Here is a 72,089-nt window from a genome sequence, read left to right as displayed (position 1 = left end):
AACTTCCGCGAACTGTGGAACGGACCGCGGGCGCGAGAGACGCGAAACACCACTATCCGGGAATAAACTGACCGCCGCCGCCGACTGCGACGTGCACCGCGAGCTGCCGTGCGCCAAGGGCCGAGCGAGTCTTCGGCGGGCGGCGACGACGGCCGTGTACCTTCATTGGTAGGTAAGTCGAGGCGTCTCGGACGGTTTTGTTGTATTTCGAAGAACTGAAAGTAGGTCAGCGACAATAAGACGATAATTTGTTTAATTACAGGTTTTTGATTTCGTTACAAACTGTATCTGCATTTTTTTTTGTTATTGTGATAATATACAGGGTGTTTCTTGAAGTGGGGGGCAGTTTTTTAGGGGCAATAGTACGTGCTACCCTGAATACGAATTTGAAAATAATTACTTTTTTAATCAAATGAATATTCGAGTTACAATTAATTTTTCTAAGGAGTATCAGGTGGACGCGGAGGCCTTATACAGGGACACCGGGCATGCCCTTCTCAACTAAAATAGTAGAAGTCGCCATCAACTTGCTTATTTTAAATGGAACACCCTATATATTATTGCAATTTTGGATTCTACGTGTTATTTTAGGTGGAGATATTTATTTTTTTTTAAATGGAGAGAAACAGTGACTAGCTTCAAACCATGTGTATTTTGTAGTAAGAAAGATAAATCAACAATATTTATAGGGGGGACAGCTAAACCCCTAAGCTTCCCGTCCATACTTTCAAAGTGGCTTAATTGCATACAGGGTGCTAGAAATTCAATGCCGAGTTTAGTTAACTTCAAACATTCATAAGTCCATATTCTGATACACAATTTTATTCTCTTTCGAACGGTATCAGGTTTCCCTATACCTACCTCTTCTAGTTTTTAAGTTATCTACTAATCACCTAACCCGTGCAATTTCTTGCGAGGATACTGTGGAATTTTTAGCAAAATTTCAAAACAAACAAATAAACTGTCACCAGTTATTTATTATTAGTTATTCACAGACGTTGCAATGGGATTCTAAGCAGAACATTTACAGTTTTTAATGAGACATATCCCAATTTTCCACCAAAGACCAGAATAAAGTTAAGAAGATTTCTAAAAAATCAACTTCATACATAGTATGATAAATGATTTAAAAAAGTCATAAGTGTTCAATATGACCCCCATTAACAGCTAAGAACTTGTGGATTCTAGACAGTGGCGGCGCGTGAACATTGACTGAACGTGTTCTGCATAGGGTTGTTACATTTGTTGAATTGAATTCCGGGATATTAAGTGCATGGAGTCTCTAAATGGCGCCGCAGGCGAAAAATTTTAAAATTTTCAAGGTCACGCGCTTTCCTTTCTCCACTTCTGAATTTCAAGGAACAATGCATTTATAAAAAAACACAGATTTTCACAAGAATGATTTTTGAAAGTTATACCTTTTTGAAATCTCTATTCACGAATTACCTACTGACGGTATAAATAAATTGGAATAAACTAAATATATTTTATTAAATTATTGAATATTGTTCATAAACAAAAAAATCATTTGTGAAATTTACCAACGATTCAACGAATTTTAATTTTCCTCGCCGTGTTATGATTTTTTCTTTATCTTATTTTATATATTTGTATGTACATTATATTATATTCCGGGAGTTATACGTGCAAATCCGAAATCCGGGACCATACAGCTAATTCCCGGTACAATCACAGAAAATCCCGGTCATACCCATGTGGCTAGATGTTCTTTTAATATGTCGTCAAGATCTGCACTAAAATTTATGAGTCCACGAAACACATCAGGGTTGCCCGAATTTTCTGTCTCGTCGTGTCCCCGAAGTGCTAATTCGAAAGCTCCGCAAAATTTTATGCAATCTATGATTTTAGATAATACATAACGATTTTTCGTTACCTGTTCATTGTGTTTCCGTATATTATCCCAATATGCAGAGTCTAACTGACTTCTTGTGTTTATTTTACCTAAAGACTTAATGACTTAAATCTTTCACACTGTATATTGTCCATGCTTTATCCCCACCGAAAAGTAAGCACGGAAAACAAAACAGTGTATTTTTTAAATCACACCCGCACACCCACTCTGCTTTTGTGTATATATTATTGTTAAATTGTCCTTTATAACTTTTACTTCGGCTTGTTCCTCTAACTTCAAAATTTAATTGTGGTGTTGGCCCACCTAATTCTTTTATTTTTAGTTTATCCTCATAAGGCAGAGAACCAAATAAAGTTTTTTTGAACGAAACGCTATTCATTTTAATAACTATAATATCCGTAGACGCCTAAACGAAAATATTCACACTAGGGTTTCTGATTTCTCGGCCTATTTTTTTTCTCGGGTCTCGAGAATTCTCGACTAGGAATTTCCGGGAATTCTCGAATTCTCGAGAAATTTCTAAAGCTTTAAAATGTCATAATTTTGGTATTTATTCAGTATTTTTATTAATTACTTATGTTTCTACTTCTACTAACAAAACTAAATTAAACTTTGAGTTTCTTCTTAAAAACCTTTAACTTGTTTTTTTATTAAACACTTTCAATATACCTACTTATGTTTATTTCAATGTTTTTGAATCGTAGTTTTCTTCCAATAATAATTATAAATAATCATTAATCATGCAGTCTTTTAATTAGATAAATAGTAAATACGGAATTTAACCGAAGAAATCTTAAAAAAACAAGCTTTAATTTAAAGATACAGAAGCGTTCTTCCTATTAATTTATCACTTCAACATTAGGTATCTGCTTATAATAAAATTTCTACACAGACTTATAACTAGGTACAGGGTGATTCACTATATTTTGACCCCCCTTTAACTTTTTTGTTTTGAGAGTTATAAATAAATGTGAAATACAAAAGTTGCACGATTTTTTATGAAACTTTCGAATATGAAGTTCAAACAAAATGGCCGCGGATGTTAACTTTGTTAATTTAAATGGAACACCCTGTATATTTTTACACATTTGGATAGAAAGTTCCCTTTCGAGCACAGTCATATATGGTTTGTTGGGTCCATCTCTAACAATAAGCGAGATAATATTGAAAAACGAAAAGAACTTTTTTTATTAATAAAATAAAATATTTTGTAATTGTTGGACGTTTTTCGGGCATTTCTACCTTTTTTCCAATTATGTAAGGATTTAGATTTATTTGCAATATATTTTGACATATCGAACATTGATATAGTTCAAAATGGGTATAAGTATTTTAACTAAATCGCACTAATTAGTCCGTGAGAGGCTTATTTACTCATGTACAATGTTATATGGTAAGCCGTGACAGTGACAGGTAATATTATGACAACGTTGTTATTGTTTGACTGTTTGTATTATTATTTATTTAAAATGGGTTACACAGAAGTAGAAAAATTAAATATTATAGGAATTAAGATAGAGTAGTTAAGATATTCTTCATAGTTTATTTTAATTCCTAATAATATTTCAATTTTCTACTTCTGTGTAACCCATTTTAATTAAATACTAATACAAACTGTCAAACAATAACAATGTTATCATGACATTACTACCTGTCACTGTCACGACCTACCATATATAAGATTGTCCATGAGTAATTGGCCTCACACGGTCTAATTAGTGAGATTTACTTAAAATACCTATACGCATTTTGGACTATATCAATGTCCGATATGTCAAAATATATTACAACTAAATCTAAATCCTTACGTAATTGGAAAAAAGGCAGAAATGCCTGAAAGAGGTCTAACAATTACAAGATGTCTTATTTTCTTAATAAAAAAACATCATTTCGTTTTTTAATATTATCTCGCCTATTATTAGAGATGGACCCAACAAACCCTATATGACTATGCTCGACAAGGAACGTTCTATCCAAATATGTAAAAATATACAGGGTGTTCCATTTAAATTAACAAAGTTAACATCCGCGGCCATTTTGTTTGAACTTCATTTGTTTTTCTACTATCATTTTCGAAAACTTCATAAAAAATCGTGCAACTTTTGTATTTCACATTTTTTTATAACTCTTAAAACAAAAAAGTTAAAGGGGGGGTCAAAATATAGTGAATCACCCTGTACATTAAAAAAAAAGAATCATCAAAGTAAACTAAAGCCTTAAAAACTTAAAATAAATAAATCATGAGCTGGTAGAGAAACCACTTTAACCGCTCAGTTATTTGTCGAGAAACGAATTGAACGCATGAACGAAACGAACTCCAGTCAAGAACTTAAGACGCGCGTGATTTTTAAATTTCTCGATTTCTCGATTTCTCGACACTTTTTTCTTGTCTCGAGTAAGGCCAGATTTCCCGGGAATTCTCGCTTCGAGAAGTCTCGACCAGAAGCCCTAATTCACACGTGCCGCTCGCAGAAATAAACCAACACATACCAAGGACGAAATATTACTACATTTACTGCAGCCAGTGGCTGGCGCTGTTGCAGCCTCAAAAGCCCCTATCTTCGTGTACTGGGTCACGTGCCTGATTAGCCAATAAAAACAAAGGACGCATCTAATTGTTCGCTGTGCACACAATTTGTATATGAGGTTGCATATATTGAGGAGCGTAGCTCGCGTCACAATTTATTTTAGCGCGAGTACATTTGGATTCTTTAAATATTTTGTTGATATTTAATATGATTAAATACATAAAATTTTATGTGTTCTGCAGCTCCGTAGCTCTTATGGTAAAACCGCCACTGATTCTAGAGATAACACCATCAGTCACTGCTTTTGCTATTTCAGCTGCAGGCAATTTATGAAACGCTCTTTGTATTAGAGCAATCAAATCCTATTTTGAAGCAACGGATGTAGAATAAACTTTTTGCTTTATTACTCCCCAAACATAAAAATCTAATGGAGTGAGGTCGGGAGACCTCACTGGCCAATTCCACGGTCCTAGACGTCTCATCCATCTATCTTCAAACATTGCAGTCAGCTGTTTATCGATTTGATTGTGACAGTGAGGTTGGAGCCCCGTCTAATTGGTACCAACACTTCCTTAGTTGGTCTAAAGGTATATCGTCTAGAAAATCTGCCACAACCGTTTTCAAAATATTGAGATATCTGTCGGCATTTAAATTTTCTTCGTAGATATGATAAGAAATTTGGTTATCTTTAATTAGACAAAAACATTAACGCTAAATTAATTTTGAAAGTTTTTTCCCAGATATCATGAGGATTTTCAGATGCCCATAAATGAGTATTATTTATATCTATTAAAAATACCTTGTCTCGTAAATTTTGACTCGTCTGTCCATATAATATGTTGCAAAAATTGTGGATCTTCTTGGTATCGCACTAACATCGTTTCACAAAATTGTACACGTTGCACGACGTCACCCGGATGAAGAGCAGAAAGTGGCTTAAATTTGTATGGATGCATATCATTAGTTCTTAGAATCCTGTGAATAGACGCTCGTGAAATGCCTAAATCATACTCTGCGGCACGAGTTGAGGATTCTGGACGAACATTAAAATCGACTAGCAAATTTATTACATTATCTTTATTTGAAGTTATGGTTTTGGTAAAATGCACAAATACGACCATAGTACATTTGCTAAAATTCTTCTTAACTTTGTTCTGCTCTTTGGTGGCAAATTTGGTTATGTCTCATTAAAAACTGTACATGTTCTGTTTATAATCTCATTGCAATGTCCGTGAATGAATAATAAATTTAAAATATTAGCATTTGAATATGTATTGTTTTCCATTTCTTATAAACACTAAATTAAACTGTCACTGCAAGAGACCAACAACAAATTAACAGTTTAGTTGTTTGTTTTGAAGTTTTGCTAAAAATTCCACAGCTATCCTCGCAAGAATTATATGATAAAATACACATGGTTTGAAGCTAGTCACTGTTTCTTTCAATGTTTTTGAAAAAAATTAAATATCTCGAAAACGGATAATTTTAGGAATAGGGAATCTTCATAAAAGTTCACCTAAAAATTGACGTAGAATGCAAAATTGCAATAATATATAGGGTGTTCCCTTTAAAATAAGCAAGTTGATGTCGACTTCCGGTATAACCGGAAGTGGTACGTGGACGCCTTTATTTTAGTTGAGAAGGGCATGCCCGAAAACCCAGTATCTCTGAAATAATTCTAATGGGCCGTCACCGTGAGACACCCTGTACTTACCGTGTTCAATCATTGCTGTCAATGCAAAAAAAAATCCTTATGACTAGAAAGTAAGTAAGATTGAAATACTTGCTTGTAGATATTGAATAAAATCGAGTCTAGAATATTTAAAATTATATATTTCCAATTGTCAATATTATTATTTTTTTACCCAATATGCATAAGTAAATGTTGCAACAAAAATTTGGCAACAGCGCACGAGTATGCTCAAATGTAAAAATCTAGTGGTGACCGACATGGAGATCTTGGTGGACAATCCCAGGGTCCTAGACGTCTAATCCACCTGTCTTCAAACATTTCATTTAATTTGCGAGATACTTCGTATCCACAATGAGCATCGTCTAGCTGATACCAGCAGCTTCTTAGTTGATCTAGGGGTAGATCCTAGAAGAAATCTGTTACAACGGTTATCAAATTATGGAGGTATCTTTGTGTATTTAAATTGTACTCTTAAATAAAGTACGTCACCTGATTTTCTTTAACTAAACAAAATACGTTGACACTAAACTTGTGTTGAAAATTTCTTTCGTGTCGATTGTGTCTATTAAAAATACCTTCGTTACTAAATTTTGACCCATCTGTCCAAACGATTTTGCGTAAAAACTCTGGATCTTCTTGTGTTCGCGTTAAAATCATTTCACAGAATTGAGTTCGTCTTTGAGCATCCCCAGGATCAAGTGCAATTACAAAATTGAATTTAAATGGATGCTGATCATTAATTTTCAATCTTTTGGATGGAGGTTTTTGAAATGCCTAAATCCTGTTCAGTAGCACGAACTGATTGATTCAAGGTAAGCATGAAAATGTGCCAAAACATTGACGATATTACCTTACCTTCATCTAAAGTTAACGGCTTTGGCAAAATTCTATGTGCAGAAATTCGACCATGTTCTAATTGATTTCTCAAAATTCTTCGCAAAATGTGTCTACTCGTTGGTGGTAAAAGAGGTTATCTCTCATTAAATACCCTGCAAGTGCTATCTATTGCCTTGTGACACTCTCCATGAATAAATAATAAATTTAGAATGTCGGCATTTGAATAAAAGGTAACGTTTTCTATTATTTAACAATAAATAATACTCAAATAAACATTCATTGTATGTGTTAAATTGACAACAATAAACTGGTTACAGATGTACCTATCTGTAACCAGTTTATTGTTGTTTTGAAATTCCACTAAATATTTCACAGCCTTCCTGTCAAGAAAAAAAGCGATATCCGTTGACTGTACAAAAAACAGTAAATACCTTAAAAACCAGAAGAGATAGGTAGGGGGAACTATTATACCATTCGAAAGGGAACTAAATTGTTCATCAAGTTGCGCAAAAATATACATGGTGTTCCATTTAAAAAAAGTTAAGATGGTTTAAAGTTGACTACATTCGGCATTAAATTTCTACCACCCTGTATGAGATTAAGTCATTTTGAAATTATGGCAGGGAAGCTTAGAGTTTTAGTTATCTACAGGGTGTTCCAGATAGACCTTCAATTAGACGTTTCTGGAAAACTACGCGTACTGGAATTCTGAAAATTTATGTACGGGGGTTTATCCTAATGTTCTATCGATTGAAAATATTGGCGTCGTCGTGGAACTTCCGGTTCTACCGGAAGTAGTCGTCAATTCGCTTATTTCAAATGGAATGTACTATTTTTTATTTAATTTTTGGATTCTACATCGAATTTTAAGGTAAGTTTCATAACCTTACTTTATCCTTAAACTCAATCGTTTTTGAAGTATTTTGACTTTTTCAAAATTTTTGAAAAAAACATACCTACACTTAATCGGTTCTATCTCCTCCAATTTTTAAGATAGGAAGCTGAAATTTTAGATGGTCAATACCAAAACGTGTCCAAATATCTGGAATATTCGAAAGTTGGTGCATGTTACACAGGGCGTCTAAAAAACTCGGACCAATTGTGTCAAATTGAAAGTTTAATAACTCGCTTATTTTAAATGGAACACCCTGTGTTTTATAATGCCAGTAGATGCACCTGTTAATTCTCTTTCCATTGGTATAAGCATTCCTTATACCTAAATCCCACCGATTTTGAGATATTTGAACATAAGTACAGAGACGAATATAATCCGACAGTTAGCTGTAGGTTGGCTGTGGAAAAACATTTAAATGTTACTAAGTGTCATTACTTATTTAGCAGATTTGCTGTCATTGCTGTAAAGCGAGTTTGTCGATTTTCCAAGTGTTTTCAATAACAATGGCACATCCAAAAATTAAATAAAAAATAGTACATTCCATTTGAAATAAGCGAGTTGACGTCTACTTCCGGTAGAACAGGAAGTTCCACGACGACGACAATATTTTCAATCGATAAAACATTAGGAGAAACCCCCCTACATAAATGTTCAGAATTGCAGTACGCGTAGTTTTCCAGAAACGTCTAATTGAAAGTCTATCTGGAACACCCTGTATATGCCCTATAAATTTTATCGCTCTAACTTTGTTATTGTAAAATACACATCTTTTTGAATTAGGTAGTAATTTTTAAATTTTTTTATGAAAAGCCATCTAAAAATTGACGTAGAATCCAAAATTGCAATAATATACAGGATGTTCCATTTAAAATAACCGGAACCGTTAGGTGGACGCCATTATTTTAGTAGAGAAGGACATGCCCGAAAACACTGTTGCCCAAATTTTCAAAATTAAAATCGAAGTAGTCTCTGAACATGTCTAATGTCTCGTCACCGTGGGGCGCCATGCATTCTGTATGTTAACATGAAAGCAAAAATAAACCTAAAATTTATGCTAGTATTTTTTAAATAAATTCAAAAAGTGGGAGTTAAATTTAACTAACAAGGAGAAGGTAAGAATGTCGGATTTTTGTAATTTTTGATATTTATGGTACGTGTAGTGTGGACCTTGAATAAGAATTTTTCGAAGTAGTTCGACGCAACGTTCATAAATTACCGAGATAATCGATTTTGAAGTTTTACCCTATTCTTATTCAAGGTCCAAACTACACGTACCATAAATATCAAAAATTACAAAAATCCAACTACCTTACCTTCTCCTTGTAAGCCTATAACTTGTTTAAGGAGGTATATCGGGTTTACTCAAATGCACAGAAGTAGGGGACACCGGGGCTACTTGTCGCAGATTTGGTATTAATTAATTTTATAAGTTGTTTTTGGAACTTTTTACAAATGAATATGGTCATAAGATGTTTGTATGATTTATGAAAAATATCTAAGGAGAATAAATTGGAAAATGCAAATATAATTAAATTTATGACATATATTATTTTTATAGACAAATGCGACAACGTACCCCATGGCGGGGCATGTTGTCGTTTTATATGGGGTAAGTTGTCGTTAACAAAATTAATGAGAGAAAACTGTTTATTAAGTATTATAAGTGTTTAATAACATTAAAAAAATATAAATAACTAACAATATTATATCTATATGAAATGCAAGGTTACAAGTGATGACTTCCGATGATGATCGGAATCGCAATGTAAACATATGTAATAGGGATTGCCGCCTGTGCAACTTTCATGGGCCCAAAATTTACATTTCGTGCATTGCAACCAATCTATTGTGGATAAACTGTAACGACCTTGGCATACGAGGCAAAACGTTTCTTCTTCTTCCTCTTCATCAGAGGAGGTTACTTCTTCCTTAACTTTCCTTTTTGCTTAGCAATGCTTTTGCTCTTTAATGAGTGATTTTCCTCATCAAGAAAAACTTTTCTTCTAACTTGTAATTGATGGATCTCTCAGCTTAACTGCTCTTGCTGCTGTCATCATAACATCTGAACTAACGGGGGTGCTCGTTCAGTTTTCCTTTTATATGTTCTCACCATCTGCAATGCATATAAAATAACGTGTTCCTATTACATTTCATTAGACCTATTTTAAGATAAATTAAAATATTTTAGAAATACCCTTTGTATAATGTATCTCTATGTATTTAAAATCTTCCAATATGAACGTTTTACCAACCACGTAGTTGTTTATGGGACAAGTTGTCGCACGACAACTTGCCCCATAAACAATGCGACAAATTACCCCACTTGACAAAATATTGGTAATATCTAATTAATTTTGTATGTGATTAATAAACATATTTAAAAATATCACATCATATTACGTACATCCTAAGTTATAATTATATATAAAATTTGCTTACCTTAAAGTTCAATAACGGGTTTAACACTTAAATTATTCTTAACATGAAAATTTACGACGTGCGCACTAGTTCTTATATCGTACCCTACGGTGCTGCCATCTTAGCGGAAACTTGCCAACTTTGTAATAATAATACTCATTTTCTCACATAATTTAATTTGTCCCATTTTCTCCAGTGGCGTTACAAGAAGATACCAGCTTGATAAAAATAAGAAAAAAATATGGTACGCCACTGCTTTTTGGTAAGTTTGAAATTTTTCTCAGATTTAGCTATCTTAAATACAACTTTTTTGTTTTTTACTTTTTTTCCTATCTCGCTTTGTTTAGACAGAAATAAAACTTTTTGTTTCACATAGTTTATTGTAAGATAATACAAAAATAAACAACACGGTATGGAAAAACAACTTACTGTATAAACAGACCTCAAAGAAGCTGTTCGAAATGCCCGCCATTTCGTTCTACACACAAATTACAGCGACATATCAAAGACCGCCTAACGTCTCTCAAATGATGTGGAGTTATTCTGAGAGCAGCGTTCCGGATTCGTCGTACAAACTCTTGCGAGTTAAAAGGCATAGAGTAAACTGCATCCTTAATAAATCCCCAAACAAAAAAATCCAAAGGTGTTAGATCAGGCGATCGCGGAGGCCACCCAACTGGACCTCCACGATCCACCCATCTCTGTGGATACTCTGTATTCAGCAAGTTTCGTACCACCAAAGAGTACTGGGAAGGGCATCCATCTAATTGAAAAAGTCTATTCTTTGTTGAAAATGAACATCGTCTAGCATGATATCATGCTGGGTAGTTAAAAATTCCAAAAATAATTGACCGCTTAATCTATTGGACAGGATGTAAGGTCCCAACAAAAAATCCTTGGCAACTCAAAAAAAGACATATTCACGGCACACTTTGTAACAATAGTCCAGGCGGTATCTGTTTCGGGTTGGGTAAAACGCATATGATCGGAGATTTTTGCTTCAACGGCTTCTAAACAACATCAGAAATCATAATATTTCTATGCAAATAAAAAAAAACGTGGGCTTAATTGTTATTGCAAAAAAGTATAAAATAATAGCAAAAAAATTCATTTTTTTCTTGGATTTCTCGTCGACAAATTAGCATCTATTCATTTTAGACAAAAATGAAAGGGGGAAAAAAGTTTTGTAATTAAATTTTGTTCAAGATAGAGTTAGTTGCAATTCGAAAAAATAATTATTGTTATTGCAAAAATCGGAAAAATCATTTAAAAAATTGCAAAAAATGGTAGTTTATTTGTCAATTTTTTTCAGACACTTGAATAATACCTAGGATCTTCATACTTTCCCCAATTAAAATTCTTAGTGCATAGAATCATCACACCTTTCATCCAATTCGGTTAGATAATTTTTACATAATAATTGTTTAAATTTTGTATTTTTTTTAAATTAAAAAATTTTCAAATTCAAATTTCTAAAAATCTAAAGCCTTTGAATACTTGAAAATTTAACCACAAACAGAAGAGCTCTCACGCTTTAAAATGGTTTTTGAAAAATTCAAATCGGACGCTTAGGTGAGCCGTGGTGATTGTTTAAACATTTTCGCAATTGCAAGTCCAATAATTAATAATAAAAGGTAGTTGAACATATGATAATTGAATTTTTTAAGTTGCGAGACAGCGATTTAAAAAAAGAATCATCGAAATTGGTCCATTAGAAGCTGAAATAATTGAAATTTTTCCGAACGTCGCAGTTTTGAACTCGAGAATTCAGATCGGAGTAGCTATGTGTTTGCTCCCCCCACCACTGATACCTCATGGATTTCACGCGGTCTTGAATATCTTTGAGTGACATTTTAAATGGGACGCCCGTGATTGCAAATTTTGAAAATTTATATCTGGAAAGTACTCGGAATGACACACCTATTAGTTCAAAAAACAGCCCTTATACCCTTATAGTTTTGCTGTAAATAAGGGTTAACTTTAACGGGCTATAACTCCGAAAATAATGGGCGGATCATCAGGTTTTTTTTTAAATACTCGCCTTTCCGAGTACTTTCAAACCATATTTTAAAATAAAAAAAAATTTGAAAAAACATTAAATTATTGCAATTGTTTATAAGCGTGAAAATTGCGAAAATGTTTAAACAATCACCACGGCTCACCTAATCGTCCGATTTGAATTTTTCAAAAAGCATTTTAAAGCTTGAGAGCTCTTCTTTTTGTGGTGAAATTTTCAAGTATTCAAAGGCTTTAGATTTTTAGAAATTTGATTTTGAAAATTTTTTAATTTAAAAAAAATAAAAAAAATTAAACAATTATTATGTAAAAACTATCGAACCGAATTGGATGAAATTTGGTGTGATGATTCTATGCACTAAGAAGTTTAATTGGGAAAAGTATGAAGATCCTAGGTATTATTCAAGTGTCTGAAAAAAATTGACAAATAAACTAGCATTTTTTGCAATTTTTTAAATGATTTTTCCGATTTTTGCAATAACAATAATTATTTTTTCGAATTGCAACTCTATCTTGTTCAAAATTTAATTACAAAACTTTTTTCCTCTTCCATTTTTGTCTAAAATGAATAGTTGCTAAGTTGTCGACGAGAAATCCAAGAAAAAAATGAATTTTTTTGCTATTTTTCTATACTTTTTTGCAATAACAATTAAGCCCACGTTTTTTTTATTTGCATAGAAAATTTATCATTTCTTATGTTGTTTAGAAGCCGTTAAAGCAAAAATCTCCGATCATATGCGTTTTACCCAAGTCTACCCTTTTTAAAACAGATACCGCCTGGACTACAAGTAAATAAATAAATTAAGCAAATCTCGAACCTATTCATGAAAATGTTTTATTTCTGAGTAAACAAAGCGAGATAGGAAAAAATTAAATAACAAAAAAAGTTTTATATTTGATAGCTAAATCTGAGAAAAATTTCAAACTTACCAAAAAGCAGTGGTGTACCATATTTTTTTCTATTTTTATCAAGCTGGTATCTTGTTGTGACGCCACTGGAGAAAATAGGACAAATTAAATTATGTGAGAAAATGAGTATTATTATTACAAGCAAAGTTGCCAAGTTTCAACAAAGTCTAAAAAGGGGTTTTCGTTTTACGAATAAAAAATCAATTCTCATTTTAAACTTGAACACTGCAAATCGAAAACGACGCATCTATACATTATATGTTTACATGAACTTTTTTTTTAAAGGACTTTTAGTACAAGTTGTGAAAGTCCTGCTACAAAAAACGTGGACACCCTGTATAATAATTATATTATACATAGTTTACACAGTACACACAATACATTTTTGAGCGCGTACGCATCTTTACCCGAATTTGACGCGCAATATCTCCGATGTCCGAGGTCTGTAGGTTCGCAGTGTGTACAACTGCTAGTCAATTATTAGCGCTGTTGCCACATCTACATAGTCTTTATGCGTTCATTAAATATAATTTTAAACTACTTAAATATAATATTTTTATGTTGTTAATCAATATGTATGCTATGTGCATATGAGTAGATTTCTTTGCTATATAGATAATGTTCATCGCAAATAATTTCAATAGAATTAAATTTTTTCAAATTGGCAGCGGGCTTTAGTCCCATAAGAAAAGCATAGGACCCCCCCTACGCTCCTCACTTCCCTCGGACCCCGATATACCTCCTTAAGAGAATTAGCTTCTGAAAAAGAGTATGTGAGTGAAAAAAGTACCTAACATAATTTTCTTTATTAACATTAAATTTTTTTATAAATGACATCCTGTATTTTCGTAAGTAGTATATTTGGACATTTTTTTAAATTATGATGGTATTATTAATTTTACCTCACTTGAATCATTTTGTAGAAGGGTTTCATTGTGAAGAGTCAAAGTTTCTACAAACATTACTTGCTTTCTATCAATTATTGAAATAAACAAACTGAATGTTTGCGTAAACAACAATAATTGAAAAATCTGTATGAATTTATAGGGTTAAACTAATTCTAGTTACTCAGCATTGAATGAAAACCATACCAACACGCAAATAAATTTAGTAATTTGCTTTTCTATTGTAAATAACATTATTTGGATAACGTATTACAAAATTTGTGTTTAGTTTACAAATTTAAAACGGCAGCATTTAGGGGATTACCTCGAAACAAATTATGTAGTTGTTTCAGGGAAGTGGAAGTTTCAGCGTTTCATAGCAGTTCGGAATATACTGAAAGTTTGCAGACAATACAGAATATGCTGCTAATGGCACTAGCTCTTGCATTAATCAATATCTATGAGCAGAAAATCTTAGGCGTAGGTCCATAGTTTCCTAAAAGGCACTAGGATATAACGTTTTATGTCATACTAACGACCCTTGACAATGATAAAAAAACATAAACTTAGTTGTTTGCTTTAAATGTTAATCTCAAAAATATACTTACAGGATGTCCCACTTAATATCCCCTTTCGTTTCTGTCGAATCTTAAACACGTACTTTAAACCGGTTTTAGCCATAGGCGCAGAACATTAAGGTAATATCCTTTTTCCACTACTAGCCTATAAGCCCACCATTATCGACCTATCTTTGACGCGTGAAATTCTATCTTTTCGACCTGGGTGAATAATGATGACCTTGATTAACCAAGTAGACAAGGCGAAATCGGCGGCTTCGTATGAAAAAATTAGTGGATTCGATTTTTTTGCATAATCACCTCCGTGAGATGTCCCTGAATGAGGATCAAAATGTTACCGGCGGGTAACCTGGTCACAATTTTTTTAAACTAATTTCTTTTAAACAAATTGCAAAAATAACTTGTTTTGCTCCGTTTTTTTAGGTATTTTGGGGTATTTTAAACAAAATAGTTCCTATGTACTATGCTCCTAAAATCAACGGTTTCCGAGTTAGAAAGAATTTAAAATACGAAAAAATGCAAAAACGGTCATTTTCAAGACTCAAAAACAATAACAGAAAATCAGATTTTTGATGTTACTAAAATTTAAAAGTAATCTTTAAACATACCTTGACAAAATACTGAGAAGTTATTTGGTGTAATTACATTGCAATGCATATTATTTTACCTATTAACAATACAAGGTCGGAAAGTCCCCATGGTTCATCGACCGTTACGTGAAAGCGATAAAGAAAGTCCTAGAAATCCTTAAATAAGATCCACTTCTTATTTGTGGAAGGGCGAAATGGGCGGTGACTATTAGACGCCTTCATTGTAGCCATCTTTCTCTATCGCACGGATTTCCATGACTTTCTTTATCGCTCGCACGTAACAGCCGATGAACCATAGGGACTTTCCGACCCTGTATATATTTTGACTTGCGCGCCGCGCCGCTCGGGCACTCCACTGTGCGCCGACCCCGTGTAAATAATCATCACCTCACTTTTTGATATATGTATTTTAGCAATGCTGCATTTCAGAAAGCTTCTTTAAGAGCTCAAAGGTATTAATGCCCCAGATATGCTTATTCAAAGTCGCGATACAAAAATTACAAATAATATTAATACTTTGATGACAAACACTAAAAATAAGTTCGAATTAGTTAAATTTTTATGCTCAAATGTACTGAATTATGTTTCGTTAAGTAACGATGAACAGATGATTATATCTGGTGGTTTCGATGATACTGAGAAATGTTTTAAAATCCAAGACAATATTATGTATGAAATTGTTGAACTGCAAAATAATCATTTAGAAGCAGATTCTAGAATTTTTTGTCTAGCTCAATATATGCTTCCGTCAAACTCAGAAATTATAATACATTCAGTTGATACCGATATTTTCATTTTAGGTATTTATTTTTGGCCTTACTTTAAATCTTTACAATGTCAAGGAATATTTTTTAAAATAAATGGTCAAAAATCAAAGCTATTAGCTTGTCATGTAGCTGCTGAAACTTTAAATTACCGCGTGAGTCAATCATTACCAGCCCTGCATGCTTTCACTAGTTGTGATACTACCAGTAAAATCGGTACAAAACATAGGGCTTTAAATTTATTTCAAAATGAAACCAATCAAAATGCTCTTATTCCTTTAAAAAATGGATTAGAGCTTACTACAGAGCAATTGTATGAATTAGAAAAAGTTTATTTAAAATTAATGAATAAAAAAGGTGAAACGTTACACGAAGCTAGGTTAAATATTTTTTCTCGGACGTGTGGAATGGGTATAAATTTAGGAAATATTCCATGTACTTCTGATGCCTTTCAACTACACGTATTAAGAGCATCATTGCAGACGTATATTTGGAAAAATTCAATATTCTCTAAATACCAGACGTTGAATATCGAAAATTTCGGTTACAAACTAGATGAAAATGGTGCAGTATTACCCATATTTATGTTAAATAATACCTGATCGATTGATGTAAATGTTTGAAAACATGTAAAAACTAAAGCATGTAATTGTAGAAAAAATAATGTTACTTTATGTGGTTGTATTGCAGATGAATGTGGAAATTTTATGCTTAAATAAATATATTTATAATTTTAAGACATTTTACTATTTATTTTTTATTTACTTTAAAATATATGTCGAGATATATGAAAAAGTGAGGCGCTGACAGGGTCGGCGCACAGTGAAGTGCCCGAGCGGCGCGGCGCGCAAGTCAAAATGTATACAGGGTGTTTCATAATATATGCGCAGGACTTCAGGATGTGATAGCTCGTCCAAAAATTTGAAAAAAAGTTTGTATTAACTTACCCTCTAAAATGCACAATTTTCGAGATACAGGGTGTTGAAATTGTAAAAAAAAATTCGTTTTTTGCGAATATCTCCGGAACCGTTTATCGTACAGAAAACAGCTTTTGTAAGCATTTACTACTCATAATAAGCTATGTTCTGTGCGAGAAAAAATTTTTTTCAAAGTCATAATTGGTGAAGATTTTGAAGGGGAAGTGGGTGTTTTTCTCCCCAACTTCTACGCCACTGGAAAAAGTACGGTTTTGTAACGCCCATTTGAACCGCCAATGTTTTCTACACAAAAAAAGTACTCTTGGTCATAAGCTCTAAAGTTGACCGTTTTCGAGAAAAATCTACTTTTATGTTGAAAAACATGGTCAATTTTTTGAAATAAAATTTTTTTACTAATTAAACAAAATTTATTTAATCGTTAGAACAAGTAACAAAACCAAACGTTAACTTCATAGTTGCAAAATTTAAAAAAAAACAAATCGTACACAGTTAAATTAAATGTTGGAAATGTCCTCCGTTAGCTTCAATGCACGCAGCAATTCTTCGACGCATTGACTGTCTAACACGCAAGAAAATTTCCGGAGTGTTCCGAATTATGTCGCAAGATGCAACAATGCGTTCTCTTAATTGATCAACATTTTCAACTGGAGTAGCGTAGACTAGGGTTTTGAGATGGCCCCAAAAGAAAAAATCTAAACAATTAAGTTCGGGAGATCGCGGGGGCCAAGGATGGGGACCTCCTCGACCGATCCAACGGTCTTGATATTCGTCGTCCAAGTATTGGCGAGCAACCAAACTAAAGTGGGCCGGAGCTCCATCATGCATAAAGTACATGTTTTCTCTTACTTGAAGCGGTACATCTTCCAGCAGTTCCGGCAGTACTTCTTCTAGAAATTGTCGATAATCTGCACCGTTTAATCTGTTCGGTAAAAAATGTGGGCCTATCAAATGATCACCGACGATGCCAGCCCAAACATTCACGGAAAATTGTTGCTGATGATTGCCTTCTGCAATTTCATGTGGATTTTCTTCAGCCCATATGTGGTTATTGTGAAAATTGAAAATACCATCTCTCGAGAAAGATGCTTCATCGGTAAACATAACTTCGGCTCCAAACTGAGGATTTTGAGCTATTTTGTCTTGCATCCATCTACAAAAAGCCAATCTTGGCGGAAAATCTCTTGGCAATAAGGCTTGTACTCTTTGGATATGGTAGGGATACAAAAGTTGTCTTTTCAAAATTCTCCAAACCGTCGAGTGAGGTATGTTTAAGTTGTGAGCAATTTTTCTGGTACTTGTGATCGGATTTTCTTCAATTTCGTTGAGGACAGCCTCTTCTACTTGGGCATTTGCAGCTTCCATAGGCCGCCCATTATCAGCAGTATTCTTTTTAAAACTTCCATTTTCCCATAGTCGTTGGTGAATGCGTTGAAACAAGTTATGATGTGGTACTTGGCGATCACGATGTCTTTCTTGATACAACCGCCTTGCTTCTGCCGAATTACCGCTCGCCATTCCGTAAAGGTAATGCATTTCGCACATTTCAGCGTTTGTGTAATTCATTTTTACTTTTGTAATACAAATTGACTTTTCGCAGGTACAAACTAATTGTTATTTTGACAGGAGGTAGCTTTTGTTTTAAAATTTAAAGCCTACTTGATAAAAAAAATTATAATACATTTAGTAAAATAAAAATTTTATTTCAAAAAATTGACCATGTTTTTCAACATAAAAGTAGATTTTTCTCGAAAACGGTCAACTTTAGAGCTTATGACCAAGAGTACTTTTTTTGTGTAGAAAACATTGGCGGTTCAAATGGGCGTCTCAAAACCGTACTTTTTCCAGTGGCGTAGAAGTTGGGGAGAAAAACACCCACTTCCCCTTCAAAATCTTCACCAATTATGACTTTGAAAAAAATTTTTTCTCGCACAGAACATAGCTTATTATGAGTAGTAAATGCTTACAAAAGCTGTTTTCTGTACGATAAACGGTTCCGGAGATATTCGCAAAAAACGAATTTTTTTTTACAATTTCAACACCCTGTATCTCGAAAATTGTGCATTTTAGAGGGTAAGTTAATACAAACTTTTTTTCAAATTTTTGGACGAGCTATCACATCCTGAAGTCCTGCGCATATATTATGAAACACCCTGTATTGCTAATAGGTGATGTAATGATGTAATTACACCAAATAACTCCTTAGTATTTTGTGTTTAAAGATTACTTTTAAATTTTAGTAACATCAAAAATTTGATTTTTTGTTATTGTTTTTGAATCTTATCGTTCTTGCGTTTTTTTGTACCTTAAATTGTTTATAACTCGGAAACCGTTGATTATAGGAGCATAGTGCATAGGAACTATTTTGTTTAGAATACCCCAAAATACCTAAACAAACTTTTTCCGGAGCAAAACAAATTATTTTTGCAATTTGTTTAAAAAAAATTAGTTTAAAAAAATTGTGACCAGGTTACCGGCCGGTTCACATTTTGATCCTCATTCAGGGACATCTCACGGAGGTGATTATGCAAAAAAGTCGAATCCACTAATTTTTTCATATGAAGCCGCCGATTTCGCCTTGTCTAAAGGTAAATCCTAGATTAGAGAAGTATACCTTGATTTATTAACCAAGGTAAGTAATGAAAATGACACTTAACAGTTATAGAAGTACAGAACCACAGCACGCAGAACGTGGAGGTTATGAAACACGTTTTTAATAGACAGAAGTCAACAGATAATTATCAGTACCACGAACTTATCGGAAATACTTAATAGTTAACTGTGCAATTGTGGCATGTCATATTGATGCCTGCTTTTCCAATGTTGAGCGACGTAGTAGTGGCACCAGCAGCATTATCAGCTTGATTTCCGGGCACGGAGTGTCTTGGAGAAAACGAAGTGCTTGGAATTGTAGTCGGAGTGGGCGGATTGGGTGAAACATCACACTCAACAGTGGCACTAGTAATAGTTGTAGAGGCAGAAGGAGCGACAAGAAATGACGACGACGTTTGAACACCTTACACCATTCCGGCAATGCGTCTCTTATCGGCTATTGATTCTTCAATGTATCCTTTTGTTACCTCTGAAGATCGTCACTCACCGTGACGCTTTAAGGACAATATATCGCCCTCATTTTCAGTCAATATGCTAGCTGAAGTTCTGCAAAGGGCATGACCGGTGTAATTCTCATAGTATTGGAGCTTCAAGAACTTTGCGATCACTTTGGACATAATGCTAATTGTGTTGTGCCCCATATTTTGCTTTGTTGGCACCCCATTTCGGAAGCCAATAAATAATCTACGTAAATCTGGTGTATGCCTTTTCCCCAAGTACTTTTTTACCACCTAAATCCACAGGGGTTTCATAACGACACATTTTCTGAACCATTCTTGCTGGTAGGTATTTTTATTATTATTATATCGCTTCGAACATCCACATCACTCGTCAATATTTTGCAGAGTTCATCAGTTCTACAGGCGCCTGCAATCCCAATAACAATCTAGTAATATCCCCTTCTGAAAACACAGACTTCTTGGGTCTGTAAGAGGTGTTCTTTCGCTTTAGGTATGCAATTAATTTATAGTATCTTCCAACGCCAATATTTTCTTTTAATTTTAGGGTTACCTTTAACATCGAAAAAGTACAGCATGGACTTGGATGCCTTTTTATTATCCTCGTGCTCTTTAAAGTATGCTAGTAGGACATTTTCTGAGGTATTGACGACGTTTTTTGTAAGACACCAATCTTTAAAAACTGTGTATGCTTTTACGTAAAGATGTTTGGACTTTTTTGGCAGGAGTTGGTTATCAACATTCTCTGCAATTTTCCTCGCTTCAGGAGGTGTGCAGCCCATTTCACTTTCACTTTCATTTTTCATGATTTATAACTTTAAATTAAATTAATTGCAAATTTCTTTGTGCGAAATGTGTATGCCCTTATAATGGCATACTTCTCTACCTTGGAGTATACTATTACCTGCATTCTTAGTGCAAAAATTTATATGAAAGAAGACTTGTCGGAAAACAATAAATAAAATTGTAAATATACAGGGTGTTATTTAAGAGAGTGATTCTAAGACGAAAAGTTTATATAAACATAGGTCCAGTAATGCTTTGTTTTTAAGATACAGGGTGTCAAACTTTAAAAAAAAATCGTTTTTTCGTAAAAATGTTAATAATATTTTAGCCGATTTTGTTGAAATTTGGTAGTGTTATTTATGGTAGAAAGGGGTTAATTTATCCCTAACTAGATTAAAAATTATTAAGCCCAGCGGCGTCCCGGCGGGCACCTTAACTAGTATTTTTGACAAAAAAATGCGCTACTGACTTTTTAAAACTTTTATAATTTTTTTTCGCATTAAGCAAAAATACAACTTTTTATCTCTTGATTTTTTTTCGTATCTTGCTTCCTTTTTGGAGAAAAAAAAATTAAAATCGCTTTATTGCATATCCCTGGGACAACATAATAAAAAATTAAAACTGTCAAAAACTGGGGTGTACATGCTATTTTTTTGCAAATCAATAGTCTATTCTAGCCTTAGAAATTGTTATAAAAAATAATGCTAGCTAAAAAAAATTTTTGTTTTATTAATAAAAAAAAAGTTATCCATGGACATGCATGAAGTGATTTTTATTTTTTTTTTCTCCAAAAAGGAAGCAAGATACGAAAAAATCAAGACACAGAAAGTTGTATTTTTGCTTAAAGCGAAAAAATTATAAAAGATTTAAAAAGTCAGTAGCTCACATTTTTACGAAAAAAAAATCAAAAGACAAAGATATTGAATTTTTACTTGCTTAATGTGAAGAAAATTATAAAAGTTTTAAAAAATGTCAGTGGCGCACATTTTCGTTGTCACAAATATTGGTTAAGGTGCCCCCCGGGACACCACTGGACTTATTAATTTTAATCTAGTTAGGTCTAAATTAACCCCTTTCTACCATAAATAACACTGCCAAATTTTCTACCAGAAATAGCACAGTCAAATATCAACAAAATCGGCTAAAGAATTATTAAGATTTTTACAAAAAGCGATTATTTAAAAACAGTTTGACACCCTGCGTCTTCAAAACGAAGCATCGCCGTACCTATGTTTATATAAACTTTTAGAATCACTCAAAGAATCACCCCTTGAAGTTTGGCAACGTATTTAAATAACACCCTGTACAATAAATTTTAATAAATTATCCATTATAAATAAATGGATAGGAAAAACATCAAATTATTTTATATTCTAAATACCAATAGATTTAAAAAAAGAGCAAAAAGCATGCGAGATAATAAAATGTACGTATTTTTGAAAGAAACTTAATAAAAAGGCCAAATAAATCGAAAAACATTATAATTCATACATAGAGTCACGTAAATAAACTAACGGCTTTTAAAAATGTCGTCCCCTTCTTTAATTTTAATTTATATATAATTTTTTCCGTTAAGGGGGCGATTTAGTATGTATATTTTTACCGTGTAACAGAGCTTCAGATGAGGACACAAATCATCGAAGAAACTAACATAATTGAATATTATTATATATCAATGTATTCGCAATGGTTCCCGCTAGTGAGTGAGATAAATTTGCTCATGAGAACAGAAGAATAATTTAAATAAATGCCAAAGTACCTCAATTTTAACCATACTGTTAGTCTGTCAATATATTGCATTTATAACGGAACTAGGTCAGGCACAATAACCAAACTACTTCACTCACTAGAACGGACACCTAGGATCATTTGTATTTAATTTTCAGATTAATATTTATTAATAATTCAATAATTTGTGTCCTCAAGTGAAATGACAACATTTTACACACGACTCCATTTTTAGTATGTATCTAAACCAGAATTGTCGAGTTTTCTACCTATACACAAGATATTTCTAACAATTCTCGATATAATTAGTTTGTACACTCTCTCACAGGTGTCGCTACCCTTGAAAATGAAAGTGAAAACATAGAGTTGGTTTATTATAAATGCGTTCTAAAATAAAGCATAATAAGTCTAATATTATCTTTGATATACCTAGTAGTACCTAAGTGATGATTTTGTAAAGCTTAGATAGTACGAAAATATAACGCATAAAAAAACAATAACATGTACTAATTTTTCTTTATTAAGAATAAAGGTTAAATTTTATGTACAGGGTGTCCCACATAAAATCGTTATTTATGTTTAAATAAATTTACAGCTTAAAAATTAGCCTGGCTCAGATAGATTTCTTGTTCAATCTACAAATCTACAAATCTTCAAGCTACTTACCGGTAAGAAGGAAACCACCGGATATTTAATGAAAAAAGTTACGACCAAAAAAATTATACATTCTTGAATGTAAATATAACTAACACGATTTTAATTTCATATTGTCTTGACAATCAACTTTTGCTTATTTTTAGTCACTTACTATCGAAATAAATGAAATAGGCCTCTGAGTTTGGAAACCGATATTAAGAAAACGTAGGGGCAAAAAATTTGAAATTTGGACCATATCTATATAGCCTCACTATTATTCTATTGTGTGCTAAAATTTCAGTTGGTTTCGTTATCCCATTTGTTAGTTATTAATGAAAATGTTGAAAAAATCACGGTTTTCTGCATATAAAATTATTGGTACCTCTCACTTTAACTCGTCGTAATTTTTTTTGTTAACTGATAAAAAAAATCCAATTTTTACTAACGATAAGTGGAACTATTGTCTTTAATACTGTAAAGGTCATTTGTCTCAAAAGGTCTTCTTTTTTTATTTTTTAAGTGAAACATAAGGGAGTGCTATCTCCGTAAATATGGCATTCTTTAAAAAAAGAAAAAACTGACATAGGTAGTAAATAACTGTAAATAACAATTTGAAAAATTATGTTAAAATAATACAGTTATAAATATGATATTCTTAAAAACAGTATCGGAATAGTCAATTGCGTTCACGGTCCGATGCAGAGTATACAGTATAGCCTTTATAACTGTATTATTTTAACAAACTTTTTCAGATTGTTGTTTACGGAGATAGCATCCCCTTCTTTTTTGCTTAAAAATAAAAAAAGAGCTTTCGAGACAAATAACCTTCACAGTACTAAAGACGATAGTGCGACTTATAGTCAGTAAAATTAGAATTATTTTTGTCTAATTTTTTTCCCGTTATTTTATCATCTAGGTGGAAAAAAAATCTCGATTCTGAAAATTTCAAATCTATATTTTAATTCCTAAAGGTCACTCATAATAGGTACCTACCTACGTTTTCAAGAGACCTCTAAAAAATAAATATCAACGAAGTAACAATTTTTTTTCATTGAATTTGATCAACAAAATAATATAAATTAATTACGAGACACTTAATAAATGTCTCGAGGCAAAATTTACTACCGCACTGTGAGTATCAAATATTTATAATTTTTTAATTTTTTAATTTTTTTAAAATTTTTTATTTTTTAGAGGTCGCTCAACTCTGAAAATTAAAATAATTATGAGTGACCTTTAGAAATTAAAATATCGATTTGAAATTTCAGAATCGAGATTTTTTTCAACCTAGAAAATGATAAAATAACGGCTAAAAATTAAACAAAAAAAAAATCAATTTTTGACGATTTTGGAAATTTTTAAAAATCTTGAGCGACCTTTAAAAAATTGTTTGAGCTGATTTTTTGAGGGGGCTCTTAAAATATAATAAACTAACATATTTTCACAAGAGACACAAAAATCGTTTTTTTTTTTGGACCACCCATTTTAGTAATTAGGCAGTGTTTTTTAAATTAATACGACTCACCAAAGTAAAAAAATAATTCAAGTTAATCATTTTTACTGAAAATTGCAGGTAATTTACGTATCGGATTGTTAACGTGAAAATATAAACATTAGACTACTGTTGACTATTCCTGTTATCCTGTTAAACTGTTAAACGTTTTTTAAGCTTTTGAAGAAGAAACTACATGGAATTTTAAAAATTATGTCTGCTTTTATAATAAAGGAATGGTAATTCTAAGATTGTTTAAGCTTATTAACTAAAAATTATTGCTTACTTAATAAAAAAATTATTATTGTCCTCGATAATCTATTAATGATTAATAAAATCTTTACTCTCTTTCCTTATAAGACTGTATGTACACAAATTGGAGGCGTTCCTGAACAATCGGGCGCGAGACCTGTTAAAATATCGCCCAGCGTAAATTATTAAACAACACACCTTGAAGCATTGGCCGCTAGAGCTAGAGCAGCACTTGCCGGGGTACCGTTTCGTGACTCACGCTGGACGATATTTTTTGTACAAAATCCCGTCCTTAATGTTTGTAACGAGAAAGGAAGCTGCTTGATGAAACAATCCCAGATAAACTTGATATCGACGTCGTAGAACATTCTTTGACTTCATTTAATAAAATTTTTGAAGAGAGTAAAAGACAAAAATGCAATTAACTTATGTTTATAGAAATGGAAAAGTATGTTTTTTATTTAATTTTATTGATTTATTCCATAGCGTAATAAAATTATAAACATTTATGAATTTCTATTGAAGAAAATTTCCCGGCACTATTGCCACCAAACTTCGAAGATGGGTTTACTATCCTTCCCTTACATATGAATTTGCGTAGGCTTATTTCTCTCTTACTTATTTGCTGCTTGAGGTGGGGCACATTTGACATATTAATGACTATATTAGCATCGTTGTACATTATTCACGCATGCTATTTCTTATGGTAGATATTCGGTTGTTTTGAGAGTTTTATATGCAGTGTATTAGTTCATATCTCTGTGTTTGTTAAACTTCAATCAGAGCAACTTTGGAAATTTGGAAAATATTCCCAGATCCTCTTGCATAAATGCTAAAAAGTGGTCTACATCAGTTGTGTAAGTGCCCTGCATTCATAGGCCAGGAAATATAGAGTTGGACGCGACTTTTTGTTTTGGCAAGCTGAATTTATCACTATAGATGCTAAATATTATGTACAATAACATATTAGTTTCCACAGTCATAAAAATGAGGGGAAGATTGTTTACAGGGTGGTTAATTGTATAATCTTTAAGTAAATTCACGTTCTTCGCTTATAACGTTTTTTCGTTCATTTCCACGAGAAAACAGTAAGGTACTTTTTTTCGTTTTCAAAAGACCTACAAAACTAGCCCTCGAGCATAAAAAAAATTTGATTAGATCAAAAGTTATAAACATAAGAAGTTTATTTATGACTTTTGAATAAAACATTTATAAACTGCGTTATTATTACCAGAACGTTTTGGCATCGCATCCTCTCATTCCTTGTCACTGTTTAATAACTCACACGAAATCTGGAATCGGTAAGTTAAACAGTTTATAAATTATGGCCTTATAAACAAATGAACTAATTATTAGTCTGGACAATCCCGAGCATCTTCCTCAATCGTACTGATTTTTTTCATGGTAGACTTCATAATAATACATTGAAATCAATCATTTCTTTTTTAAATTTCAAATTTGCAACCTGGAAATTTTTTATATTTCTTAGCCTTAGTTGCAAAATGAATTATACGACGCACGCGCATGATATAGTTATATATTATTACATATTCGGAAAGCTCATGAAGAAAGCTTTAAGTCAAAAAAAAGTGTCAAGATTCGTTGAAAAACAATGGAGTTACAGACTGTCAAAGTTGATGGCTTATTGTTAAACAAATTAGGTTGGTAGCGGCAAAAAAAATACTGTCATAACCGGCAACCCGAGTACTTTCCCAAATAAAAATATTTTATTTGTGGAAGTATGTTAAGTGCATAAGAAATATTGTTAGAAGTCAGTGGGCCGCTTGATTTTTCGGCGAACCGTGGCACGGCAGAAGGGTGGGGGAAGCGAACGACAGCGAGTCCGAAGAAAATGACAATAATATTCACAGTCCTGCCATTAAAAAAGCGAAATTCGCTTGAAAATAATATGTTTGACAGTCTGTAACTCCGTTGTTTTTCAACGAATCTTGACGATATTTTTTTTAACTTAAAGCTCTTTTCATAAGCTTTCCAACATGTAATAATATATAAATATATCACGCACGTGCGTCGTATATTTCATTTTGCAACGAAGTCTAAGAAATAAAAAAATATTCCAGGTTGCAAATTTAAAATTAAAAAAATATATAGTTTTCAATTTATTATTATGAAATCTGCCATGAAAAAAATCACTGCGATTGTGGAAAATGGTCGAGATCGTCCAGACTAATAATTAGTTAATTTGTTTATAAGGCTATGACTTGTAAACTATTCAACTTACCGATTCCAGATTTCGTGTGAGTTACTAGACAGTGATATAATAACGCAGGTTCTAAATGTTTAATTCAAAAGTCATAAATAAACTTTTTCTGTTTATAACTTTAGATCAAATCAATATTTTTTGACGCTCGAAGGCTAATTTTGTAGGTCTTTTGAAGACGAAAAAAAAGTACTTTATTGTTCTCGTGGAAATGAACGGAAAAGTTATAAGCGAAAAACGTGAATTTACGTAAAAATGATACAATTAACCACCCTGTAAATAATCTTCCTCCCATTTTTATGTCTGTGGAAACTAATATGTTATTAGACATAATATTTAGCATCTATAATGATAAATTCAGCTTTCCGATACAAAAAGTCGCGAAATGGTAATTTCCCAGCTCTTTTTCTTGGCCTATCTCATTCAAAAGATTAAATTGATGGATGTGTATTCGAATTATTCATGTGTTCAGGTAAAAAAAAAATATGTGGAGAAATCCAAGCGTTTGAGGAAAATAGAAGTTAATGAAAATACAAAATATGCCATGCGACGAACAAATCACAACTTTTTTTCTATAAAAGTATTTAAAACTATTGAGGAAATTAAAATAATTTCTAAAACGGAGAAGAATAGATTGCCTGACGGAAATTTAAAAATATCGACAGCAAGGAAGAAAAATGTATTACTTCTTGTCATACAGAAAGTACTAAACTTTCCCAAAAAAAGACAACACGCTTTTGCATAATGAGTAATCCAAAACAGTCTGAGGTTATTATATTTCAAGCATTTTAGAATGGTTTTAAGTAATGGTTAACACATTAATCCTGTACGGAATCATTTTTATATGACAATAAATATTTTTGTCTTTACATATCGTTTTGTAAACCAGTTCTTTAATCGTTTCCTTTATCTGGAAGAGTTCATTGGTATAATATTTTTTGTTCAATGTCAATAGGGTTGTTCACTATATAAACAAACCATATACCTACAAATTGTTGTTGAGTCAAAGATTTTATATAAATTTTTTTTTAAATATATGACAAATTAGTGGTAGAAATCATTTATGAATTTTTGCGATACTTAAAAAAAAACTAGTCTGACGTCATAAGGGGCAATTGAACAAGAAGCGATCCTATTGCTTAATTTTGAAGAAGACGAAAATATGTTAAAATTGTCCATCAAACCCTGCTGCCTTGTTTCCTGTTTTTTAAACAAAATTGACACTAGTGACAGCAGTCTATCAATTAAGAGTATTTGTGATGGTTATTATTAATTTCCTGATTGTAATGGATTCAACAAAATTTAAGTGGTGTTTTGTTCCACATAGTCAATTGCATTATCTCCATAAGACTCCCGAACTGCGCTATACATTTTCCATAAATAAATAGGTATAGGTAGACAGACTGACACTACTGACAGTATTGACAGAGCGTCTTCTTCCATTTTCTTACCTTTACGCAATCATTTACACATAATTTCACTACAAGGTGCCCCTTATGACGTCACAGCCGTTTTGACATATTATAAAAAAATCAGTTTTAAATAATTATTTTAAAACTGTTCTGACGCATTTCTCAATCTCTAATTGTGTATACACACTAGTTAGTACGTGTAGAATTATATTATCTACTTTTTGAAATTTGGTCAACAATCTTACTGCTAGAAAAATACACGTACGTAACTAAATAAAAATATTTCGAATAATACATATACTGTTTTCTCCCCCCTTGTGTCCTAGTTTTCCACAGTAAGTTACGGCTATGTCTCTATTCCAAACTATATTCTTCCATCCGGCTTCTTTATTAACTAAACGTCAAGCTGCTGACTTAATAGGGTGCGCTAAAACAATATAATCAATGAAATTTAGACGACAGGAACTGCTATTGTGTCGGCGTCGCGTAGCAGGGCGCTGGAAAATAGCATTATACTTCACGTCGAAAATGTCAAACGGCAATTGAACTGACGTTGTGTAATGTTTCTGCGTCAATTATTGAGAAGGTTTAAACAGTCATTACCTTTATGTTTCCGTAAAAATAATTAATTTGTTTTTAGTGTTTGAAACCTGTAAAAGTAAAATCTGAATCACAGGGTAAAAACTTTCCCTATTTGACAGACTTTAATTAGTGAAATCCGGAACATCACCTGAATATACAGGGTGTCCGGTAGCTACGGGGAAAAATAAAGGGTTATATGGAGCAGGTCAAACTTCATATAAACTTTTTACCTAGGTGCCATTGTTGAGGAGTTATTGTCTCTCAAAGTAAGAAGATGCAAAATGAATAATGCCCATGATTTCTAAAGGGTTACTTTTATTATACAAGGTCGGTTGAAATTATGTTCTAAAATATGAATTAAAAGAGGTTACTTCAGTAAATGCTCGATATGTCCTCCATCTAGATCAATGCACTTCCTTATTCTTTTAAGATTATTTTGTTGCACTCTAAATAGCATTTGTGGATTTTGTTTAATTTCATTACAATGATGTTCTATTCTTGCCATCAACTCTTCTCTTGTATAAATCGGAGTTGAATACACCAATTATTTTAGGTAACCCCACAAGAAGAAGTCGAGGGGGCTAAGATCTGCTGACCTAAGTGCTCATATGTGTGGTCCGCCTCGCCCAATCCACCTATCACCAAATGTTGCGTTGATGTAATTTCTAACTTCATGCATGAAATACATCTCTTGTCTTGTTTGCAATGGCACATTTTCTAGTACATTTAGATAGTGTTGCAAAAAAATCTATCCGGTAAGAAAAAGAGGCCTATTAATTGGTTCCGATTAGTAACCTCTTTTAATCCATATATTTCATTTTTAACTTTTTCCTATAGCGTTGTGTCTATACACAAAATACAAAAATTTAATTACCTTGACAACGGTTCATTTTTTCATAAGTCATGAAGTATACCTTTTTTGTAGAAAAGTAACAGGGCTATTTGCCTGCAAGGGCGAAATGTCAAATTTGACAGCTCTGTCAAAGTTGCGTAAATTTTAGAACATAATTTCGACCGTCCTTGTATAATAAAAAATATTTGATTCAATTTTAAATGTAAAAAGATACATTTGAATGAGATGCTTTGATCCCCCAAATTTCAAGTTAATCAAAGTAACCCTTTAGAAATTATGGGCTATATTCAACTTCTTACTTTGAACGACAATAACTCCTCAACAATGGCACCTAGGTAAAAAGTTTATATGAAGTACTAGCATTCGTTTGACCTGCTCTATATAACCCTTTATTTTTTTTCGTAGTTACCGGACCGCCTGTATACAAATACAAATACATACTTACATTTGGCGTAGGGTATTTCTAACGCAAATTTTTTTGAAATTACTTTGTCACATTTTCCATAAATAACAAACAAATTAATAATAAATAATAAATTAATCCAAAAATGATTTATCAATTTCTAACGTTAGATATAATGATGACTCATTTATGGCTTACAGATACTTGTAAATATTGTATTAACCCTAAATGCACACATATTTTGAAATTTATCTCAAGCCCAACCTCGGGAAAATGGCCTTAATTTTTTTAGAATTGATGATCCTTTCAATGAGTGACTTACAAATTTTGGTTTAGAGCTTATCAATATTTACAAATGACTTACTAATGTGAAGTTTGCACCAACATTTTTTCTCTATATCTCCTTAATGTGCGTCTTACAGACATACGTTTTTGACTTATAAATAACTTACTGATAAAACGATTTTAAATTTGGCGACAGAGGCGGGGTTGATTAGTGTCCGTTCGGTCCTAAACGATTTTTAATTGCTAAAAATACGAACGTCGACTTTATACACCGTGTCCACCTAGTGCGCGTAAGTCCAATATCTAGGTTAATAAAAGATATAATTTAATTTTTTTCTACAGAGTTGCCTACTTTCCCGAACTGCACAAAATGAAAATATATTTGCATGTACAAGGTGTACAGTTTTTCCCGTGCAGGTACCAACTTAATTTTTTTAAATAATAACCTATATTTTTTATGGTATTATCGAATTCTACGTGAAAAATTAACGGGACTCTGTGTTATGATCCCTATTAAAATATTGATAGTTTTCGAGATAATCGATTTTTCATTTTTTTTCTTATGTTTCGTCACTTCTAGTAGACATAATTATGATTGTGTGACAGCTAGAAATTATTTTTTTTCAGGAACTGTAGAGTGAAAATGGCTCTTTCAACAAACGTGTTAAAAGTTGACCTGCAATATACAGGGGGCAAAAAAAATCATGCCAAACCTGATAATTTAAAATTTGAAAAATCAAATAGAACACCCTGTGTTATATGATTTCATTAGGTGCCTTTCTGTAGACCCTACAATTTTTTAATAGCTTTCCCTATACCTAAGTCGCGTAGTTTTTGCAAAAAAACCCATTTTTTGTAAAATACCGGATTTGCGCCCGTTCCTTTGTCGGGAAAAATATTGTAAGGGTATTTATTTTAATCTTGCGACTATGAGTATTCTTTTTTCAAATTTCTATTCATCCAAATTTTTTAATCTGCAATTTCACTAATAACTTTCCTAACTACGGTAACAGTGCTTGATTTTCAATATGACACGGATGAATTCTTCAATATTTTATTTGTCTAGCTTGTAGTGCGTAAGAGTGCGAATATTTGATGGTAGAGGCCGCGGGTGTGGTGTAGGGACGGGGATTTTGAAGGAAGAGAGAAGTGATGGGGACGTAGAAGTGGGCAGTAGGGCAGGAGGTCTGTTGCTGGTTCCAGGAGAACGGAATTTAAGTTTGTGTTTGGAGTATGTAAAAGTTCTGTAACTATTTTCCAGTAGTGTTTGCAAATAAATGCAATTGTGTTATTTTCTCCACCGAGTTGAATTAATTAAACATCGAACCCATACCCAGTTTAGAGAGAGAGGTTGCAAGCTTTTGAAAACTCCAAGGTTACTACTAATTTCCTGGCACTAATATTTGGATTTTCAACAGCAGACGCCACAACTTTAAACTAAATATTATCGTTGTTACTTACTTTCATGTCTCCTGGTAGTTTTCTCATAATTCACATTTGCTGTTCATTCAAACCTTTCCTTCACATTTCAAAACAGTGGGAATCTCTGTAAATTTGGATTATTTGCTTTGTAAATACGTGTTGCTAGCAAACATTTCCCATATTTTGCTGATTCTTAATCACTTGTAGCGATTTTATGGTTTTTTGATTTTATTTACAAATAAATGGTAACTTTCCATAAAGACTTATTTATTAAATTCAAATATCTAAATTTTTCAGTTATTAATTTTTATTTTAAATATGTTTCTCGCTAGTTTGCCTCTTAATAAAACAGCATAACTTGAAACATTTGCGCAAAATATCTTCAATATGGACATGGAACCTCAAAGAGCTGTCAAATCTTACTCCTAAGTCAGTTACGACGTTTACTCGTTGAAGTGTAATATTATCTACGTGGTATCTGAAAAAAAAATACATTATTTTTACGAGTAAACGTAATAACTAGGCTTAGTGTACGTGCAGAGTTTAACGGTGCGTAGGTCGGTGTCCTTCACAGCTGACTCGCGTTTTGAACTGTTCAGTTATTTGTGGAACCTTGTAGTAGTTGATGTCGCGTCGATACCTTTTTTACGTCTGCTGTAAATTGTATTCGCCGTGTGTATTTAAATAACTATTTATAAATAGTAACATAATTTACATGAACAACTATTAGTTGGGGGAAAAAGTGAAGTAAATTGCCAAAAGACAAAAGAAATAGACGGAAATTATTTCAAATGTGATTTGACAGTGATCCCGAAGGTTACAGGGACATACGTATTAAAGGAAATGACCTGTTTTATACTGTGTGTGAACGCATTATAAATTCTTGTTACAAAACTAAAGAGACAAGACATTCGAAGAGCAATGCCTCATCCAGCGCTAAATACTTGGAATCACATGGACTATCCCTAAATGAACAATTTGATGTAATGGATGATGTACAAAAAAATATAGGTATACGATGCCAATAATATAAGCCCAGTCAGTAGTACAATAAAAGAAAAAATGCAGTGTTGGAAAAAAATCCAGGATTTTGGAAAATATATGTAAAGTCTTATCTGCTACATATCAGGAGTACCAGCAAATATATTATACAGGGTGTTCCTAAATATCATGTACATAAGGGAGGGGGTAATTCTTCGGCTTATTTCATGACTAAAAGTTCATATAAAAATAGGTTCGCAAACGCATCGTTACAGATCTACAGGGTGTTGAAATTTTAAAATTTTTTTACTTTTTTTCTATAGCTCCCACAGTTTTTGACATATTTAGCTCAAATTTGGAATATAGGCTACGCTGTAGGGTTTACATAATTGGACATGCCAAATGGTCGTGATATTCTACATAGTAGGTAGATTCTAAAATCAAAATTGAATTTTATGTTTTGTTGAGAAACTATTTTGTCTCATGATTTTTCGCATCTGTGACCGTTATCGAAAAAAAAAAGAAAATAAAAAGCGATTTTGTGTAACTCCTTAAATGAAATTTAAATTCTTAAAATGGTCCAGTAGGCTCTGGTTTTATTTAGATAATCTCTTGTTTCTATTAATTTTGACAGTCCGCATTTGAAATCGTAACTTGGGTCTGCATATGTTTAAAAATTAAAGGTTTATGTTATAAACTGTAAGATTTATAACATAAATACTCATTATAATCTCATAACAATGCCAAATTTTACGAATTTTGAAATGGCTGAAATGCATTTCATGTATGGCCTTGCGAATGGAAATTAATGTAAGAGAAGCTAGACGTCTGTACATGGAGTGCTATCCCAATAGAATGATACCTGATCAACGAATATTCTCAAATATTCATAGGCGCCACTTTCAACAATTGTTGTAACATAGTTTCCTTGTTATGGTTATTATTTAGGTTTTTGTATTGTAATAAATCATTGCTACAAAAATCGAGTCATCCCAGCTTTAATTTTTAACAGGTAGTGGCGAATAAACTTTCAAAATTCACTAAAGAAAACTTAGAAAAGCACGTAGTAATATGTTTTAACTTCTTCCAATATGCCACGGAAGCCTTGTCTCAACACGAAGGTTAATCGGGTAAATGGTGTCATTTAAATTTATATAGGTATTTTATCCTCTACTTAGGCTTTCTCTTTGGTAATAGTTGCGACATATTCTCTGTAAACATATTAATATTTTCATTCGTAATCTGACTACGGTCCTGTTAAACTCCGCGACACACTAAGCCTAGTAATAATTTTTCATTTTTCATAATTTAAAGACACATCATTTGATTTACACAATTACACTAATAAATTTCAGTCACTCTGAACTCGATTGCAATCATTAATATGTTTAATATCCAAAAATAATTTTAGGTCAGCCGCAAATATTAAGTACCTACAATATTTTATGCAAATAGAAATGTCATTTAGAAATAACAAAAATAATATTGGACCCAAAATAGCTTCCTTGAGGGACACCGGAAAATAGTTATTTTGTCCAAATATAGGTATAATATTTTGAGGGGCTGAACACGATGCCATTATTAAAATTTACCCATGATCTTTATATTTCTTAGAAAAGCCACCATTTGGGTGAAAACTGGACCAAATATGGTTCAATACTGATTTTTTCCTAAATTTTGTCCAAATATATCATTTTCGTAGTATTTTGAGAAACTGAACCCGTTGCCATTACTAAAATTTACCTATGATTACTATATTTCTTAGAAAATCCACTATTTGGGTGAAAACGCCAATATACAGGATGTTAATGAACATGACAAAATTTTAAAGGGGTGAAAAAGAAGCAAAAACTTGGAGTTAACTGATGTCACAAACTTGTATCGGAAGTTTAAGGTCATAGAGATAAAAGCTAATTGAAAATGTGTTTAAAACTGTTTTGGAACTGCTGAAATACGGTGTGTATTTTGAGCTGCTGAATACGAATTTATTGGGTAGAAGTTTGCCCGGATGTCGATAAGTTTTTTATTAACAAAAAACTTGCAAAATACTGAAAACTTAGTTTTTGGCAAAATGAAAAGTATTTTCTTGTTCTTCGACTCATTTTAAGAAGAAAATCTCTCCTGCAATTTTTTTTTGTTAAACGCATAGTTTTCGAGATAAACGCCGTTAAAAACTCGAAAAATGCGATTTTCAGTTGTTATTAACTTTTGATTGAATAGGTATTTTGTAATTCTGCTGACGGCGTTTGAAAGTTCACTTTAAATATCACTATTATTTGAAGCTATAAACAAATAGCTATTGAGCGTTCAGAAGGGTGCGCCGCCATGTATGTAAGAGAGCGGTTGCCTTCTTACAGGCGTTAAATACACGATATTTACGCGTACTCTTCATTTCTAGACCAAAAAAACTCTGAACGAAACATTAACAATTTATTGAAAATTTGAAATATTACAATAATTAAAATTATTATACGGTAAATAAGTAACAGTTTTATGTACGATTTTCTAAACTGTAAAGGTTTCAAATATTTTTATTCTTACAAGTATTTTTTTCATACATGCACAGAAAGTGCAGTAACGCTTTTGAAGTCGATTGCAATTACATGCTTTTGTGCGCCACATTGCACAATTGCAAGCAGCTGGTAATTCTTCGGGAGGTGGTATTAAGATGTTTACCCCTCTCTGGCAACAGTAGATCGTTTTTAATAAAAAATCATATGAAGTTGGATCTAATTCGTTCATATGTGAATTTAAAACATTCGTTTGAATATGAACAACGTAAAAAGCCCGTAAGATGTGAAGTCTAATCGAATCAGAAGTCGGTGGCAAATTTTCTATTGCAGAATTTTTGTGTTTATAAATCCAAACCCTTAATTCATTAAATGATTTACAACTACAATCAACATTTCTTATAATATTAACTAAGAACTCTTCAGCTTTTTCTATCATAATTTTCGACATTTTCTAATTCATTTACTAATTTACTCTTCGTGGTTTCTTTTGTAAATAAATCATCGTCAAATAATTTGTTTTGAAAATTTTGCCGACTGAATAATTTTATTTCTACCGCTATCTGTAGGTACTATAGTACGATCTTATACGATGCAAAGTAGAGCAAAAAATTGTCGGTCTTTTATTAAAGGAAAATCGTGTCATCATTTTTAGGAGGCGTAAGATGAACCGTTTCAAATTTAAAATGAAATTGAATGTAAAATCTGAAATACCGCCGCATACGCACTGTGTTCTGGTACTAGCTGTAGTCGGCGGTTATACGTCAAATACTAACCTGACGAGCTTGATCGTAGAGCAGGGAACAATAAACAGTGGTGCGTACAGAGGTGAAATGTAGTACATATGTGGAATTTAAATAACGAATTGGATTTATAATAAATTACATTTAAAACAAATAGTTTATGAGAATAAAGGGATTTTTGTAGGAACAGGGTTCCAGACGTGAACTGATCTCTTCATCGCACCCCATTACGATTCTTTTTTTTATAAGGAGAACGAAGTTTCAAAGCAAAAACCTTGTATAACAGATATACTATAAATATTTACAGAATGAAAACAAAATATAAATCCTATGATATGATTCTATCAAATGAAAACACTAACAACAATTCTCTACCAATCTCAACAAAATAAGTTATTTTTCTATCAAACAAGAAATGTTAACAAAATATAAACAAAATATAAATTCTATGATTTATGTACTGTACGCCAAACTGCATTTTTCTCATCTTCATTTAATATTAATTTCTTCTTTGCACACCCTTTTTTAGGTTTCTTACCGTCTCCTTCAATTTTCTTCTCTCTTAAAATTTTGAATACAGATAATTCGCTTACTCCAGTATATCTAGAACATATTTCCACCAAACCAGTCTTCAGTTTCATGGGATGATCCTTTTCTAAAGGGTTATAGACATTTAATATTACGTTTTCTCTCTGTAACTTAATATATATTTTTTTGTACCCACAGCAGTACATCCGGCTCGCGAACATCCAGGCACCACCTCCATTTCTCCATATAACCACAACAGAGCAATAATAATACAAAAAACTTCACTTCACTAGCACAGAAAATATAATAGCATTCACGATTCACAAACAACAGCCCGAAACACACACACAGCACACAAATAAAACACTAAAAACACTTTTGTTACGGAGCACAAGAAATATGATTCCACTCACAAATTCTCAAATAATAGCGCGAAACACACATATAGCCCGAAAGAAATATAATTGCAGTTATAACAATTATAACCTCACAAATATCGCGAGCGAGAAACACGCAGCACCAATACAACCGAAACGAAACTGACCACGCCAGGCCGGCACGCGCGCCGCCGCAAAAAACACAAGACACAAGTCATATGAGGGATAATGAAGGGAGTAATAAATGTATTGTTGTCCTGCCGCCCAATGTGCGAAGGAGATGCCTTTGTTTTTCATTTTGTCCTTCATAAATATATAACTGTTAATCCATAATGCATAAAGAAATTATTCAATTTCTAAAACCCCCTATAAAATGTGTTGCACTGATTCCCTTGACAGGCAATGATTTATTACTTTGCATCGAATACGATCGTACTATAGTAACTTTAAGGTTTTTATTTTTTTGACAAATAATGCAAATATCTGATTTAATTAAGCTATTCATCTTGTAATATGAACGTTAATAATTCTACATCTTCAGTGTAGTTTTGCAGCGCGACTACCAACAAGTTTTAAAAATAAATGACCATCGTTTAAGACAAAATGCATTAAAAAGGCGCGGAAAATTTGAAGTATCAAAGATATAATGTTTGGTTAATTCTAATTTGGTTTGTAAACATTATTATAAGATTTATATGAAAAAAAATAGCGAAATTATATTAGTTTTATTTATAAACGATAATAAAAAAGTTTATACTTATTTATATTAAAAGCGTAACATCGTATAATTTAGTTGTTTTTATAATTATTATTTTTTAAACTTGTATAATAATTTTAATTATTGTAATATTACAAATTTTCTTTAAATTGTTAATGTTTCGTTCAATTTTCATCGTTTCTTTGGTCTAGAAATGAAGAGTACGCGTCAAGATCGTGTATTAAACGCCTGTAAGAAGGCAATCGCTCTCTTACATACATGGCGGCGCACCCTTCTGAACGCTCAATAGCTATTTGTTTATTAGTCCATTGAAAAATTACATTTGGGGTTGCAAAAGTCAGAGCACGCAATTTTATTTTTTGGATGTCAAGAGGGGGTTAGTGTAAAGTTAAATCCATGTTTGTGGGGTCGCAACCCTTGTGCGTCGGCCGCCACCTTGTAAAAAGGGGTGCGAATGGTTTTTATACTACTACTTACTATGTCGGGCAAGCTATTCGTCGCATAGAAAATTTGTAAATACATTTTTTGTTGAAAATTAAATTCTCTACAATTTTGGTTCCGTAACTTTTAGTCGTATAACCAAAAATAACAAAGTTATTAACGAAAATACATAAAAATTTGGGAACAAATTTTCTTTTGGTCGTTATAACTTTTTTTCTGGTCATTTTACAAAAAGGAATTCAAGGAATAATATCCATGGCAAGCTTTTTTCAAATTTTATTTATTTATTAGAGTTTTACAGCGATGAGAAACTTACACTATTCTCCAGTGCTAGTAAGTATACATTAATATGAATGATTAGGCGGATAATCTGTTGTTTCTCCATGCCTTCTCAGGATGTGACACGACTTCAGCAGCTTACAACATCGGTAAAATGAAATTTCTCACAACCCTGGATACACGTCCTGAGTTAGCTAGTGGAACAGCGTTATTCCTCAATGAGAGAGTCGACCCTACTTTGCTCACTGCCGTTGGCGAACGTTTTTTTCATCTCTTTATATGGTGGCAATAAAAATGCTGATTCTTTTGACAGTCTTAGATATAAACGATTCGCCAAGTCAGTGACAAAGAATACATTTAATTTGTCTTCACTTCCTCCAACACAAGACACAGTCCGCTTGCACAGCCTCCGAGTCTATCATCAGGTCCAGTCGTGGCTCGGGAATTACAAAGAGTGGGGCTGGAAAAAGTATGGACAAATATTGATGCCTGTTCAAAGATCAAAACCTCCAGCACCCCCTGAGCTTCTAAAGTTGATATTCTGCCGATGCAAAGGAAACTGTGGAGCAATTTGTGGATGTCGGAAGGCAGGCCTCAAATGTTCTGCAGTGTGCCTGAATTGTTCTGGGGAGACATGCAGCAACATAATGGATATATCAAAATTGATCGAGGAAAATGATTTTGAAGATGAACTGCCAACAATGACGCCACTTCATTCTTCATCCTTCCTCAACAATTCAATACCGGAAGCTCAACCAGATCCTGAGTCGCAGCCTGGCCCATCAAAGAGACTGATGACACAGTAGATTGGAAAATATATTTCGATATTTTTAATTACACTAATTATTATGTCAGCTAGAAACTGTCCGTGGATTCTGCTTACTAGGGATACCACTTAAAAAACGCCCCACCAGACTCTATCTCGTAGGGGGTGGGGAAATGAGTCAATAACTAATTAACAACATCGCAATGTCAATCATTAAAATGTTTCTTATAAAAATAATGGAAAGATGAAAGAAAACTATGCCTAATCATTCATATTAATGTATACTTACTATAGTACTGGAGAATAGTGTAAGTTTCGCATCGCTGTAAAACCCTAATAAATAAATAAAATTTGAAAAAAGTTTGTAATGAAATTATTCCTTGAACCCCTCTATCAAAATGCTCTGATGTAATTTTTTTGTAAAATGGCCAGACAAAAAGTTATAACGGCCAAAAGAAAATTTGTTCCCAAATTTTTATCTATTTTCGTTAATAACTTTTCAACAAAAAATGTGTTTACAAATTTTCTGTGCGACGAATAGTTTGCCCAATATAGTAAGTAGTAGTATAAAAACCATTCGCAGCCCTTTTTACAAGATGGCGGCCGACGCACCAGGGTTGCGACCCCACAAACATGGATTTAACTTTACACTAACCTCCTCTTGACATCCAAAAAATAAAATTGCGTGCTCTGACTTTTGCACGCTAAGCCCAAAAAATTTAACATTTCAATGGACTATATAGCTTCAAATAACAGTGGAAAAAAAAAATTCACACTGCAATTACTCATAATTCATTATTTTGCCAAAAACTAAGTTTTCAGTATTTTGCAAGTTTTTTGTTAATAAAAAACTTATCGACATCCGGGCAAACTTCTACCCAAAAAAATCGTGTTCTGCAGCTCAAAATACACAAAAAACACTTGGGTAACTCCATCTAAATGAAGGAGGCAATTGGGACCCTCCTGGCTACAGGACTAATTGGGCCAGTTTGCACTTTTCTTAATCGCATCGAATTCCTTCGGAATTGATATGTGGGTCTCTTGTATTTGGACTTTTGTTTTATCGACATGTGTTATTAGTGTAATTATCTGTATAGGACGAATCTGCTGATAGTTTTTGCAGCTGTCCATTAATTGTGAATTTTCTGGCACGTACTTATAACATTTTCTTTTTAGTCATTTGTGGCACAGAATCGGCCTCAAAATGAATAGCCATCAAAGTTGATGATGGTATTTTCTTAGGCTACTCGGTATTATACGGTGTCGCGGTGACAACTCTATTACAAACCCAACAAAATCTGCCGGATACGCAATATGAAACAGACCCATAATAAAAAAGGTAATAAAACAGCTCTTTCCGATGCCAGCTTGCTCGCAAGTGAAATCTCTGTATCAGCAGTTACTGCGTTATTCAGGAATACGGTACGAGGCTGTAAACCAACCCTTGTGCGACAGCGGGTAGTTGTTTGTAACTACCCATTTGATTAGAAATTGAAATCGTACGGCTTCTGAAAGGCCGTGATGGAGTTAATTATCGAAATTCTTTGTTTGTTGACGTACAAATGAATAACGGGGTTGATAAAATTAATTTTGATAGGAGTTTGTATGATTTCCATGTCTATTGTACAAGTTGATTAGTCGGATATGAACACGGAACACGTAGAATTAATCTTCGGTTAAATGAGTGCGGTTGATGTGAAATAAGTTGTTTGGGAGAAACCAACAATTAAATTCCTACATTAACCCAATTTGGAAAAGACGCTTTTGAAACAATGATTTGTGGTAGTCGGAATTTAAACAAACAGCTCAAATTTAGAACTTTATAAGTCATATCTAATAGTAACAAATTAATAACACGCGATAATGTTAAAATTAATTTTTTGCTATTAGACATAATTTCTATATAATGCAGAAAGCAAAGGTTTTCTTTTTCAGGAAAAAATGTAGAAATTTTTTTCTCACTGGCTCTATATGTTTTTTGGGGTGCTGAATCCGAATTTGAGGTTTGCCACTTCGCCAGACGTCGGCTTCACAAGAAAAATTGCAAAAAGCTCAAATTTTCGGCACTTTTTCTAGTTTTTTAACTATAACTCGAAAATTAAGCGTTTTTTGATTATAACTTTGATATACCAAATAAAAGTAGACGAAATTTCCAGTATAACCCAATTCTTCTGCATACACAATTGCTCTTGCAGCCCTTCTCGCACTTGCAGGCAATGAGTGTCAGAAGCTTCTCTGGAGTTGGGGACATTACGTCGCTCCGGATATAGATCCTGGTCCATCTAAACGGAACATCTGCGAACGCAATCCTGAGCCTTATGCAGGTATTGTCTTCCTCTTCATCTTATTTTGGGTTTTTTCTTTTTTAAAAATAATATTAAACTCTATTGTGCAAAGACATAATAAATTTTGTCCATAATGAACATGAACGACATGGATTCTATTAGAGTTATCTAAAGCCTCCAAATTCGTTGTTTTAGGTGATAATTCTGTAGATGAGGACGACGAATGAATATGAATATTATTATGTAATGGTATGTTTGCTTTCTTTCGTGTAAATACAAATTATTCCAAATATGTTTCCTCTTATCAAAACCTTCTATCTTCCCCTTGAATTAAGAGTAGTGCGATTTCGTTTGAACTAGGAGGCCCGTTGACCATATATGGACCTCACTCACGTTTGTTCTTAAATGTAACCTGGACATACCAGGTCATCATAAAATAATTGATTTTAGAAGTGTATGAAGTTGATAGTAGGGCAACAGCGCGCAGTTAGAATAACGTTTTTAACTTTTTTAGCGGAAAGTCAAGAAATGTCATTTTTTCAACACGCTCTAACACGCTGGATTGTCCAGACTTCAAAACTTATTTCGAACTCTTAACCGTTTTGGAGATACAAATTGTTATAATAATTAAAAAAATGCATTTACTGTAAATATCTTATGAAATATTAGAGGTATTTGAACTAAATTTGGTGTATGTAATATTGGGTCAAGTTTATCGTCTTTGTTTAAATAGATACGTAAATCGAAACAACTGTAGGTATTGGTCAGACCAAAATCCACACTTTATGGTTTTCTATATTATGATACAAAATTTTATTCTCTTTCGAACGGTGTCAGGGTTCCCTATACCTTATCTCTTCTAGTTTTTAGGTTATCTACTGCTTTTTGTGTAATTACCTAAAATCATGTAGTTTCTTGCGAGGATAGCTGTGGAATTTTTAGCAAAACTTCAAAACAAACAACTAAACTGTCACCAGTTATTTATTATGATTTATTCACAGACGTTGCAATGGGATTCTAACCAGAACATTTACAGTTTTTAATGACATATTTTCCACCAATGAGCAGAATAAAGTTAAGAAGAATTCTAAAAAAATCAACTTCATACATAGTAATACACAATTTTAATTATGTATGTTGATAATAATAATGCACTAAGATAAAAAAAAATGACTTATAAAAGTCATAAGTGTTCAATATTACCCCCATTAATAGCTAAGCACAACACCATCAGTCACCGCTTTTGCTATTTCAGGTAATTCATGGAACGCTCTTCGTATTCTAGCAATCAAATCTTCTTTTGAAGCAACGGATGTAGAATAAACTTTTTGCTTTATTACTCCCCAAATATAAATCTAATGGAGTGAGGTCGGGTAACCTCACTAGCCAATTCCACGGTCCTAGGCGTCTCATCCATCTATCTTCAAACATTTCAGTCAGCAGTTGATCGATTTGATTGTGATGGTGAGGTGGAGCCCCGTCTAATTGATACCAACACTTCCTTAGTTGGTCTAAAGGTATCTCATCTAGTGAAGCAACCCTAGAGTAAACTCTAAGTTTCTACTTATGGAATAATTGGCAATTCCGTGGAAGTTCAAAATTAGCTCCAGCTAACTCAGGGGTCAAGGGGGGATTGCTTTCAGTAAGATTATGAACCTATGTCTCTGCTAGTCACTTGTTTAAGCGCCAGGTGATTTACCACTCGTACTACTTTAAGGAATATGACTTAAGAACAAAGAGAAACAAAAATTGAAATACGTCTATTTAAAATATAGAAGTTAGTACACTTGCAATTTTTTTCACAACTTTACTTTATATAAAAATTAATTTAAAATTATAAATTACTCAACTACAAATTGATCTCAAATATTGATGACTCGAAAGAATTAGAAATGCTATACAGAACGGAGTGATATGTCGTTTAGTCCTCTGGCCAACACAATAACACCCCACCAATAGTCCAATGGGTCACAATTGCCTGCCTCCGTTTGCCTCAATCGATGATCAATCAGTAAGATAAGCTGGAACCTTCCCTGCTAATAGTGTGTACGGTTGTAAACGGACAAGCCAATGGTGGTGGATGTGAATGGCTTATGGCAATTTGTCCAGCAACAGCTGCAGTGGTGGCTTGGATGGCAGTGGCTAACACGAAGATCAGACCCAGGCTGTGTACGAGTACTCGTTATTCCTCGTAGATGTGTCAACGGCCAGAGCAGGTTTAAATGAAAAATAATTTTAAGCCAGATCACCAATAATGTACAAAAAGTTTAAAAAACAATCACACTTTCCAAAAAGTTACAAATGTGAATAGGTTATGAACTATGCTACTTATAATTAAGGATGATTAAAATTTTAATCAGTAACAGGGACTAAGTCTCACCCTGTATACAAACTTTTGAAGAAAGTTCGTAATTATGAGAAAAACGGTGCATGTGATTAACAAAAATATCACCCTGTAGGTGAAAAATATAATTTAAGCTCAATAACAAATTATTCAATGACTAAAATTTACAATAATGATTCTACTAAAAAATTGCAAAAGGTTAAAACAGGAAAATTAAAATTCCAAAAACAAGTTACGTTATCAAAACCCGAAAATATTATTGAACAGAAGTGACGATCAAGAAGGTACTGTGCAACTGTGAACACGGAAGTAGCTAAAATTAGTTTTCCAAATAAAATCACCAAAATTTGCAAAAAGGTGTAGCAAATATTCTTAAAATTTCAATTAAAATGACCGGCTATAAGAAATGGTTAAAAACAATTTGACAGTGACTAGTTCACAAAATGGCGGTAACGGATATGACGTAGTATACTGAAAATTCTAGAACATTCGATACGAATCAATAAAAAACTACAACGATCGCGGATAAAGCAAGGAAAAATTATATATTACAATATAGATATGTATAGGTGTTAGGACAGTTGGAAAATCACAAATCGATATTTTAGCTAGATCTCAAATAGATTTCGGCAGATAGGCTACTCACGGTTTACAACACCTTACACTTGTGAATTCCCTGTGATTCCAGAATCCACAAAAACGGCAACTACTCTTAGCAAGTGAGCCCTCATCAATTAAAAAAATCAGTAAGAACCCATCTGCTTGAGCAGAACACGACAAGGTGAAGGTCCTAAAATTTCGTTAACACGGAAAGTGGACTCTCCAAAATGAATTTTTCTGATTCAAGGAACCACTGGGATATTCAGCAACCGCCTGTAAACAATCACAGGCCACAAATCGGAACTACGTTATAGTAACGAACACTCGTGACTATACACGCGAGAAAACAAACCCAAAAACAACGTATCTGCACGAAATATTCAACTTTACATTATAATGGTACACTCTACTTTTACTAATTACACAAAAATCGATATTTTAACAATGGATGACTGAGATTAACTTTGATTTTCCAAATTCCAAGCCTAATTTACAAAACACGTCCGTCTCGATCGCGATTCACGCCCGATCTCTCTAGTTGTTAGTATTCTTTTCCACAGCGCCACTGTAGATTTGACAAATAGAAATTTTAGCAAATGAAATTACGCAACCATACCTACTCATGCAGGTGTTAAGGGTTAACTAATGGTGATCTACTACAATGAGCTTGTGTATACTTACCGTATACAATGTGTTAAAACTATAACGAGCAGTTAGATCGTTACACTAGAAAGTCTGCCACAACCGTTTGCAAAATATTGAGATATTTGTCGGCATTTAAATTTTCGTCGTAGATATGGTAGGAAATTTGGTTATCTTTAATTAGACAAAAAACATTTACGCTAAATTTATTTTGAAAGTTTCTTTCCCGGATAACGTGAGGATTTTCAGATGACCACAAATGAGTATTATGTCTATTAAAAATGCCTTCTCTCATAAATTTTGTCTCGTCTGTCCAGATAATATGTTGCAAAAATTGTGGATCTTCTTGGTATCTCACTAACATTGTTTCACAAAACTGTACACGTTGCACGGCGTCATCCGGATGAAGAGCAGAAAGTAGCTTAAATTTGTATGGATGCATATCATTAGTTCTTAGCATCCTGTGAATGGACGCTCGTGAAATGCCTAAATCATACTCTGCGGCACGAGTTGAGGATTCTGGATAGCACATTTATTACATTATCTTCTGTTGAAGTTATTGGTTTTGGTAAAATTATTTCTGCATAAATACGACCATACTCTAGTTGACTTGCTAAAATTTTTCTTAACTTTTTTCTGCTCATTGGTGGCAAATTTGGATATGTCTCATTAAAAACCGTACATGTTCTGCTTATAATCACATTGCAACATCTGTGAATGAATAATAAATTTAAAATATCAGCATTTGAATATGTATTGTTTTCCATATCTTATAAACACTAAATTGAACTGTCACTGCAAGAGACTTCCAACAAATTGTAAGCAATTAAGCTACTTTGATGGAAAGCTTAGGGGTCTAGCTATCCCCCCTATAAATATTGTTGATTTGTCTTTCTTACTATAAAATACACATCGTTTGAAGCTAGTCAGTGTTTGTCTCCTTTTTATTGAAAAAAATAAATATTTTGAAAACGGTTAATTTTAGGAATAGGGAAACTTCATAAAAGTCCACCTAAAATAACACGTAGAATCCAAAATTGCAATAATATATAGGGTGTTCCATTTAAAATAAGCAAGTTGATGGCGACTTCCGGTATAACCGGAGGTGATACGTGGACGCCATTATTTCAGTTAAGAACGGCATGCCCGAAAACCCGGTACCTATCCCAAATTTTCAAAATTCAAATCAAAGTAGTCAGTCAGTTTCAATAAAGAGAATAATGTCTTTCCTACGTACTTCTTTACAATTTTTGCGTGTTAACAAAAAATAAATCTAATGAAATAAAATGATATTCAATACGTCGCGTCGCGACAGATTTTAAAATTGTAACTATTTGACCTTCATTATTGATATTCTAGGTAAAAGAATTGGCATAATTATTAGAGAAAGCCGTTTCTTGTAAAAGAGCAGATTTACTGCGATAGGTAGGTACGTCTAAAATATTAAGTCGCAACGAAACGGAAAACATTTTTTTGCGTAAAAACTATGAATGCTACAAAATTTTACCAAGAGCATGAAAATATCGAAAAAGGACTGATGCATCAATAAAAAAAATAAATTGATTCCAGCGACCAAATTAAAAGTTTTGATAATTCTTGTACCAAGACACTCAAGAATTTACCACTTGCCCAAGGCGGGTGGATGCGGTTGCTTCATCAAAACATGAGTCTTACTTAGGAACAAGTCCACAGCAAGTTTCATTAAAATCCATAGTCACTTTCTCCAGATATTACAAAAAACATGCTTTTTTTCAAGAACTTTGACAATCAATAGCGGAGGAGCCAAACATTTTTTCTTAATGGAAGTTGAGTCAGATCGTCTTCTTTTGAGCCAAAGAATGTCGCAGTACCTTTTTGATCATGTGCTTATGGGACACCCTGCATAGATCACATTTTAAAATGTTGGCAAAATTCATTAAAAAAAAGATAACTTTAACGTCTTGTAATTTGAAAACAAAAGACTCTTAATTTACTGAAGAAAATCTTATTTTCTTTGTAATTCTATCACCCCAGAATTCATGATATGTTATTCTGAACTGAGTTTTCTGCAAATAAGTTGAAACTTTATGTTTAGAGTGCATGTAACTTTTTTATATTCTGGAATAAAAAATTTAAAAGTAACTTTTCACTAATTAACCCTAAAAGCATAATCGAGGAAAACGCCAGGTCCTTTGCTGCGGAAGTAACGACCCCTGGAGGAAAAAACTGTTACTACTTTTTTAGAAGCAGTTTTATATAATTTGATTTCCGCTTTCTCTCAGTTTTTAACAAGTAATTAAACTGATATGTTCGGGATGATATCACTCTATAGATTGACATCACAAGGGAATTCGTATGATATGCGTAGAAATTTTTCAGGTATAAAAATCTGAAACCAAGTTCCGGTTGAGGTCAGCTAAGCAAAAGTAATACATAATTGTTAGCCCGAGGGGATCGTGAATACGGCGTTTCCTTCAGTTTTCCACCGAGATCAAATTAAATTAATTAGAAGCCCTTTGATAGCCTGCATTTGTTATTTTTCCGGTGGAAATAATTTCCGAGTAACGAAATATAATCTAGAAGCTGCGTAGCGGAAACCAACGGATAAGGAAAATAAGGATAGCTAAAACACGAGATTCTTATGGATGCTCCCTACTTTCATCAATGATGATATCAATATTACTAAGTTACAGAAATGCTTGTATGTATACAGGGTGTTTGGTAAGTCGATGCATTGCTTGCAGGAGGTTATAGTACAAGTGATTTGTGATATATTTTCTTAATATACCATATTCCGAAAACGCTTAGTTTCCGATCTACAGGGTGTTAAAGTTTTAACTTAATTAAACTCACAGAGGATTCAGTGGATACGCTGCCGCTGATAAAGGACTGGTTTATTGCTAATAGATTGAACTTCAATGTTGACAAAATTCAATTTTGCTTTTTACACTTCGCCATATCAATACTTGTGATAACCCAAATAGCATTAAATTTCTTGGAGTTCACACTAAATTGAGTTGGGAAAAACATGTCAATGATTTATCCGTACGTTTATCTACGAAAATTTTTTTACTGCGTCATTTAGATCATGTAGTATCTAAGCCTGTACTAGTATCTGCATATTATGGTACTTTTCATGCCACCATGACTTATGCAATGATGATTGTCGGGAGCACTTCAAACTGCTAAATATTCTTACAATGCCGTCAGTTTACATATTTGAATGTCTCATTTATATAAAGAATAATCAGAATTCGACAAGAAAATTTTCATTTTCATCATACAAGAGAGCGACACAATATTAGGCCTAAATTTCATAGATTAGCGAAATCCAGAGATGGCACAAATTATTTTTGCATTAATTTCTTTAATAGACTTCCATCTGAGATTCGATCACTAAATTCAGACTGTTTTAAGGCCAGAATTAGAAAATATCTTAAGAGGAAAGCGTTTTATAATTTTGATGAGTTCCTTGCTGACCAGTTTTTAGATATTTAATGTATGTTCGTAATATTCACTTTTTTATGCTGTTTACGTTATATTATCTGAATGTGTTTTTGTTGATTGTGTTTTTTAGTGTAGTGTAGTGCTTATATGTTGTATATTTCGTGTTTTTCTTTCTTTGACTTGTGTAAACATTTTAATGTATAGACAGACACCAATAAATGATTTGATTTGATTTGAATAAAAAAATGCAAATTTAAAAATATTGCGGAAACCTTTGAGAATATTCTAATGAAATTTTACAGGCTTTGACAGTTAACAGCAGTACATGTTTCACGATAAAAATATTGTTTTCAGTTTCACCAGTGGCGTGCGCACAGTTAAATCTCTGGATATTTTTAAAGAAAAAGAATGATACGCCACTGATTTTTCTTAAAATAAAAATAGTTTTTGAATTCCATGTTCAATTTCAAACGACCGCACAGCCATCTGCAAATTTCTGTTTAAGATAGTGAATAGTGAATGTAAAAACTGATTATTTTTTTAGACTGATGTTGTTAACTGTGAGGAGTAATAATTTTTTGTAATAATTGCCCCAAAAAAAAAACTGAGTGCATAATTTCTGCTATTTTTCAAATTACTGAAACCGGATTACGCCATGCAATAAATCGATTTTAATTTATTTAGTCGAAAGCGGTGCGTCATAAGAAAAAGAGTCGAGATACCTTTTCTGTTCCAAATTGAACAAGGAATTCGAAAATAATTTTTATTTTAAGAAAAATCAGTGGCGTAGCATATTTTTTATTAAAAATACTCAGAGACGTGCCTGTGCGCACGCCACTGGTGAAACTGAAAACGTGTATTGTTGTTATAGTTCTTCTGAAGTCAGTTGAACATGCATAAAAAACCGAACAATCAAATTTAATGAGTTTCATGGGCGTCCCTAAAAAAGTTTTCTGCTAAAGGTAGAAAATTATAATAATTTGTATATAATGAGTAGAAAATTTCTATTATATGTTCATTTGGCCAACAAAATATTTTATGTCCTCAAACAATTTTATTATATTGATGGTAAATTTCGTTTTGTTCCGTTTCAAAAGGTCTCCAAAATGCCATGTTGTAATAATATTAGTAAACCAAATATCCCTCTTGTTACTTCCTTTCGTAATCGTAATATACCGGGTGATTCAGTTTGATATTCGCGGCCCTGTATCTCTTTTATTTTAACAAATAGCTATAACAAACCCTATATATTTTTAAATCGCCGCTCTACTCTAACAAATGATATTATTAGATCGTTGCCATGGTAACATATGTCAAAATTGCTATAGTTAACTGTTTTTGTTCAAATGGCACACTATATATTTTTTATCAATTCTGGAAGATATTTTTTTTCTGCGTTCAACTATGTAAGGAAGTCTATAGTTTCATTAGAAATATTGCTAAAAAAAAACAGCAAACAAGATGCACCCTACTTTTCATAGCTTTATTCTGAAAAATGATAGCCAGCTGTATCTAAAAAAATTTGAGGTTTTTTAAGACAGAGAAAGGTATACCTTCACCAAGTTTCCTCAAAATTAAATTATTTTTGCGGAAATGAGAAATAAAAAACGAAAAATCAGAAAAAAACCTGTTTTTCGCATTTTTCTTGGAAATTTTGAGGTTATTTTAAAAAGTAACTTCTACAAAAGTTGTAGATTTTTGCATGATCTACAACTTTTGTATTGGACACTTTTTTGTTTGACGACAACTTTCGCCAGAAATCCCAATGATACAATTTTTCATAACTTTTCAACCCCCCAAATCAACCCTCCGCCGCCCCTGCTCACGCACTTATTTTTTTTTTAGGTTTATTATAAGCCCTTTTACCATTTCCACTTATAAAAGTCCAGGTAACAATTTTCTTTTTTTTCCCTCTAAATGAGAATTTTGATCGGTCTCTAATAGTGATTAATTAATTACACCAATTTCCGCAATCCCGCACTGCACTGCTAGGTGACTTGAATTTTATGTCGCATTGGACCAGAGTAACAGTGCGCATTGCTCTTTGCCCGCACGCTCATTCTTCAACTGAGCGTATACATTTCTACCACCTGCACGTTTCGTTCGACCAGATCTGTATATGCGTATGACTAAATAAATGTGGAAACAAGTTTTTCAAATATTTCAATGCCGAGTTGCTGCTTAGCGACCGAGCCTGATACATACCTTGAAATTATTGATCCTTCAATTGACTTCGGAAAAACTTTAACTATCAAAGCCTGTAAAATTTCTTTAAAGTATTCTGAGCGGTTTCCGCAATATTTTCGAATTTGCATTTTTTTATTAAAATTTTAACACCTTGTAGATCAGAAACTAAGTGGTTTCGGAATATGGTATATGAAGGAAATATATCACAAATCAGTTGTATAGTACAAGGAATGCATCGACTTACCAAACACCCTGTATATTGCTATGATTTGTTTGTACGATAACTTAAAACGTACCAAAAAAAGGACTAAAATATAAAGCTCAAAATACATAAATAACACTTGAGTAACTCCATCTAAATGAAGGAGGCAGTTGGGACCCCCCTGGCTACAGGACTATACAGTATAGTAGAAAATAGTTTATAATACTGAATAATAGTTGAGGAAATAAAGCACTGAACCTCTGAAATCTGTGCAGTAAGATGGATCGTGATGCGGTTTTGTGCATTCGATTCGTTAGAGCGTCCAGAAAGTTTGTGACCCTATATGATCAATGAGAAATGAAAATTGCATCGGTGCATAATAAGAAAAATGCATTTTTAAAATTGCATCTCGAAGAATTAAAATATGAAAAATTTATAACTCGGAAAATATTGACGGAAATGAACTCAATTTTGCTACTCGGGGGTTTTTGCGGTCGTTGAACACGAATATCATGACGGCAACGGTCCTTGAAGTACCTAGTGCCCAGGGTGGCTGGTTTCCACGACGTCTCCTGGAGTTTGTGGAAATTCGTTATAAACTTAGCCGAAACTCGTTACCTCGGGGTTTTTGGGGTCGCTCAACACGAATGTCACGACGGCAACGATCTCCGAGGACCTAGTGCCCCAGGATGGCCTCCATCAAGCGAATCGCTGTAAAATGTTAATGCGTCCTCAAATTTTTTTTAAATAAAAAAATTATCTCGGCTCCAGAAGGCCGTAGAAAACATTTATTTTTAAATTCGTGAAAAAATGTCAGCAGTTTCTTTCTTTAAAAGTCATTTTCATAAAATAAAAATTGAAATAGTTATTTGAAAAAAACATACCCAAAAAAAGTGTAACTTTTTCAATCATTTTTTGATCCTTAAAATTAATAAAATCGTAAACATTTTTTAACAGCATGATAATATAACTCTTTACGAAGAAAATAAACCGAAAATCGTTACTGTAGGGCTATCCGCTGAGAAGATCTAGCCAATTTTCGAGAGCGCCTTTTTTTCAAAAAATCGATATATCGAAAAATAATTAATATTAAATTTTTCAAAAATGTACTTTTTTGGCTTGACGCGGGCTATGCTTGCAGTAAATAGCAAATATGGGAACATAAATGTAAACGAATTATAGAAGAAGAGAAAAGAGAAGATTTTTAACGATTTTTTCGATATATCTCGAAAAGTAATAAAGCAATCGATACTTACAAAAAATCAGTCGATAGATCTTTTTAAAACCTACAACTTTTTCATTTAAAATTTTTCAATCGGTGCTATATTTTTTTAGTTATTTTAGAAAAACCGTTTTTTGCAATTTTGCGATTTTTTTAACCATGTTCGCCATTTTCGATCGAGTTTAAAGAACAAGAAACTCAATTTAAAATTTAATTTTCTCTACGGTCATATTTTTTTGTCCAGGTAATAATTTCTGTAAGCATTTCTCTATAATGCTTGGACTAAGTACAAAAATAAATCATAGCAGTGTAACATTAGTTGTAAAAGGGGAAATTTTGTGTTATTGTTTATATAGAATCAGAATGAAAATTGTCAATTATAAATCACAATTACAAACATCTTTCATTTGAAATTAACTTAAGCAAGTCATAAAAGTAAATAAAATTATAGGAATCCTCACCCAGAAGTTGAGTCTGCTCTACATTAGTAATAATCAATTGCAAGTCCAAATTTTAAAAAAATATAAACATTTATATCTATAAAGGCGCCCAACTAGTTATTAACAATCAACAAACAAATCGAAACGCCAGAAAAAAAATATAAAATTAAGACATATAAAACATTCATAACACAATAATATATTATAATAAATTGTAAAGTTTTATGAAATTTTATTCTAATTAAATTTTATTATCCTCATTATAGTGAAATAACGATACTTTGATTTAAAAATTACACAGGCACACAAAAAATAATGTCAAGACGCATAGGGTAGACCCCCCTACTCCTCCGTTTTCGGGGTCGCTGAAATCGAATATGACCATAAAAATTGACTAGCCATTTCCCCATTACCACACCTATACACCCCCTTCTGGGAGTTGAAATGTCAATTCTTGAGATACCGGGGGTTGGATTAATTTTCGGTAGTCTTCATTGTTTTCAGCAGCCTAGAAAATGTAGACGTTCACAATCCACTCGACTTTGTATGAAAATTGACACTTCAACCCCTATAAAGGGGTGTTTGGGGGTGGTAAAATGACGTTAGGAGGTAACGATGGGTTTAATACATTTGTTGTAGTTTTCTTCGTTCTTAGTGGCCCTGAAAACATAGGAATACATACCCTCCTCGACTTTGTATGAGAATTGCCATTTCAACTCCCAGATGGAGGTGTATCGGGGTGATAACAGGGAAATGGCTAGTTAAAATTTGTTTTATGGTCATATTCGGTTTCAACGACCCCAAAAACGGAGGGGTAGGGCGGTCTACCCTCTGGTTGTTGACATTTTATGTGCCTGTGAAATGAATCCAACCCCCTCGTTAACTCTCAGCACCCTTTGCCACCCACATTTGTTTTCAGCAGCCTAAAACACGTAGACATACACAACCCACTCGACTTTGTATGAAAATTGACACTTTAACCCCCATAAAGGGGTATATGGGGGTGGTAAAGTGACGTTAGGTGGTAACGAGGGGGTCTTATTTATTTTTGGTGGACTTCGTTCTTAGTGGCCCAGAAAACAAAGGAATACTCACCTTATTCGACTTTGAAGAGAATTGAAATTTTAACTCCCAGAAAAGGGGGTGTATGGGGGTGGTAACGGGGAAATGGCTAGTTAAATTTTTTTAATGGTCATATTCGTTTTCAGCGACCCCAAAAACGGAGGGCTAGGGGGTCTACCCTCTGGTTCTTGACTTTTTTTTTGTATGCCTGTGTTATTATTATTATTATTATTATTATTATTATTATTATTATTATTATTATTATTATTATTATTTATTTATTTATTTATTTATTTATTTATTTATTTTTTTATTTATTTATTTATTTAAGAAAACACTCAGCTAGCAAAAATATTATTCATCTTTTAAAATGCTCAAACTCTTATCTTCAGGGGTCAGTTCTGCAGGAATATTTCATATACATTACATTCATATAAGTAAACCAAAAAAAAAAGATAACTGAAAACTCAAAGAACTAATTATATCTGTATTGTCAAAATCAAATATGATTCAAATTATGGTTACACAAATTTGATATTTCTTGATGTCATACAGATCATTGTAAACAGTAATTCAATATTGACAATATTTAATTAAAATAATAAAACTATATTCTAAATAATTATTTTCCTTTTATATAACCAACCTTTAAATTCAGTGTCAATGGCCCTTAACATTGAACTAGTTTAATTGAACTATAACTACTGTCACTGTCACAGTTTAAATTTAAGCAAAATCCCATCATGTTCCGAACGGTTCCAAAGGGAATGGAGATTAGCTTTGCTGATGAAATGCCGTACCACATTTGAGAGGCAGCAGCTGCAAATTGTATTCACAGCTACTATGATGCGACGGGATGGTAAACGGGTATGTTAGATTTTTATCTTATTTTTCGAATTGATCGCTTTTCGAATGTGATGTAAGTGTATAGAGTGATTTATTTCAATGTATAGTAACGGTACAGCGTATTTCTGTATTTTTTAATTTTTAATTTTTGTATTTTTCAAGTTTTTGTCTGATATTATGAAAAAGCATGTACACGAATCAAGGAGTTGATGTCGTTAGAGTCTACTTTCAAGTGATATATGCTGGAAGAATCAAGTGATAAACGGCTTATTTACTTATTTTTGTGTATTTTATTTTTCATTATTGATAGAGCTTGTGTTTTCTGTTAGATTACTTGTTTGATAGTTTATCTCATTTAAAAGTTTTCTCTTATATTGGATATTAGCGCTTCTAGCGAACACGACAAAAGTCGCTGCTTTTTAATAAAATTTCCTTAAAATTATTAGATTTGACAACAGTGCATAGCCCAGTTTCCAGCAAAGGTCAAAGGTAGCCTTCGTATAAATAAGACCCCCATCAAAGTTAGATCCTATATACAGGGTGACATAGAAAAAAGTACATTGCATAGTACCACACAATACAGGACACTAAAATAAGAAAAAAAGTTCCTATGAACATGGGTCTGCAAGGCCTTCGGTTAAAAGATACGGGGTGTTGAATTTTATTTCTGTTTGGGTTTTTTTTTTAATATCTTTAGCCAGAGACGCAAGAAATGGATAAAATGTGGTATACAGGTTTTTTTTTATCATGCTAAATTCAAATATGATCTTAGTTTTGTGATTACTGATAGAGGGCGCTACATACAGGGTTCCATATCTATTGAATCGGTCCTAACTTTTTTGTTATACACTGTATGTCATTTTCGACTGAAAAAAATTTGTTATCCCTTCTTTATACGTAAGAAAGGTATACCTTGTCCAAGTCGCTAGAAGCAATGGTTCCAGTACAAAAGCCGACAATGCACGCAAATTATTCAAAAAGCGCCAAAGTAACATTTGCAAAAACAATGATAAATAACAATTAAATAATGTGTCATAATGACACTTGTCAAACTAATATAATAATTGTTAGAGGTATTTTGTGTTCTTGATTAAGTTTTTCATTGGTTTTCTCACTGATTATTCAAAATTGCTTTCAAAAATGGTTCGCTACACTTTTGAAGAATACAGGGACATGATTATGTGTTACGGCGAAGCTAGATCAAATTCTTACGAAGCTCAACGTATCTATGGAGAAAGATATCCTTTAAGACAAGTTCCTAATGTTCGAACATTTATTGATGTGAATAGGCGTTTGGGAGAAGATGGCTGTTTTAGAAAACCAAAATTGAATAGTGGGGTTTCCAGAACTCGTCGCACTGTGCGAAACGAAGAAACTGTTTTACGAATGGTAGAAAATAATCCGAGAACAAGCACCAGGAAAACAAGTTCAGCGGTGCGAAACCTTAACCGTGAATCAGTTAGACAAATTTTCAAAGAACAACTTCTTCGCCCATATCATTTCCAAAAAATTCATTCACTATTGGAACATGACTTTGTTCCTCGTGTACAATTTTGCGAATGGTTTCAAAACCAAAGAGAAAACATTATTTCATCAATTTTGTTTACTGACGAAGCTAGTTTTAGTCGTGATGGTATTCTGAACTTATATAACATGCACCATTGAAGTGATGAAAATCCTCATCAAACTATAATTCGGAGTCACCAATATGGGTTTTCTATTAATGTGTGGGCAGGTATAATCAACAATTACTTAATTGGCCCATTTCGATTGCCCAATCGATTGACAGGTGCACTGTATCGAAATTTCTTGGAGAATGATTTAAACACATTATTAGAGGATGTCCCATTGGCCATTATTGGAAGAACGTATTACATGCATGATGGGGCGCCAGCTCACTTTTCTCGAGTGGCAAGGGAATATTTGGACAGGAGATTTGGAAATAGGTGGATTGGTCGAAGGGGGCCTGTACCCTGGTCAGCTCGTAGTCCCGACCTTAATCCCCTCGATTTTTCATTTTGGGGATTTATGAAAAATGAAGTTTATGCTGTAGAAATACATAATGAAGAACAATTATGGATAAGAATTATGGAATCGGCAGATAGATTTCATAATAACCTAGGAATATTTCAAAGATGCCGTCAATCATTAAGAAGAAGAATGGAAAAATGTATTGAAGTACAAGGGCAACAATTTGAACATCTTCTAAAAACTTAATGTTTTGTTTTAATTAATCATATTTTTCATCATACCATTAAAATTTAATTGTTGAAGTATTTATCATTGTTTTTGCAAATAAAAAAAATTAAAATTCAACACCCCGTATCCTTTAACCGAAGGCCTTGCGGACCCATGTTCATAGGAACTTTTTTTCTTGTTTTAGTGTCCTCTATTGTATGACACTATGCAATGTACTTTTTTCTATGTCACCCTGTATGTAATAAATATTTTGTAATTTGAAACATATGTAAACCGTAATAGCCTAACTGCACTCTTGATTTTCCATGGTACCAGAGAATAGATTGCAAACATAATTATTATTAGCCATTTCTAGTAGTAGTTTATTTAGACTGTAAAATGAAACGACTTTTAAATGTTCAAGAAACCTATTAAGTGGAACATTAGAATGCAAATTCGAGTTACTTTAGATGCAAAATATTGCGCGAGTCATGGAATATTCATTATTAACTGGGCAACTTAGTCGAGTTGGGAAAAATATTCTCACCTCTAGCTGGGCATTTTATGATTAACATTCCTGTTTTCTCATTACCTGTCACTTAAAATGTGTTTTAATTTTGTTTGTGTATATTTAACGTTAATACATGTAGAACTGTTTAACCATTTCTCAAAAACATTATAATAATCTATAATTGTAGTAAAAAAGTTTCATCACTTTACATTAAACGTCCTCAAAATAGTGTAGTAAGTATCAAGTGCTCTTTATTGGTTGAGGATATGTTCGGAGATCGAGATGATGTCGAGATATCCAAAATGTCCGAAACACACTTAATGACCGCATTGTTTGTGACGTTTTTTGCTCGCTCAAATATTGAATAAATTTAATTAACATTAAAAATTAATAATTTAGAAATATATAAAACAAATAACAAATAAGTCGTACATGAAGAAGTTTCCGCTTTGATTATTATTATTAGAATACCGTATATTTACTGTCAACTGACATCTGCTGTCATTAGAAATTTTCGTAAATAATATTTATACCACAACTTGAGCTTCTTGTAAGTTGTTATTGAAGAAAGTGACGATTCAGACTTAGAAAATGCATGGCAAGTAGGATACTCAGCCATAATTCCCGAGGAGTCCAAAGTGAGATATGAGAAAATCTTCAAGTGTGGTGTAACAAGAAAAATTTTGAAAATATCACAGAAAAGGTAATTTTGTTTCAAGAAATTAAACCCTAAAGTCTCCAGCTTATTGGCTGAATAGTCTATGCTTAAAACCATAATATTTTTTTATAAAAGCTGTTGATTTTTCAAAATATGCTACGTTAATTGCTTTTCTTAAAAGGAAAAATTTTGAACATAAAGTTAAAAAATTAAGAATCTTTGCCAGAGTTTTGAAAATTGGTATATTTATAGATTTTGACGTGCTCTTTCCGAATTTTTACTTTGTCACCTCTTTTTTTCCGGAAGTAGCCGCCATATTGGAAAAATGGCGCTCAAAACCAGTTTTTCAACGATATTTCCTTTCCGACTCACTTTACGGTGAAAATAGTTATGTAATAAATTAAACTAGAGAAGATTTCCTATAATTTATGTATTAATCTTTTTTTCTGTGAAATGAATAGTTTCGACGTACGAGCGCCGCAAAGTCTACTCCAACACGCGTATTGGCCAACAAACTCATTCCACACCACCACGAGGTTCCTGGCGCGTTTTTTTTAGTGATATCCCCAGTAGGCCTAATCCACATGTGATGCACTGTTGACTAAATTAAGTGCATTCTCTTTCGCTTCGCTATCCCTGATGGACCTGGTTTTGCGAGTTCTTCGTCTTCAGAACTGAGCAAAACCTCACGGATAGAAAGTTCTTCCAAGGTATCCACGATAGTGTTCTCCTCTTCGACTGCATCACCTTCTTCCTCGATTTCATCGAAGGTTTGCTGAAGAACTGTCTCCGTATCTTCCTCTGCATCACTGTCTTGCAGATCAACATGTACTAATAAACTTAGTCTAAATGTAAGTAAAAGTAAATGTATGGTTATTGGTTTAAAACGAAATTGTGCAACATATTTAAGTAAAGATTACGTAATTGCTATTAATCGCCAAAAGATCGAAATTAAATATTTGGGAGTAATTTTGGACCCGCAACTTACATTTTATAATCATACTAGAAAGACCCGGCAAACGTTGTTTTGCCATATAAATTATTCCTAGGATTATTTTAGTAGATTTTTCATAAAGAATTTTCACTTCTACCATCTATATTATATTTAGTGTTATTCAGTGTATATGGTGTGTATTTTTTTTATTAATGTTAATAGTAAACGTCACTATTACGATTGATGCACAAACAATAATAATAATGGCCGAAAACTGTAGAGAGTGAGAAACAGCTTATTGTGTGAGAGAGATCTCATCCCTACTCCGTTCTGTTTACTGGGTCAGAAGTGACACCGGTCGACGCCTGGCGGGGATAAAAAAATGATCAAGTTATAATTGATCAGTTATCGACCGGGGTTGAAAATTATTGAATTACTAATATCGCTATTAAAAAATAGGGGTTGATGGTAGAAGGGTTAAAATTTAGGATTGTATGTATTTTTTAAAGCCACATCATAAAAAAATAAAAATAAAAAATTTTGTCCAAAAAATTAAAAAAAAAATTTTGGGGTGGACCACCCTTAACATTTAGGGGTATGAAAAATAGATGTTGGCCGATTCTCAGACCTACTCAATATGCTCACAAAATTTCATGAGAATCGGTCAAGCCGTTTCGGAGGAGTACGGGAACGAACATTGTGACACGAGAATTTTATATATAAGATTGAGTATCTTTGCAAAAAAATAGGCAAAAAAATTGGTTTCTTTTATCGTATATCCGCTGAAATCTCATACTGGTGTAAACTATTAATATACAACACTATTCTGTATCCTCATTTCAATTATTGTGCTTCATTATTGATTTCTTGTAATAAAGAACAAATAAGAAACTTGCAAGTGCTTCAAAACAAATGTATGAGAGCTATTCTAAGATGTGATATTTATACTCCAATTAATGCTATGTTAAGTGCGTTAGGTTGGCTTTCGATTGAGCAGGTTATTAGTAGAGCTAGTGTTACTATAATCTATAAAATTTGTAGGGGTGAACAACCGCAATACTTGCAGAACTGTTTAGTGAAACGTTCAGATATACACTCATATAATATAAGATCGAAGGAAGATTTAAACTGTCTATTTTATAAATCAGCAATATTACAGAAGTCACTATTTCACGAAGGTGTCAAATTATTTAATACGTTGCATGATCAAATTAAAAAAGCGCCTAATGTACATCAGTTTACTGTAATAATAAGTAGAAGTAATGTTATGATGTATGTAAGCTATTTATGTGTTTATTTATTTGTATATTTTGTTGTATTATAAATGTAAAAACTGGCTTTTATGCTAATTAAATAAATAAACTAAAAAAAAACATCCGAATTATCGCAGATACCTATACCATTGCAATTCGCAGATAACGTAGCACTTTAGTCCAACCTTTCTGCATCCACAGAGTCCCCGATATCCGTTTTTACATTTGCAAGAAATTAGTTTTAGCAAGTTTGCTGGAGCTGAAGAACTCGCAAAACCTGGTCCATCAGGGATAGCGAAGCGAAGGAGAATGCACTAAATTTAGTCAACAGTGGATTAGGCCTACTGGGAATATCACTAAAAAAAAAACGCGCCAGGAACTCTACCTCATGGTGGTGTGAAAATGGGTTTGTTGGCGTGTTGGAGTAGACTTTGCGGCGCTCGTATGCCGAAACTATTCATTTCACAGAAAAAAGATTAATATATAAATTATAGGAAATCTTCTCTAGTTTAATTTATTACATAACTATTTTCACCGTAAAGTGAGTCGGAAAGGAAATATCGTCGAAAAACTGGTTTGGAGCGCCATTTTTCCAATATGGCGCCTACTTCCGAAAAAAAAGTGGTGGCAAAGTAAAAATTCGAAAAGAGCACGTCAAAATCTATAAATATACCAATTTTCAAAACTCCCCTAAAACTTCACAGGTAACCCCCTTTTTGAGTGCCAACTGATTGGACTAATAATATAAAAATAAATGACATTGAAGCGCCGGTCCAGAAACTTTTTGTCTCTTTATACTTTTTTCGTAAAACGCAATGTTTTCGAGAAAAATGTCAAAATGTGATCGATGCACATCTGATACGCCATTTTCCTCAAAAACATTGCGTTTTACGAAACAAATATCAAGAGACAAAATAATTTCTAAATTAAATGGCTTTCTAGCTAATTAATAATTTAAAAAAAAAATCAAATTTGCGACCAAATTTTTCTGGTTCCAAAGACAAGGGGGCCCACGAAAAAATATCTGAAGGGGGTTTGTCGCCAAAAACCGTAACACTGTGAGATTCCACATGTCATAAAACCCCTGTGTACCAAATTTAGTGATTCTCGTACAACATGTTTTGAGATATAAAAAAGACTTCTTAGGGGTAGATTTCAGGGGGCTGTAACTCCGAAAGAGGGGGCCAGTTGGCAAAAAGAAAAAATACGGGTCCCCTAAATTTGTCTTAATAATCTACCAAATTTTGTTGCATGAATTTCGGGACACCCTGTATATCAAAAACGGTTAACTTTAAGAATAGGAAACTTTTATGAAAGTTCACCTAAAAATTGACGTAGAATCCAAAATTGCAATAATATACAGGGTGTTCCATTTAAAATAACGAAGATGATGTCAACATCCGGTATAACTGGAATCGTTAGGTGAACGAAATTATTTTAGTTGAGAAAGGCATGTCCGAAAACACTATTGCCCAAATTTTCAAAATTAAAATCGACGTAGTCTCTGAAATATGTCTCGTCACTGTGGGACACCCTGTAGCAGTCCAGAATATTAATATAAAATCTGCAACAACTGTAGCATCATCAGAAGAGAATGTTATTTTAAACCCGAATTCAATTTTTCCAATAAATTTTAATAATTGTTCAAATTGTAATTTTAATTTGTCTTCAATAAAAGTTGATTTTTAAAATTCTACATTTATTAGATTATTTACGGCCTCCTGATCCCCAAGTAATGAAATACCTATCGCTAATTTGTAAACGTCACTTACAAATGTCTCAACAAATTCAGTAAAAGTGTCAAATTACCTGAACGTGCAAAAATATATTTATTTTTCAAATTCTAACAATTTTCTTATTTTGACAGCATGAGTTAAAATTTTAAGTTTAGTTAGTTTGTTCTAGAACAACGTGTATAACAATTTATAAATAATTTCACTAATAGAAACGAACCACAATCAATTTTAAGGGCGCCGTTTTATAGACAAGAAATCGCACTTTTGGTAAGACAGCGATAGCACCTGATAGATAGTAGAAAATCNTACAGTGAAGAGATATCGTTTCTAACTTGCTTAGATTTTTTAAACAATTGGACAAAAAATTCATTGAAAATTGCGCATAAAAACGCCCCCCTTAACTGAAATACAAGTTGATGTTCTCATAAAGAGCATTTACGATTAAAGACAAATAAAACTACCATCCACCCTTTACATTTACACTAGCAAAGTAAACCTCTTTTTGATGGGAATTCAGTTGTAGCCTTTGCTTTTAAGTGGTTTTTGTGTAGTCACTTTCTACTCGTCCTGCGTAAAACTCATGTGAAACCATCAAATTCGGATGAAAAACAGATCCCAATTCCCTGAAATCTCTCCCGGAAACATACCGACAGAGACTAATAGGAATTAGCTTTTCTTTTGAAATGAACTAAATGTTCGATCCATAGAGGAATTCCTTTCCATTCGATGATTACAAATTAATGTTCTGTTCGACCAACACAAACAGTGGTAACAATAATTGATGCACGACCGACGTATTACCATAGTAATACCCACAATTTTATGTTTACCCGCGATTTTGTCAAAAATACAGACACTATAAATTTAAAACTTTTAATTGCGGCTACAGTAAAAATGATGTAACGAGCGTTCAAATAAAAACGTGGTCGAAGTTGGCTCTGACACATTGGACGTAGGGAGTAGCTTATAGCGACCTACTTAACCTCATTTCTCAACGAGCTGTATAGCAGCTGTCAGTTTCAATAACGTTAATGACTATAAAACTTTATTTTAAATAATAATCGTGATAACAATAACAAACAATTAAAGGATCTGCGATAAGTGTCCCTCTCCTTGTTCCAAGCACATTTCACACCTGTTCCTCAAAGAATTAAAGACATTTTCTAAGATGCTCGGGGTATTGTTAATTTCACGAATCTTGTCTATAAGTCGACCCTGCAGATGGTTTAAATCAGGAATAGGCAGTTCAAAAATAGTGTTTTTAAGGTAAGGCCACAAAAAGAAATCACACGGCGTAATATCACATGACCTCGGTGGAAATTCATGTTCAGAATTGAGACTTAGTCGATTTTGGAAAACTTCCCTCAACATATTCATCGTCTCGCCTGCCGTATGTGCCCTTGCGCCATCTTGTTGAAAGTAAAAGTTTGTAATTTCGTTTTCTTCCAGCTGGTTAACAAAAGGAGCGATAATTTCTTCTCTATACCTTTACGCAGTGAGAGTACCATTAAAAAAAATAGGTCCATAAATCCTCCTTCGATTGAGAGCACACCAAACTCCAATTTTGTGAGCGTGTAGAGGGCCCTCGACAAAAAAGTTATCAGGTTTTTCAGAAGACCACATTCTCATATTCTGTGAGTTTACGTAACCACTTAAATGAAACCAGGCTTCATCAGAAAAAAAGGTGATATTATGAAGTTCACCGTAGTTGTTTAAAAACTATTCACAAAATACAGCCCGTCGCGGAAAATCAACTTCATGAAGTTCTTGCTGACAAGTTAAACGATAGGAGAACAAACGCAAATCTTTTTTTAACCCTGTGTGGCAGGTACCGACTGATACTCCCACCATTTGTGATAAAACACGTACAGACGTTCTTGGCGCATTTTCCATTATTTGTTGGACATTTTCTTTTAATTCTTCAGTCCACTTTTTAGGTCGGCCGCTTCCTTCTTTTCTTGTTACACTGCCCGTTTCACGAAAAACATTAACACAACGCTGAACTGCACTTTGAAAAATTTTTTACTCAACAACGCCGGGAAATTGATTTTGAAATTCTATGAATCATTCCTCAATAGAATACTTCCATATTCCATCAATCTTGCGTCCATTTCTAAAGTAGGACTCTATGATAAACACTTTTTGTTCTTGAGAAAACACCATTTTAAACGCTTTTTAAAACGAAAATATTCAAATTGATAGCGGTGATATAGCGCTTTGACAGATGACGTTTAAGTTCATTTGCTATACGCTACGCCCTACGTCCAAATTTTCAGAACTAACTTGACCACGTTTTTATTTGAACGCTCGTTACAAAAAATGCAATGAATTATAAACACTAAGTTGTTAAACAAAAAATTGCAAAACGTTTATCTAAATGAAGTTTTAGTTTTCTCCACTAAACCTCATTCCAGTTGAACACATTTTCCCAATCGTCTTAAATTTAAAAATGCTTTATTTTAATCTCTACTCAAGCTTGTCTTATGCGATTCATTAGATCATCCAAATTTCTTGGTCTGTTTTTATAAACATTTTGGTTTATAAAACCCCAAAAGTAAAAGTCCATAGGGGACAAATCAGGGAATCTTGGTGGCCATTGAACTACTGGACTTCTCCTTAAGCCGAAATTGGTGATTAAGCCAATTAATGACAGCAACAGTGTTGCGGATTGGAGTGCTATCCAACTGTAAATAAATATTTCTTTCCAATAAAGGAATATCCTGTATAATGTCCCATAATTCATTATTCATAAACGGAAGAAATACTTAACCATTTAAGTTATTATAAAAAATGAAGGGACCTGTGCTTTAAAATTCCGGAAAACAAACTAACTTTCTGTGAATACTGCCTCTGTTGCAATTACAAAATTAGAATTATTTTCATTCCAAAATCTGATATTTTGAGAAGATACGGTTCCGTTTGTCATAAAGGTAGCTTCATCAGTGAAAATAATATTGCCCAGAAAAGTATCATCATTTAAATAATTTCCCTGTGCCCACAAACAAAATTCCATTCGCCTTTCCTCATCGCCCTCTTCCAATGTCTCAAGAAGCTTGGCCTTAAACGGTTTTATATTATATGTTTTTTTAGACAACAATGAATTTTGTTTTTCGTACAGTTTAATACCAAACTGGCTTTACGGAGACTAATTTTTGGGTTATTGTATTGTATATTACTTGCTGTTGGTGATTTATTGGAACAATTTTCTTTCATTGGTAAACTATTGTCATAACTTAAGAATACCTTCCAATTATGGAAGAATAATTATCCTTATAGAAAAAAAGCAATGTAAAGTATTTTTAAATTTAAGGAGACGATTGGAAAAATACGTCCGACTGGAAGGAAGTCTGCTGGAGAAAACTAAAATATAATTTAAATTGTTGTGTAAGTTTTTGTTTAAAAATTTAGTATTTATAGTTTATTAACTACATTTTTTGTACGTTAAGCATTATTTTTACTGTGGCCGCAATTAAAAGTGTTAAATTTATAATGTATTTTTTCTCTGTCCGATTGGTACTTGTTTTTACTTTCATAACTATCTTTGACCTGCTTATTATAACTTTTAGTTGTCTGATTTTTCAAAGTTTGGCATCCCATATAAAAAAAATCAATAGATATTTGTAGATCAAATTTGGTATATGGATATTTTGATGGTTGTTGAATAGCCTGGTAATATTATCTTTTTGATTAAAAAAATTACTAATACCGCTTTCTGGAAAGCAACCCTTTAAAAAAATCGTAGTAGGCCAGGCTTTTGTCACATCAATAAAAAGATTAATAGAATATAACCACCCTTCAGGGTAGTATTTGTAAAATAATTGGTTTGCGGAAAGTCCACAACCTTCTCACATTTCAAGAGGTGTTAACCTGAAAAACGAGACACTCTATATTTACAGCGGGTGTTCCACATAAAAGTCCTCAGCCTAGTATCTCGGCAACGGAAAGAGATATTTTGATTTTGAAAAAAAGATCGATGGCTTTGTCAAGGAGTGTAACTTGATTTTTTTCATAGCAAATTGGAGATGGTGCTCAAATCGAAAGAATTTTCTCGTTGGCAAGAACTTTGTAACAAGGTTTATCCGCTACTTTGTTCAATTCTAAACAATTTTTATCAAATTACTATTTTTCAAATACTTAATAGTTCCAGAGATATCCGCCTCTACACAATGAAACAATAATAATTATCCAAGTCCATTTAACAGTTTTTTAAGGAATAGTGAAGAAAAATACCTTAAATACCTTATCCTTTTTGTATTAATTCATAATTATGTATTTGTAAAAAATTTGTATAATGCCACTCAGAAATATAAGTAGAAAAACAACTAATTGTATGTTACGAGAGCTTGGCTAATTTAAGGGGTTAAATATGGGTTAATATACTAATCGGAAGTTTTACATGTCAAACTTCAATTAGAAATATTTCAGAAGCAACTAACATATCAATTACGTCATGTCATAGGATACTGTCCAGAAATAAATTCCATCCATAGCACATATTGCTCACCATTTACGACTCGAAGATCCCGAAAGACGGTTAGATTTTTTCTATCTCGTGTCTCACTTTTGTACCAAGTCGACAATAGTATCCTTAAAAAAATTTGTTGCACTGATGAAAGTCAATTTCATAATAATGGTTCGTCAATAGACACAACTCTCATTATCGGTCCGGCAATAATCCGAGATGGACAAAAGAAACTGCCACTCAAAATAAATTCGGAATAAATGTGTGGTGTGGCATACTAGATGGACATCTCATTGGTCCTTTTTCCTTCGAGACACAATTAACTGGTGCACAGTATTTAAATAATTTGCAAAACGACATTTTAAATTTATTAGAAGATTTTCCTGTGGCAACAAGACGCGATATGTGGTGGCAACACAATGGTGTTCTTGCCCATAATGCATAGGTAGTTACAGAGTAGGTACTTGAACAGATCCTACCCTGGAAGATGAATTGGTACAAATGGACCAATTAGATGGCCAGCAAGGGCGCCAGATCTAACGCCTCCTGATTTTTTTTCTATGTGGTCATTGAAAGATATGTTGTATGCTGAGTCAATAGAAGATATGGCGGACTTAATAAATAGGATTATGCTAGCTGGTATTAGCGAAAATGGAAATATTTTTGAACAGTTGTTGTAGTTTAACGTTTTTTAATTTGCATATTTTATTTCACTGTTCTTCAAAATAACTGTTAAACTGACTTGGATAATTATTGTTTCATTGTATAAAGTAATCATACGAAACTGTAAAATACGCTTCAATTTAAGCCTCACCGACTGAGGAACGCGATATTTTTGAAACCATTAAGTTTTTGAAAAATAATAATTTGACAACAATTGTTTAGAATTGAACAAAGTATCGCATAAGCCTTGTTAAGCTCTGAAAAAAATCTAGTTCCACTCCTCGACGAAGCCATCGATGAACGATACTTATATATTTATTTACAACATTATATTTATTGTTAGATAGGTAAAACAATGTGCTACATTATTACGCCATAAATAAATCTAAACATGCCTACTGAACAACTAGCACAGTTATCTACACACTCGCTGTAACTCAGCCCGCGGAAGATCATATCTGATTGAGCCAAATTAGTAAATTCATACTTTATTCGTATATTTACATCAAATACAGGGTGGTCCCGAGGTAATGGGCCAAAATTCATAGGTAGATTCTTGAAGCAAAAATATTGCGATTTAGCCGAACTTACCTTACTCCAAAAGTTGATGGTTAAAGAGATACAGGGTGTTAAATGTAAAATATAATTTTACTTTATTTCCATGTATTTCTTAATAAATGCAAATATCCACACAAAATTTCGTGGTTTGGGATTCTTTGGGTAGAGGAATTGAAATTTGTTCACATTTTGTTTATAGTTCATAGAGGGCGCTAGCTGCAGTAGATTGAATGTGTTAAAAACGACATAACTTTTTTATACTTTTTGGTATGACATCTTTATTATCAAATTCTTATTTTTTTATTATTTAAATAATAATAATAATATAATATCATTTGTAAAAGTAGCTATCTCGCACCGTTTTCTAGATATTTGGCTTTGAAACTTCCAATGCTAATAGTTGAAATAATTAAAATAATTTAAAAATGTTAAAAACAAGGGTTTATTTAGAATTAAAAATTGTAATGAACAGTAAAATAGTAAACTTTAATAAAAATATGTCATTTTGTCAATAATTATTAATCAGTCTGTCCAGCTCTAATTTCAATACACAACGTGTTTATTAAAAGACTGTCTTATTTTAAAGGATAAATCCTTAACGCGAAATGACTTCTTCTCAGGTGTTTATAGTTTCTCCATAAACAAATGATTTCGTGTAACCCCAAAATGAAACTCTCGGTATTCCATGTCTGTATTTATGTATACAATACAATTTAAATTGTAAGATACGACATAATTTTAATCAGGTACAAATAATACTTAATGGAAAGCAATAAGACAAGTGGAAAACGTCAATTATTTGATTTTCGTCCAAATCCTGCTTAAGAAACTTTACCGCTAAATTAATAATACCTGTGGGTCACGTTTTAAGTCACGTGACTCTTTAAATAGGCAAACAGCCCGTAACTTTTTCATTTCTCGACCTAGAAGGGTGCGGTTTGGTTTGTTGGAATCCTCGGAGGAAATACTAGAGGGACGCCAGAGTTAGTTTTTTGATATTTTTAACGGTTAAAAAGAAATGGAGGGGCTTTGTTAAGTCACGTTTTAAGTCACGTAACTTAATTGTAATTTAATGCGACAGCATTGGAAGTTTCAAAGCCAAATATCTAGAAAACGGTGCGAGATAGCTACTTTCACAAAGTATACCTTTTTTGTCTAAAAAAAGTTGAAAAATAAGAATTTGATACCAAATATGACATACCTTAAAGTATAAAAAGTGATGTCGTTTTTAACACATTCAATCTACTGCAGCTAGCGCAATCTATGAACTATAAACAAAATGTGAACAAATTTCAGTTCCTCTACCCAATGTATCCCAAACCCCAAAATTTTATGTGGATATTTGCATTTGTTAAGGAATAAATGAAAAAAAACTGAATTAATATTTTACATTTAACACCCTGTATCTCTTTAACTATCAACTTTTGAACTAAGGTAAGTTCAGCTAAATCGCAATATTTTTGCTTGGGGAATTTACCCATGAATTTTGGCCCATTACCTGTAAAGTACAGTGTGTCTCAATTTCGAAAATATGGGCCTACTGTGAGGATATAAAAAAATTAAATAAAAGGGTGTTAAATGGGATGAAAAAAGTTTCATATTCAATAGAAAGTATTATCTTTGGGATTTGACAGAAACGACTAATGACGTCATCGATTATATGTTTTCCAGAAACATAGCCATTTATTTTCCTGTTAAAAGGGCTCCTTTTTCTAATAAACTTTTATTATAGTCTGTTTGGAAATTAAAGATAAGAACCGGCCATGGGCGTGGTAATATTTTGTTTCCACAGGGTTCAAGGCACCTTCAGGTAAAGGGAGAAGATTAATAGTGACACATATAGGTAGTGCCAGTGGTTTTGTAGATGGCGGTTTACTTTTATTTGAATCTAAAAATACAGGTGACTATCACGAAGACATGAACGCAGATGTTTTCGAAGAGTATTTTACACAGATGTTGGATCTTATTCCTCCGGGGTCTGTAATTGTCATGGATAATGCCAGTTACCATTCACGGCAGACCGAGCGGACGCCTACGACTGCTTGGAGGAAAGCCGATATAATTCAATGGTTATCCGGAAAAAACATTTCTTTTGAAACAAATATGGTGAAAAAGGAACTTTTGACACTTGTCAATCTTAATAAAGATCAGAAAAAATATGTTATCGATGAAATGGCAACAAATCGCCAAATAACGGTACTACGGTTACCACCTTATCACTGTGAACTTAACCCAATCGAATTAGTCTGGGCGCAGGTAAAAGGAGATGTAGCGCGAAATAATACGACGTTTAAATTAAGTGACGTGAAAATTTTGTTAAAAAATTCCTTGGAACGAGTAACTGCAGATAACTGGCAAAGATGTATACATCATGTACAAAAAGAAGAGGAGAAAATGTGGGAACTCGATAATTTAATTGACGTTACTGTGGAACCTATCGTTATCAATCTAGGAGACGAAGATAATTCATCAGAATATTCAGAGGATGAATTTTAATATACCTACTTTTTTATTTTCTTTATTGTACATTTATACAACACTACATTTACTCACCATAATTTGAATTTTCAAAATACATATATTTTTGTGTGGAATAAAAGTCTATTCATTAAATTTAAATAAATATTTTGATAATAATATTGAATAATTTTATTTGAATTACTAAAAACCCTCTTAACCCGGTTATGATGCTTAAAGTAGCCTCATGTTTTGAAATGCTGTTTTTATATTGTTTACTTATAAGAGAAATGGACCGAGAAATTGAAGCGGCATAGACAAAGACGGATTGTCGGGGATTAAATTTTAGCTACCTGCTACAATTTAGTACAACCCGGTCACACAAAGTTTTTTTAAAAGTACACCATCTATACGGATAATGGATAATATAAAAATATTGAATATAAGCACCAGTACTACATTTACTTACGATTTGCATACATAATAACCTTTTATTACTCTCTTTCATTTCTAAACAGACTATAGAGAAATTTTTCTGTATTACTTCCCGTTTAAAAGTTATAGGCAATATCGCCCTAAAGAGCCTCAAAAAAAATACCACCTAAAAATCACATTAGCGGTGGAAGGATCAAGTAATCGTTGGAAAATAATTGAATGTTCGTTGTTTGAAGTGCATAAATGTCATTAAGAATAAATAAAAGGATTAAACTCGATAATTATTTAATACAGTTAAAACCAAAGGAGATGATAACAATAACTAAACTCAAAAACTGATGCAAACACTTTCATACTACATACATATTACTATCTATTCCCTATATGATCTCTCATTTCAAGACACATATCCAATCTCCCCTGACTTGTTTGTGAGCTGCGTTTATTAACATTTCGTCGTTTTTAACTCATTACAAGCGTTTGTGATTTTTTCTTTCAAATGATTAATATCCCGTGAATGTGTTTTGTAAACCTTATTTTTTAAAACACCCCATAAAAAATCAAGGGGTGTTAGATCTGGTGACCTTCCGGAATGTGACGCTCAGACAAATACTGCAAATTGTGAGTTTTATAGTCATGACACCCATTTCTCTTTAAAATTCGTTGAACGTTCCAAATTTAATTCCCGGCTAGCCTGCGGTATAGAATTTCGTGGATTTTGTTCGAAATACTATAATAGTCTAGCTGTATTAACATTGTTTCTTACCCTTCGGTCAATTATTTGATTTTTCCGAATAGAAAATACATCTTCATTTCGTCGCAAGGTCGCCTCCAATCTTGTAAGGGTTTATTTTATTTATTTATTTATTTTTTTATTTATTTAATTCATCCAACGGGATGAGAACCCTTTTACAGGATGAATAGAAACAGAAAATATGTAACACAAAGTAGCATAATTACAATAAAACAGCAAAATGGTATAAAAAGAGACAATAATAACGGAATAGAACATCAAAAATAGTTAAAAAAAAACAACGGCAAAACAATATAAGATAAATAACAATGATATAACAAATATTACACAATGAAAGACAAAAATAAAACATGAGTTATAAGAATAAAACAAAGATCTTAAAATGCGTAAGCACGCTTTATATCCGCAATCGTACAGTTAAATATATCCAGCCGTTCTTCAATGTTACAGTAATTTCTTAGCATCATATACAAGGGAGTTTATGATCAGGAATGAGGCGCTCTGGATACCTTTTTCGATATAACTTTACGGCTCTTCTTGAATTTTTTTTTTGCGATTCGCCGTAAATTAGCAGCATATCAACTTTTTCTCAATGAGAAAATATTTTGTAAGCACAAAAGTTATACGTTTGACGTTCGTTTTGAGTAATGACAAGCATTTTATGATTTTTATGCAGTTTAAAAACCGAACATTCAATTAACGAGCGTTCAAATAAAAACGTGGTAGAAGTTGGCTCTGACACATTGGACGTAGGGAGTAGCTTATAGCGACCAACTTAACCTCATTTCTCAACGAGCTGTATAGCAGCTGTCAGTTTCAATAACGTTA

The sequence above is a fragment of the Anoplophora glabripennis genome, unplaced genomic scaffold, assembly GCF_000390285.2.
Source record: "Anoplophora glabripennis isolate ALB-LARVAE unplaced genomic scaffold, Agla_2.0 scaffold295, whole genome shotgun sequence".
NCBI classification, from domain to species: Eukaryota; Metazoa; Arthropoda; class Insecta; order Coleoptera; family Cerambycidae; genus Anoplophora; species Anoplophora glabripennis.
This window is presented reverse-complemented; position numbering follows the sequence as displayed.